Source organism: Microcebus murinus, chromosome 10 (genome assembly GCF_040939455.1).
Source record: "Microcebus murinus isolate Inina chromosome 10, M.murinus_Inina_mat1.0, whole genome shotgun sequence".
Lineage (NCBI taxonomy): Eukaryota > Metazoa > Chordata > Mammalia > Primates > Cheirogaleidae > Microcebus > Microcebus murinus.
The window spans coordinates 93,395,592-93,454,890 of record NC_134113.1 but is presented as its reverse complement, the minus strand read 5'-3'; the positions used below and the strand labels follow the sequence as shown (position 1 = coordinate 93,454,890).

At 43.6% G+C, this 59,299-nt stretch overlaps 3 protein-coding genes across 3 annotated transcripts; 2 read left to right on the top strand and 1 right to left on the bottom strand.

Annotated features, from left to right (window-relative positions):
- The first annotated feature begins 532 nt into the window (after positions 1 to 532).
- GDF3 (growth differentiation factor 3) lies at positions 533 to 4,414 on the top strand. Its single transcript, XM_012777626.3, has 2 exons — positions 533 to 845; positions 3,532 to 4,414. Exons 1-2 carry the CDS (start codon positions 578 to 580, stop codon positions 4,359 to 4,361), a joined length of 1,098 nt encoding a protein of 365 aa, XP_012633080.2. The 5' UTR covers positions 533 to 577; the 3' UTR covers positions 4,362 to 4,414.
- A 16,160-nt stretch (positions 4,415 to 20,574) lies between these two features.
- On the top strand, positions 20,575 to 31,063 carry APOBEC1 (apolipoprotein B mRNA editing enzyme catalytic subunit 1). The gene is made up of 5 exons (XM_012777627.2): positions 20,575 to 20,673; positions 25,707 to 25,734; positions 27,920 to 28,317; positions 28,763 to 28,881; positions 30,771 to 31,063. Exons 1-5 carry the CDS (start codon positions 20,658 to 20,660, stop codon positions 30,918 to 30,920), a joined length of 711 nt encoding a protein of 236 aa, XP_012633081.1. The 5' UTR covers positions 20,575 to 20,657; the 3' UTR covers positions 30,921 to 31,063.
- Positions 31,064 to 37,888: 6,825 nt separating this feature from the next.
- AICDA (activation induced cytidine deaminase) lies at positions 37,889 to 50,651 on the bottom strand. The gene is made up of 5 exons (XM_012777620.2): positions 50,529 to 50,651; positions 42,426 to 42,573; positions 40,545 to 40,818; positions 40,213 to 40,328; positions 37,889 to 39,027 (listed from the first exon to the last, which is right to left on the bottom strand). Exons 1-5 carry the CDS (start codon positions 50,534 to 50,536, stop codon positions 38,974 to 38,976), a joined length of 600 nt encoding a protein of 199 aa, XP_012633074.2. The 5' UTR covers positions 50,537 to 50,651; the 3' UTR covers positions 37,889 to 38,973.
- Between the last annotated feature and the right edge of the window lie 8,648 nt (positions 50,652 to 59,299).

Genomic DNA, 59,299 nt, shown 5'->3' with positions numbered 1-59,299 from the left:
TTTCTGACCCTTGTTTAATTACGAAGGGTAAAGACAGATGAATGAAATTTATTCCCTCTTAGAGGTGAAAATTGATGGGGAGTGTAGATTAGCTTTCTTGGGAAGAGTTTTCTCTCCCTGGTTTGGTTTTCCACATCGTTGTAGATATAATCTGTTAAAAATCTACCTGTGTATTTGTCTAATCAACCTAATGGATTTATAAGACTATGAATTACTTGATACTGTATTTCTAGCACCTATCTCAGCACCTTGCACAAAATAGATGCTTACTGTTTGTTAAATAATGAATGCACGTCTCTTCTTCACTCTGTCTACTGTTGACAACGTCAGATCCCTGTAGAGTTTCCGTCCCTGCTTTGTTAATCTGCTTTGTGAACTTTTTTTCTGGAAAAGCAGAGAAAGAGAAGAGAAAAAAAGTCTTGTCTTTTCACATCCAATTGCCTTTGAGGAGCTGGGAAAAGAGCAATTCACACTTGATTAGCTCACATCAGGTAAATTGGCAACACCCGAGCGGCCGGCAGTCGGCCCGCGCGCTCTCCCCAGCCTGACCGGCCGGTTCGGTGCCACCGCGGAGGCCATGCTTCCTTCCCGGCCAGTTTTGGCTCTGGGCTACCTGTTAACTCTGGCCTTGAGCCAGTCGTTCCAATTTCGAGAATATGACTTTCTTCAATTTCTGGGCTTAGACAAGGTGCCTTCGCCCCAGAAATTCCAACCTGTGCCTTATGTCTTGAAGAAAATTTTCCAGGACCGAGAGGCAGCAGCCGCCACGGGCGTCCCCCAAGACTTATGCTACGTGAAGGAGCTGGGCGTCCCTGGGAATGTACTTCGACTTCTCCCAGACCAAGGTAAGGACATTTTGAATGTTTTCCAGAGAAGAACCTGTTAGTGGGTGGTGTGCAGAAAGGAAGGGAGAAAGAGAAATAATAATTACTGACGGCTTGTGGAAGCCCTTGTGCTGGCATTTTGCATATTTTATGTCATTTAGTCCCAATCCTGAGAGGAAGGCAGTTATTCTTATCAAGTTTTTAACAATAGGGAAATTAAGGTTCAGACAGGAGGTAATCTGTAGTCTATTCAAGGCCATACTGCTGGTGCGTGAACAAAGTCAGGATTCCTGAGGGTTTTTTTGCGAATCAACTGCTTTGTGCTTCAGCTCAGGTGAAAGGGGTGGGGTGGCCTCGGCCTCACACTCTTCAGCCCGCAGCCACACACCCCGGTGCCTTCGGCATGGCAAGCAGGGGACGACAGTTCTGAGCTCAGTTTTGCCAGGAGTCCTGCGTACCTTGTCCACACCTCTCCCATGCCTTTGTTGGGTGGAAAAGGCGGCTCTTGATTTGTAACTATAGAGCAAGAAGACCTGCCACTGTCGCGCTCTCCACATAAGACTCCAACCCTCAGTTCCCGAAACGACCACCCACTAGGTTCGTCGGGTCTTCCTTTAAAAGATTCTCCGGCCCGGTTCCACCCCTCCCTCTTCCACCCAATTCTTATTTAAAGCCTCAGATGGGTTCTGAGGATCTGCATGTCTATACAGCCTCGTAGGTGTTTCAGATGCAGAATCAAGAACCGGCTTTACTTTTACAGCTACCAAAGAGAAAATTTGAATATTTATTTGTCCAAAAACCTTTTATTGGATACCTACAGTGAGCCTGAAACTATATAGTCTTGCGAATATGAAGAACACAGAAAGGCCGACCTTTTTACAGAGTTTGTAGGGGGGAGATAGAAAATAGATGACTTCCATATGTTCTGCTAAGTATTAGAGAGAAGCTCAGGGCCTTGAACGTGGGACGTCGGGGAAAATTCCTTGAGGGAAAGAGGTAGGAGGAGTGTGAAGGGCTAGCTGAAGGATTTTCTGTGGCGAGAGTGGAGAACAGCGCAGAATAGCTTGGAGAATGTTCCTGCTCCCCCTCTCTGGAAAGAACTTTGATTTTGAGATGATCCGTAATTCTATCAAATGATACAGGAAAAGAACATAATCTCACCATCACCCTTCCCCAGTCCTGCTGGAGAAAACTACCACAATAGTTGGTGCATATTCTTGCAAATTTTTCTTTTTTGCATATGCAGATTATTAACTTGGAATCTTTTTTGCCTCCCCTCCCCTCCTTTTATTTGTTTATTTATCTTAACTTGGAATATTTTTGTTTAAATGGAGTCATACTATGCATTCTTCTAGTATCATGAACATCTCTTACACATCAGAAGAAATAGTCTACATATCTTTAATGGTTGCATGATATTCCATTGTACAGACGTACTATAATTTATGTAATTGATGTTCATGGGCATGGGCATGGATGTATTGTTAATATTAATGGTGCTGCTTTACATACACTTTTGTGTGTGGGTACATGCTTTTTCTATTATTTCCCTGGGATAAATTCTTTTTTTTCTTTTTTTGAGACTGAGTCTCACTTTGTTGCCCAGGCTAGACTGAGTGTCATGGCGTCAGCCTAGCTCACAGCAACCTCAAACTCCTGGGCTCAGGCAATCCTGCTGCCTCAGCCTCCCGAGGAGCTGGGACTACAGGCATGTGCCACCATGCCTGGTTAATTTTTCTATATATATTAGTTAGCCAATTAATTTCTTTCTATTTATAGTAGAGACAGCCTCTTGCTCTTGCTCAGGCTGGTTTTGAACTCCTGACCTCAAGCAATCCGCCCGCCTCGGCCTCCTGATAAATTCTTAGAAGGAGATTATTGAATGAAAGAGTAGACCCATTTAAACTTGATATGTAACAAATGTCCTTCAAAATTATATGCCACTGTGAGTGTAGAGAATTCATGCTTCCCACAACTTAACAGACATCTTTTTAAGAATAGAAACTTACCGGCCAGGTGCAGTGGCTCATGGCTATAATCCTAGCACTCTGGGAGCCCTGGCAGGCGGATCGCTCAAGGTCAGGAGTTCGAGACCAGCCTGAGCAAGAGTGAGACCTCATCTCTACTAAAAAAAAAAATAGAAAGAAATTAATTGGCCAACTAAAAATATATAGAAAAAATTAGCCAGGCATGGTGACGCATGCCTTGTAGTCCAGGCTACTCGGGAGGCTGAGGCAGGAGAATTGTTTGAGAGCAGGAGTTTGAGGTTGCTGTGAGCTAGGCTGACATCAGGGCACTCTAGCCAGGGCAACAGAGTGAGACTCTGTCTCAAAAAAAAAAAAAAATTAGCCGGGCATGGTGGCGCATGCCTGTAGTCCCAGCTACTCGGGAGGCTGAGGCAGGAGGATCGCTTGAGCCCAGGAGTTTGAGGTTGCTGTGAGCTAGGCTGACACCATGGCACTTTAGCCTGGGCTTCAGAGTGAGACTCTATCTCAAAAAGCAAAAAAAAAAAAAGAAAAAGAAAAAGAATTTCTGTGCTTGAATGAGGAAAGGGAGAAACAAATCCTCCCAAATGATAGGCCTTAAGAATAACTGATAATTCTCTACCTGTCTGTTGTATATGTGGCCATTTGAGATTTATATCATACCATGGCATATGAAGTGAGATATATTATGGTGGCTCTCACATGTCTCTGTTCCTGTCTAGGTTTCTTTCTTTCCTCGAAGAAACTTTCCCAAGCTTCCCCTTGTCTACAGAAGCTCCTCTACTTTAACCTGTCTGCCATCAAAGAAAAGGAACAGTTAACAATGGCCCAGCTGGGCCTGGACTTGGGGCCCCGCTCTTACTATCACTTGGGACCAGAACTGGAATTGGCCCTGATCCTGGTTCAGGAGCCTCCCGAGTGGGGCCAGGCCAGCCCCAAGCCAGGTAAAATATTCTCACTGCATTCAGTACCATCACCTCAAGGTGCCCTTTACTTCAACCTTCTGGATGTAGCTAAGGATTGGAATGACAACCCCCGGAAGAACTTGGGTTTATTCCTGGAGATACTGGTCAAAGAAGACAGAGATTCTAGGATGGATTTTCAGCTTGAGGACACCTGTGCCAGGCTGAGACGTTCCCTTCTTGCTTCCCTGCTGGTGGTGACCTTCAACCCTGAGCAGTGCTCCTCTTCCTCCCGAAAGAGGAGGGCAGCCATTCCTGCCCTCGGGGCTTCTTACAAGAACCTCTGCCACCGTCACCAGTTGTTCATTAACTTTCAGGACCTGGGTTGGCACAAGTGGATCATTGCCCCCAAGGGGTTCATGGCCAATTACTGCCATGGAGATTGTCCTTTCTCACTGACCACCTCTCTCAACAGCTCCAATTATGCTTTCATGCAAGCACTGATGCATGCAGTTGACCCAGAGGTTCCCCAGGCCGTCTGTGTCCCCACCAAGCTATCCCCCATGTCCATGCTCTACCACGACAATGACGATAATGTCATTCTCCGACATTACGAAGACATGGTAGTTGATGAATGTGGCTGTGGGTAGGATGTCAGAAATAGGAGTATTCCTGGGGCAAATCTTCTAATAAAACTACCTATGTGAAATGAAAATATACCTATGTTTATAATTCATCTTCCTGGAAAATCTATCATGATTATGCTGATAATTACACATGTAAAAACAGACACATACATGTACACACACTTATGCTGGAGCCCTAATGACCTTGGTGAATTTCTGCTCTAACATATTAATTATGTATATGATAGTATATTAGACTCTAGATAAAAGGAGACTGGCATTTACTGATAGTCTGATATAGGCAGGCATTATTCTCTGTTACATCTCCCTCTTCTCACTTAACATTACATTATATGGTTTTTCCTATCACCAACATCTGCAGCTAATATAATGGCTGTACTATATGTGATGGTTTAGGTATATCATAATTAAGAAAATGTTTATCATTAGACGTTACGAAGTTTGCAGTTTTCATGATAGTATTATAACTCTTTATTTACTTCTCATTGTCCATATTTTTTCCCCATCTCCTTAGAAAATTTTCAGACATAGAATTACAGAGTCAAAGGCATAAGCTGACCCCTGTATAATTAAGATAAAATATATTGATATTAAAACAAATATGGGTGTATTTTGGGGTAAAATGCAAAATTCACATAGATTTCAAATATGAAACTTTAGACATGGTAAAATACTTTGGGTTATCTCAGAAACTATGAGTTTACTTACCACTCCTGTTTGGAGAACTAAAGTAGAAAAGTTAATGGATTACTGATTTATTTAGTTCTTTCTTTCTTTCCTTTTTTTTTTTTTTTTTTTTGAGACAGAACCTTGCTTTGTTGCCCAGGCTAGAGTGAGTGCCGTGGTGTCAGCCTAGCTCACAGCAACCTCAAACTCCTGGGCTCAAGCAATCCTTCTTCCTCAGCCTCCCAGGTAGCTGGGACTACAGACATGTGCCACCATGCCCGGCTGATTTTTTTCTATATAAGTTGGCTGATTAATTTCTTTCTATTTATAGTAGAGACAGGGTCTTGCTCTTTCTCAGGCTGGTTTTGAACTCCTGACCTCAAGCAATCCGCCAGCCTCGGCCTCCCAGAGTGCTAAGATTACAGGCATGAGCCTATATATTACTTTTTTCTATTTTTTTCTCATTTTCCTTAAGGTTACATCAAAAGAATGGGATATTTCCTTCTTCTAGTAGTTCTGTGGTTGGCTGATTTATTCTGCTTCTGAATTGATCAGATTCTCTCCTGAGGCTATTATCATGCCCAAGGCTAGAGAACAGATATACCCACCTTCGTGGCTTTGGGACCCACAATATCCTATTTTTTTTTCTTTATGTCTGTCAGACTAGTCTACAAATAGAGTATGTGCCATGTAGGTCAGGGCTCCCCCACTTATGGTGACTTGTATAATTATTTCATTATATATTACCATGTAATAGAAATAAAGTGCAAAATAAATGTAATGCACTCGAATCATCCCGAAACCTTCCCCCCTACCTGGTCTGTGGAAAAATTGTCTTCTATGAAAATGGTTCCTGGTGCCAAAAAGATTGGGGACCACGGCTGTAGGTCAAGTTACATGCTGTGATTGGGGCAGGAGAGGGCAGGGTAGGACTTTTTATTCTAAAATATAAACAAATGATGCAGGTGTTATAACACAGCTATTTCATTTTTTTTTTTTTTTAATTTTTTAAAAGACACGGTCTTGGCCCGGCGGGGTGGCTCACGCCTGTAATCCTAGCACTCTGGGAGGCCGAGGTGGGCGGATTGCTCAAGGTCAGGAGTTCGAAACCACCCTGAGCAAGAGCGAGACCCTGTCTCTACTATAAATAGGAACAAATTAATTGGCTAACTAATATATATAGAAAAAATTAGCCGGGCATGGTGGCGCATGCCTGTAGTCCCAGCTACTTGCGAGGCTGAGGCAAGAGGATTGCTTGAGCCCAGGAGTTTGAGGTTGCTGTGAGCTAGGCTGACGCCATGGCACTCACTCTAGCCTGGGCAACAAAGCGAGACTCTGTCTCAAAAAAAAAAAAAAAAAAAGACACGATCTTGATCTATCACTCAGGATGGAGTACAGTGGCCCAATCACAGGTCATTGTCACCTCAAAATACTGGGCTCAAGCAATCCTCACCACCTCAGCCTCCTGAGTGGCTAGGACTACAGTTGTGTGCCACTGTGCCTAGCTAATTTTTAAAAACAATTTTTGTGGAGACATGGTCTTGCTGTGCTGCCCAGGCTGGTCTTGATCTCCTGGCCTTAAATGATCCTCCCACCTTGGTCTCCCAAAATGCTGGGATTACAGGTGTGAGCCCCTGTACCAAGGTCTTATTTATTTATTCTTAAGAGGAGACAGGGTCTTGCTCTGTCACCCAGGCTGGAGTACAGTGGCATGATCCTAGCTCACTGCAGCCTCTGACTCCTGGGCTCCAGGAATCCTCCTTCCTCAGCCTCTAGAATAGCTGGTATTATAGCTGTGTACTATCATGCCTGAGCATAGCTATTTCAGAGCATTTTAAAACTCATGATCTTATTTCATGGCAGGCCTGTCCACGAACTCACAGACCGTCAATTTGATTTATTTCTATTCAATTTCGCATTTATTGAATATCTTTGTAAGGAAAAAGAGACTTACTTCTTTCCTCACTAATTTGTAGATTCATGGCTGAGGCACCTACAACATATAACAAAAGGCAGATTAACAAGAGAAAACTATATAAATTTATTTCATGTAAGTTTTATGTGACATGGGGACCTTGTAATGAAGACACAGGGGAACCTGTATAATTTTATGCTAAGTTTGTTGAAGAGTGGGCAGTCGTGCAGAAGCATGACTGGACAAAGCAGGCATGTTCCAGTGGTGAAACGCTGGCGGGAACTTAGTGAGGCCTGTTTCGTCAGGTTCTTGGCATCTCTTTGTTTTTTTTGTTTGTTTTTTGCTTGTTTGTTTGTTTGTTTGTTTGTTTGTTTTTTGAGACAGAGTCTCACTTGTTGCCCAGGGCTAGTGTTGGGGTGTCAGCCTAGCTCACAGCAACCTCAATCTCCTGGGCTCAAGCAATCCTCCTGCCTCAGCCTCCCGAGTAGCTGGGACTACAGGCATGCGCCACCATGCCCGGCTAAGTTTTTTATATATATATTTAGTTGGCCAATTAATTTCTTTCTATTTATAGTAGAGATGGGGTCATGCTCTTACTCAGGCTGGTTTTGAACTCCTGACCTTGAGCAATACACTCGCCTCGGCCTCCCACAGTGCTAGGATTACAGGCGTGAGCCAACACGCCCGGCCATCTTGGCATCTCTTTGTCTTCAAGGATAAGGGTATAGGGGTATATTTTTCCTTTGGGTATGGGTGGTACCTCTGGAGTGAAGCTTTTCTTCAGAGGAATGTCAGAGTTCAGTTATGGCCTGCTTCAGAGCAGAAGGGCAGAAGGTGAGAGGGACCTTTCTGCTTCTGCTCTTTCCTAAAATGCCAAAGTACCATATTTCGGGGCAATGTGTCCTGAACCTGATTACTTTGAAAGGTAGAGCAACAGCTAAGGCACAGATTCTACCTCTGGGTAGTTTACCATAAAATGATGTTTTCCAAAATCAGGTCAGGCCTAATTTTTGTTTATTTTAAAATAAGAAATGGAGGCCGGGCATGATGGCTTACAGCTATAATCCTAGCACTCTTGGGAGGCTAAGGTGGGAAGATCCCTTAAGCTCAGAAGTTTGAGACCAGCCTGAGCAAGAATGAGACCCTGTTTCAAAAATTAAAAAAAAAAAAAGGTGAATTCTTCTGAACAAAAGAAGGGCTGCTTTTGATATGTTCATTTAGAGATAGTATTATTTTGACAGAGGAGGGTATTAGGAAATTTTAGCATGGTGAAAAGTGAGAGCAAAAGCAGGAAATCGATGGCAGAAATCTAGAGGGACTTGAATTATGGGAATGTATATATTGGGGGGTGGGCGGAGTTGGCTCTGCTAATTGTATCGCTTTTCTGCCCTCTGCTGATTAAAACAAGGAAGAGCAAATCTATGGAAACGCAGGGTTCCTTACATCCGGGGCAAAAGGACCTGTGGGGAACCTGATAAAACATAAGGACACTCCCCCAGAAAACAATACAGATAAACACAAGATTTCTCGTATAATTTTCAGTGACTTCATGGATAGACTATGGGATGGTGAATAGCACACTCTTCTTGAGTCAAGTATTTTTCCTCATTTTTTCCTCTTGTTTATGGCCCTGTGTGCATGAGTATGCACGAACTATTCCACAATTTTCGATTCCTGTTTTTCCCTAAACAACATGCTGTAAGACGTATTCATTCAATTCCTTGTAATGTACCTATTTCTCACATCATCTATTTCTATCCCCATATATCTATGGCAGTGGGCTCTAAAACTCATTCTGCTTATGTGACTTCCTTGAGATACTGAATGTGGCCTTTTGTGACTGGATTCTTTCAAGGTTTATATACAGATATAGATATAGTATAGATGTATGCTATAACATATTGATATGTTGCAATATATCAATATGTTATACAACAATATATATCAATACTTCATTTATATGGCTGAATAATCTTCCATTATGTGGATAGACCACCACTTATTTATCCATTCACTTGTTGGTGGACATTTGGGTTGTTTTTACCTATTGACTATTATAAATAATGCTGCCACGAACATTCATGTACAAATTTTTGTGTGAATATATGTTCTCAGTTCTCTTGGAATTGCCAAACCATATGCTTATTCTAATTTAACTTTTTGAGAAACAAACTGTTTTCTGCAGGGGCTGCACCTTTTTGCTCCACTTTTGCAACAGCAGTGCATGAGGATTCTAATTTTCCCATATCCTCACCAACACTTGTTATTGTCATTTTTTTGTTGTTATATCCTTCCTACTATGTATGTAGTGGTGCCTAATTGTAGTTTTGATTTGTATTTCCCTAATAATTAATGATGTTGAACATATTTTTGCGTGCTTATTGGCTTTTTGTCTTTCCTTCCTTCCTTCCTTCCTTCCTTCCTTCCTTCCTTCCTTCCTTCCTTCCTTCCTTCCTTCCTTCCTTCCTTCCTTCCTTCCTTCCTTCCTTCCTTCCTTCCTTTTCTTTCTTTCTTTCTTTCTCTTCCTTTTTTGAGACAGAGTCTCACTGTGTTGCCCAGGCTAGAGTGAGTGCCGTGGCATCAGCCTAGCTCACAGCAACCTCAAACTCCTGGGCTCAAGCAATCCTCCTGCCTCAGCCTCCCAAGTAGCTGGGACTACAGGCATGCGCCACCATGCCCGGCTAATTTTTTCTATATATTTTTTCTTTCTTTTTTATTTTTATTTTATTTTAATTTTTTAAATTTAAATTTTTAATTTTCTTTCAAAATGAAAAGTATTTAAATGTGAGCTAATATATATATTTTTAGTTGGTCAATTAATTTCTTTCTATTTTTAGTAGAGACGAGGTCTCACTCTTGCTCAAGGTGGTTTCAAACTCCTGACCTCGAACAATCCACCCGCCTCGGCCTCCCAGAGTGCTAGGATTACAGGCATGAGCCACCGCACCTGGTCTATTTGTATATTTTCTTTGGAGAAATGCTTACTCTAATCCTCTGCGTAAGCCGAGTGCCGTGGTGTGTGCCTGGAGTCCCAGCTACTTGGGGGCTGAGTTTGCTGGCTAATCGCTTGAGCCCAGTAGTCCAGCTTGGGCAACATACAGAGAACTTGTCTTTCTTTCCTTCCTTCCTTCCTTCCTTCCTTCCTTCCTCTCTTTCTCTCTCTCTCTCTTTTTCTCTCTTTCTCTCTTTCTTTCTTTCTCTCTCTCTTTCTCTCCTTCTCTTCTCTTCTCTTCTCTTCTCTTCTCTTCTCTTCTCTTCTCTTCTCTTCTCTTCTCTTCTCTTCTCTTCTCTTCTCTTCTCTTCTCTTCTCTTCTCTTCTCTTCTCTTCTCTTCTCTTCTCTTCTCTTCTCTTCTTTTTTTCTTTCCCCAGGCTAGAGTGAGTGCCGTGGTGTCAGCCTAGCTCACAGCAGCCTTAATCTCCTGGGCTCAAGCGATCCTCCTGCCTCAGCCTCCCGAGTAGCTGGCACTACAGGCATGCGCCACCATGCCCGGCTAATTTTTTCTATGTATATTAGTTGGCCAATTAATTTCTTTCTATTTATAGTAGAGACAGGGTCTCACTCTTGCTCAGGCTGGTTTTGAACTCCTGACCTCGAGCAATCCTCCCGCCTCGGCCTCCCAGAGTGCTAGGATTACAGGCATGAGCCACCGTGCCTGTTCTATTTTTTTTTTAATTTCTTCATTTCCTATTTTTTTTCTACATTGCAGATGTGATTAAGAGACCTTGTCTTTAAAAACCAAACCAAACCAAACCAAAAACTTGTGCATATTTAAATTGGGTTGTCTTTTTATAATTGAGTAGTAACAGTTCTTTTTACAATGATGATACTAGATCCTTATCAGATATATAATTTATGAATACCTTTTCTCATTCTATGAGCTGTCTTTTCCCTTTCTTGATACTGTTCCTTGTAGCACAAAAATTTTTAATTTTGATGAAGTCCAATTTATCTACTTGTCATTGTTACTTGTCCTTTAGTTGGCTTTTAAGAAATTGCTGTCTAATCGAAAGTAATGAAGATTTACATTTATGTATTCTGCTAAGAGTTTGATAGTTTTAGCTATTACGTTTAGGTTTTTGATCTATTTTGAGTTACTTATTGTATATCTTTTGAAGTAGGGGTCCAAATTTATTATTATTCATGAGGAAATCTAGTTATCTCAGCACCATTTGTTGAAGGGACTATTCTTTTCTCCACTGAATGGTCTTGCCACCCTTCTTGAATGTCAGTTGACCACATAGCCATTGGGAAGGTTACTATATTAAAAAAAAAAAAAAAACCACAAAAAACCCCAGAAAATAACAAGTATTAGTGAGGATGTATTAATAGAAAAATTGGAACTCTACGTACTATTGGTGGGAATGTAAAATGGTACAGCCACTATGGAAAATAGTATGGAAGTTCCGCAAAAAAATAAAAGTAAAATTGCCATATGAGCCAGTAATTCCACTTCTAGGTTTAGCCAAAAGAACAGAAAGAAGGATTTTTAAGAGATATTTGCACACCCATGTTTACAGCAGCACTATCCACAATAGTCAGGAGGTAGAAGCAGCCCAAATGTCAATTTAACAATAAGTAGATACACAAAATGTAGTATATACATACAATGGATATTATTCAGGCTTAAAAAGGAAGAAAATCTTGTCACATGCTACAGCATGGATGAATCTTGAGGATATTATGCTAAGTGAAACAAGGCAATCATAAAAAGACAAATATTGTATGATATCACTTTGTTGCGATATCAAAACTAGTTGAATTCACAGAAACAGAAAGTAGAATGCTGGTTGCCAGAGCCTGAGGTGTAGGAGAAAAAGGGAGTTGTTGGTTAATGGGTACAGAGTTTCAGGTTTTTTTTTTTTTTTTTTTTTTTTGAGACAGAGTCTCACTTTGTTACCCAGGCTAGAGTGAGTGCCATGGCGTCAGCCTAGCTCACAGCAACCTCAAACTCCTGGGCTCAAGCGATTCTGCTGCCTCAGCCTCCCGAGTAGCTGGGACTACAGGCATGCGCCACCATGCCCGGCTAATTTTTTGTATATATATTAGTTGGCCAATTAATTTCTTTCTATTTTTAGTAGAGACGGGGTCTCACTCTTGCTCAGGCTGGTTTCGAACTCCTGACCTTGAGCAATCCGCCCGCCTCGGCCTCCCAGAGAGCTAGGATTACAGGCGTGAGCCACCGCGCCCGGCCTCAGAGTTTCAGTTTTGCAAGAAGAAAAAGTTCTGGAGATCGGTTGCACATGATGTGAGTACACTTAACACTATTGAATTGTACACTCAAAAATGGTTAAGATGGTAAATTTTATACTGTGTGTTTTTATCACAATGAATATAAAATAAAACCAAGTGATCACAGATGTGTGGGTTTATTTCTGTGTAGAACCCTTGTAGATGCTTCAAGGGGTAAAGGGAGAGAGAGAGAGAGAAATCAAGATTAAGAGAGGGAGGCTGGGCACAGTGGCTCACGCCTGTAATCCTAGCTCTCTGGAAGGCCGAGGCGGGCGGATCCTTTGAGCTCAGGAGTTCGAAACCAACCTGAACAAGAGCGAGACCCTATCTCTACTTATAAATAGAAAGAAATTAATTGGCCAACTAATATATATATAGAAAAAATTAGCCGGGCATGGTGGCGCATGCTTGTAGTCCCAGCTACTTGGGAGGCTGAGGCAGAAGGATTGCTTGAGCCCAGGAGTTTGAGGTTGCTGTGAGCCAGGCTGATGCCTTGGCACTCACTCTAGCCTCGGCAAAAAAGTGAGACTCTGTCTCAAAAAAAAAAAAAAAAAAAAGAAAGAAAAAATCAGTCAGGGATGATGGCACACGCCTGTAGTCCTAGCTACTCGGGAGGCTGAGGCAGGAGGATTGCTTGAGCCCAGGAGTTTGAGGTTGCTGTGAGCTAGGCTATTGCCATAGAACTCTAGTCTAGGCAACAGAGTAAGACTCTGTCTCAAAATAAATAAAATAATAAACTCAGCATGATCGCCATTGAAATCACAGTAGGTATAACCATAGAAATTGACAAACATTTATACAGCCAAAGCAATTTTGATAAATTAGGAAAATCAAGACTTATACTACCTGATTTTAAGACTTATTATAACATATTGAATGAGAGACTTAAGAAATGAATTCACTATATATATGGTCAATTGTTTTTCAATAAAGATGCCCAGATAACTTAATAGGAAAGTATAGTCTTTTCAACATAAGATGCTATAAAAACTAGATATCCATAGAGAAAAATGATATAGATATTTATAAAGACAAAAACGAACCCTGACATCACACCATATGCAAAATTAACTCAAAATGGATCATAGCCCTAATGTAAAAGCTAAATCTAAAACTTTATGAGTACCAGAAGAAAATACTACTCCTTTGAGTAGGCAATGTTTTCATAGACAAGAAGCACTAACTATAAAAAAAAAATCAAATTGATAAAGTGAACTTTATTGAAACTCCATTAAGTTTATGTTTTTCTTTTTTTTTTTGAGACAAAGTCTCACTGTGTTGTCCGGGCTAGAGTGTTGTCCAGGCTTGAGGTAGCTCATAGCAACCTCAAACTCTTAGAATCAAGTGATCCTCCTGTCTCAGCCTCCCTAGTAGCTGTGACTACAGGCACACGCCACCATGCCTGGCTAATATTTTCTACATATTTTTAGTTGTCCAGCTAATTTCTTACTATTTTTTTAGTAGAGATGGGGTCTCACTCTTGCTCAGGCTGGTCTCGAACTCCTGAGCTCAAACGATCCACCCACCCCCAGATTACCCACCCGGCCTAAGTTTCTGTTTTTCAAAAAACACCATCAAACTAGCGACTTAGGGAGACATACACAGATGGTTTCCAACTTAATGATGATACAACTTACAGCTGTTCAACTTGACAATGGTGCTAAAGCAATCTGCATTCCGTAGAACCCATACTTCAAGTACCATTACGACCATTCTGTTTTTCACTTTCAGCATAGTAGTCAACAAATTACATGAGGCATCCAGCACTTTATTAGAAAATAGGCTTTATGCTAAATGATTTTGCCTAACTATAGGCTAATGTAAGTGGGGGTTTTTTTGTTTTTTTCTTTTTGAGACAGAGTCTCACTCTGTTGCCCAGGCTAGAGTGAGTGCCGTGGCGTCAGCCTAGCTCACAGCAACCTCACACTCCTGGGCTCAAGCGATCCTACTGCCTCAGCCTCCCGAGTAGCTGGGACTACAGGCTTGTACTGCCATGCCCGGCTAATTTTTTCTCTATGTATTTTTAGTTGGTCAATTAGTTTCTTTCTATTTTTAGTAGAAGTGGTGTCTTGCTCAAGCTGGTTTCGAACTCCTGACCTTGAGCGATCCACCCACCTCGGCCTCCCAGAGTGCTAGGATTACAGGTGTGAGCCACCTCGCCCTGCCTAATGTAAGTGTTTTGAGCATGTTTAAGGTAAGCTAGGGTAGGCTATGACCCTTGGTAGGTTAGCTGTATTAAATGCATTTTTGACTTGGGATATTTTCAACTTATGTTTATGGAGACATAACCCCATCTCAAGTCAAGGAGCATTGGTATACAGATACAGTAAAGGACTTGTATATATAAATATATTTATAAAGTATATAAATATATAAAGAACTTTTACAACTCAGTAAGGAGACAAACAACCCAATTTTAAAGTGGACGAATTGAACAGGCATCAGATAAAACATATGTATTAATAAATAACTATTAAGCCCAGTGAAAAGATGTTCAACATCATTAACCATTGGGAAAATGCAAATTAAAATCTCAGTGAGGCCGGGCGTGGTGGTGGCTCACGCCTGTAATCCTAGTACTCTGGGAGGCCGAGGCAGGCAGATTGCTCGAGGTCAGGAGTTTGAAACCAGCCTGAGCAAGAGTGAGACCCGTCTCTACTATAAATAGAAAGAAATTAATTGGCCAACTAATATATATAGAAAAAATTAGCCGGGCATGGTGGTGCATGCCTGTAGTCCCAGCTACTCGGGAGGCTGAGGTAGGAGGATTGCTTGAGCCCAGGAGTTTGAGGTTGCTGTGAGCTAGGCTGACACCACAGCACTCACTCTAGCCTGGGCAACAAAGCGAGGCTCTGTCTAAAAAAAAAAAAAAAAAATCTCAGTGAGATACTACCACAGACCACAAAAATGATTGTAACTAAAGGAGCTGACATTACTAAGTGCTGATGAGGACATATAGCAACTGGAATATTCATATACTTCTGGTGAAAATGTACTGGTATAGGCCAGGTGCGGTGGCTCACGCCTGTAATCCTAGCACTCTGGGAGCCCGAGGCAGGCGGCGGGCAGATTGCTCAAGGTAAGGAGTTCGAAACCAGCCTGAGCAAGAGCGAGACCCCGTCTCTACTAAAAGTAGAAATTAATTGGTCAACTAAAAATATATAGAAAAAATTAGCCGGGCATGGTGGCGCATGCCTGTAGTCCCAGCTACTCAGGAGGCTGAGGCAGGAAGATTACTTGAGCCCAGGAGTTTGAGGTTGCTGTGAGCTAGGCTCACTCCACGGCACTCTAGCCCAGGCAACAGAGTGAGAGGTTGTCTCAAAAAAAAAAAAAAAAAAAATAGAAAGAAAAGAAAATGTACCGGTATAACAATTTGGCATTTTTTTTTTTTTTTTGCTTAAACAGCAAACATTTATTTCTTATAGTTCTGGAAGCTAAGAAGTCCAAGGTCAAGGTGCCAGAAGGCTCATTGGTGTCTAGTAAGGGCCTGCTTCCTGTAGCATTTTCTTAAGTGTTAAATGTACACTTACCTAACTTACCTATATGATCTGGCAATTCTACTCTCAAGTATTTACGCAAGAGAAAGAAAAAGAAATGTATGTTTACACAAAGAATTGTACACAAGTATTCATAGCAGCTTTATTCAGAAAAGCCTAAAATTGGGAATAACCCTAAGTGCATCAATAATAATGAATAAAAAATTGTAGCATACCATATAATGGAATACTATTCAGCAACAAAAAGAAACGAACTACTGATACTATTAGGGAAAAAACCCCCACGCCGGGCCCAAGGCTGCACTCGCTGCTGATTGGATGCATGTGAAGCTTATCCCACTAATGACAGGGAAAAACCCCGCCAGAGGGCCCTGCTGATGGGATTCCTGTGAAGCTTCCGGCTGATCCCACTGATGATAGGGAAAAGCCCCTACCCGAGGGCCCTGAGGCAAAATCCACTACATGGAGAGCTTACAGCTGATCCTACTAATTAGATAATAGTTGATTGGTTGTGTAAATGTATAAGCCTGGGGAAAAATAAGGAAGCCGTGCTCAGAATTTGGTGGCATGCCCCTCTGAGCCCGCCGGCGAAATAAAAGCTGATTCTCCAACCCTCTGTGTGCCGCTCGGTTCTTTCCCTGGTCAATCGCTTGTCACTTGCCACAACAATACACGTAATCTGTGGATCCATGTTATAGAAGAGCTGAGCAAAAGAAGAAAACACAAGGCTGGGCGCTGTGGCTCACGCCTGTAATCCTAGCACTCTGGGAAGCCAAGGTGGGTGGATTGCTTGAGGTCAGGAGTTCAAAACCAGCCTGAGCAAGAGCGAGAGCCTGTCTCTACTAAAAAATAGAAAGAAATTAGCTGGACAACTAAAAATACATATGTATAAATATAAAAAATTAGCCGGGCATGGTGGCATATGCCTGTAGTCCCAGCTCCTCGGGAGGCTGAGGCAGAAGGATTTCTTGAGCCCAGGAGCCTGAGGTTGCTGTGAGCTAGGCATGATGCCATGGCACTCACTCTAGCCTGGGCAACAAAGCGAGACTCTGTCTCAAAAAAAAGAAAAAAAAGAAAAGAAAACACAAAAGCACATTGCATGAGTCCATTTGTATTAAATTCCAGAACCGGCCGGGCGCGGTGGCTCACGCCTGTAATCCTAGCACTCTGGGAGGCCGAGGCGGGCGGATTGCTCGAGGTTGGGAGTTCGAAACCATCCTGAGCGAGACCCCGTCTCTACTAAAAATAGAAAGAAATTAATTGACCAACTAAAAATATATATACAAAAAACTAGCCGGGCATGGTGGCACATGCCTGTAGTCCCAGCTACTTGGGAGGCTGAGGCAGGAGGATCGTTTGAGCCCAGGAGTTTGAGGTTGCTGTGAGCTAGGCTGACGCCATGGCACTCACTCTAGCCTGGGCAACAAAAGTGAGACTCTGTCTCAAAAAAAAATAAAATAAAATAAAAAATAAATTCCAGAACCATCAAAACTAATCTATAGAGGCTGGGCGTGGTGGCTCACGCCTGTAATCCTAGCACTCTGGGAGGCCAAGGCAAGTGGATTGCTCAAGGTCAGGAGTTCGAAACCAGCCTGAGCAAGAGCAAGACCCATCTCTACTATAAATAGAAAGAAATTAATTGGCCAACTAATATATAGAGGGAAAAAAATTAGCCGGGCATGGTGGCTTGTGCCTGTAGTCCCAGCTACTCGGGAGGCTGAGGCAGCAGAATTGCTTGAGCAACCCAGGAGTCTGAGGTTGCTGTGAGCTAGGCTGACGCCATGGCACCCACTCTAGCCTGGGCAACAAAGTGAGACTCTGTCTCAAAAAAAAAAAAAAATTAGCACACAATTAATGGTATGAAACTGTTGGGGTAGCTTAGAAATGTTGGGGTGACCTAGGGATATTGCTGGCACAAGAACCTCAGTGGATGTGACAGTCTGCATAGGCGTGGCCATTTCCCAAATGATAAGGACATTCCACGGGCAGGAGGAACTGAAAACAGTTTCTCTCCCGGGGTGGAAAACTGCTCCAGGACTGCAATCAGGAACGCCCACGCTGCTGGAAAACGAGCCTGGCTGCAATCCCAAATTGATGTTCTTAATCTTTTTTTTTTCCCCCTTTTCCTCTTCCATAAATTGATGTTCTTGTTTAGCTTTAGGCTAGAAATAGCTTTGCTGAGATTACTGTGTACCTAAATATCTTAATCTTTATAACAATCTTTAAAGTTTGCCTGTGGGATATCTTTAGGATATATAATCATTATGGAAATCTATAGAACATTGTTTGTCTATGGGATGTCTTTAGAACAAGTTTATATGATTTAAATGATCATTTGTTCTTGGGATGAATAAATATGAGTGAGGAATTATTCTCAAGACTCTTGGTCTGGAAAGCCTTGAGTTCCCTGACTCCACTCTTTCTCTTCTATTGTCCCGTTTCTTTTATTTATTTATTTATTTATTTATTTATATTTTTTTCTGAAACAGAGTCTCACTCTGTTGCCCAGGCTAGAGTGCTGTGGCTTCAGCCTAGCTCACAGCAACCTCAAACTCCTGGGCTCAAGCGATCCTTCTGCCTCAGCCTCCCGAGTAGCTGGGACTACAGGCATGCACCACCATGCCCGGCTAATTTTTTATATACATGTTTTAGTTGGTCAATTAATTTCTTTCTATTTATAGTAGAGATGGGGTCTTGCTCTTGCTCAGGCTGGTTTCGAACTCCTGGCCTTGAGCGATCAGCCTGCTTGGGCCTCCCAGAGTGCTAGGATTACAGGCGTGAGCCACCACGCCTGGGCTGTCTCGTTTGTTATACCTGTGCAATGCCTTGTCTTGGACCCTGTAGGCTGGGGAATTTCCCGGCATAAAACAACACAAATTATCTTGCAGTCCTGGAGGTCACAAGTGCAAAATGGGTCTCACAGGGCTAACATCAAGGTGTCATCAGGGTAGCATTTCTTTTGGAGTCTCCAGGAGAGAAATAGTTCCCTTGCCATTTCCAGTTCCTAGAGGCTTTCCTCATTCCCTGAATTGTGGCCCCCTTTGAGCCAGCAATCACGTCTCTCAGATCTCTGCTACTATCTTTCTACCTCCATCTCTGATCCCAACTCTGACTCTTCTACCTCCCTCTTGTAAGGACCCTGTGATTTATTGGGCACGGCTGGATAATCCGGGATCCTCTCCCCATCTCAAGATCCTTAATCATGTCTGCAAAGGCCCTTTTGCCACGTAAGGTAACATATTTATAGATTCCAGGGGTTAGAGCATGGATATTTTGGAGGGATGTTATCCTACTGATTGGGAAAAGCCCCCACCCAGGCAAAATGCACTGCTGATTGGATACATGTGAAGCTTACGGCTGATCCTACTAATCCCACTGTGTGTTTGGTTTTTGTTTTTTTTTTCTGAGACAGAGTCTCACTTTGTTGCCCAGGCCAGAGTGAGTGCCGTGGCGTCAGCCTCGGTCACAGCAACCTCAAACTCCTGGGCTCAAGCGATCCTCCTGCCTCAGCCTCCCAAGTAGCTGGGACTACAGGCATGCACCACCATGCCCGGCTAATGTTTCCTATATGTATTAGTTGTCCAATTAATTTCTTTCTATTTATAGTAGAGATGGGTCTCCCTCTTGCTCAGGCTGGTTTCAAACTCCTGACCTTGAGCAATCTGCCAGCCTTGGCCTCCCAGAGAGCTAGGATTACAGGCGTGAGCCACCGCGCCCAGCCTAATCCCACTGTGAACTGGATAATTTTGCATAGTTGATTGGTTGCGTGTGACCCAAGAAATGTATAAGACTGGAGAGAAATAAGGAAGCGATGCTCAGAATTTGGTGGCCTGCCCCCCTGAGCCCGCCGGCGAAATAAAAGCTGATTCTCCAACCCTCTGTGTGCCGCTGGGTTCTTTCCCTGGTCAATCGCTGGCCACTTGCTGGAACTCTACCTTTAGTCTACCGTTATTCTACACTTGCCTAACTTGAAAAAACTTGGTCTCTGAAGGACCTTAATTTATGATGTGGGATATCTGTCCCTTCTTCAAAACACTCATCGGCCGTTGTCCGAACAACTGCTTCATCGTGTGGAGGCTGACTTTCATCTCCACATAAAGCCTTTTGTTTAGGGCTCAGGTTTAAGGTTCATGGGGCCTTGACATTTAAAGTTCAGGAGCTCTAGACTGGAGACCCTACAGGGAGACTTAGGTCTTGAGGGAGTGACCTCAATTCCGGGAGTAGGTGCTGAGACTCAGAGAAATGTGTGGCTTGAATTTCGACCAGGGTTCAGGCAGCAGAAGGCAATGGCAATAGGGAAGTTTAGCAATCACTTTTTCGAGAAGGATAAAAAAGCAGAAGTGGTCTTGTCTACACACTTAACCTTAGCTTCAAGGAGGAGAGAGAGCCGCAAAGACCTGTATGCTAGTCACCTGACTCAGAGGCCAAGGTCCTTCTGATTTGGCATCTAACAGTGCCCCTCCCTTTTCCAAGTGGGATTTATAGCAAAGAGCGAAGTGAGAAATAGATAAGTAGTAGCTGAAGGCCAAGGCCACAGTGTCCCCACCATATAACATAAAAACTTTCAGGTTATAGTAACAAGCTCTCTCTTAACTTTGTTCTTCCTCTCTTCTCTCCATTAACCAATGCGGTGTCCGTCTTGCCTTAACCTTATTTTAAAGGAAAGAGAAAGGTCACTAAATTCAGATGTCATCAGAGAAGAACTTTGGAACTTGGCATCCCCAGGGGTCTAGTCTATAGGGTGGGTGTTATCTGCTTCGTAGGCTTCCTGGTCACTAAAGACTCACATTCCAAGGCTAACTTCCCTCTTAGTCTGCCACCTGCTGCATAGACCAGACACAGTAAATACCTGAGACTCAGGAATGCGTCATCCTCAGTCCAAGCAGGTGGCAGTGGGCACACCTGAAGGAACAGAGTCCAGGCACGTTGCTGGCAGGAGCGATCAGCACAACAGACAGTTTCAGGAGAAGGAGTCCAGAGACAGGGCGCCATGACTTCTGAGAAAGGTAAAATAGATCTCAGGGGCTGGCAAACCCTGTATTCTTGAACAGCGAATCAAAAATCATGTGTGTGTGTGTGTGTGTGTGTGTGTGTGTGTGTGTGTGTGTGTCCTGTTCATGCTTGTGTCCTTAGTATTTTCCAATTTTCCTATCATTGACTAATATATTATTTTTAAATAAGATTTATCATTATTATGAAATATTTATATCTCCAAGTGATTTGGGCCAAATGACACTGAATCAGTGCTTGTTTCACCATAACAAAAAGTTAAGTAAAAATACAACTGTTTCAATAACAGTTTAAGATAAGAGCAGAAGTCATAGCACGAGGGCAACTTATTAACTAGAAAATGAATTGACAATGATTAACTGATAAATTAATGTGCAATTATTTGGTTATTTAGCAAGATTCACAAGAGAGGGAGAACACATCAGGATGTGTAAGTAAATGATTTCAGCTGAGGTGAGATTTGAGCAGAATCCTAAAAGAAAAGTAGAATTTAGATTGGCCAAGAGGAGGAGGAGATTCCAGGTTGATAGAATCCTATTGACAAACAGATTTGAGAGAATTTACAGAGACCTGTTTTTGGAATATAATGGTTAGGCTAGAGAAGAATTTATGGAAACAATCTGCAGTAAGACTAGAAAGCAAATGTGAAGTGATATTATAGAGGGCTCTGAACGCTAGGCTAAAGGAATGGAGGTTTATCTTTTTGGTAGAGAGAAAGTCTTCGGAGAGTTTCTGAATAGCATAGAGATGTCACTGAAATAGTGCTTTGTACTCTGGGAGGCCAAGGCGGGAGGATCGCTCAAGGTCAGGAGTTTGAAACCAGCTTGAGCAAAATTGAGACCCCTGTCTCTACTAAAAATAGAAAGAAATTAGCCGGACAACTAAAAATATATATAATATGCTGAAATAAAAAAATATATATATATATAGAAAAAATTAGCTGGGCATGGTGGCGCATGCCTGTAGTAGCTACTCGGGAGGCTGAGGCAGGAGGATTGCTTGAGCCCAGGAGTTCTAGGCTGCAATGAGCTATGATCATGCCATTGCACTCCAGCACTCCAACCTGGATGACAGAACGAGACCCTGTCTCTTAAAAATAAAAAAAAATAAATAAAAAACTTCAGTTTCCAATTCTTGCATTCCCCTGCTCAAAATGTACCCTGGATCTGGAGAAGAATGTGCCTGTACCCAAGGACTCTAAGACCTATTTAATCATCTATCAAATCACCAATAAAAACCCAATCTCCAGGGGATTCTATTTCAGAAAAAGGAGCAAGTTAGGGACTTTTGGTCAATCCATGCATTTTTGTCACAGATCTCAATTCTCTTCCAGGAAATGCTTTTTACTGTGTATGTTTTGTTTGTTTGTTTGTTTTGTGGTTTTTATTGATGGCAAATTGTTTTAGGAATTTAGTAGCTCTAGATGCTGGCTTCCATTCAATTTTCCAGAACCCTTGCTCAGTTACATTTCACGTGAATGGCTCAGACCTACTTATTGTAGAAAGCACCCATCGTGGCATATGGCTGGCTATCTATATGAAAAATAAAATATCAAAAAGTGTACCATCTACCTCTCTCTAGCTTTAAAAGCAGTAAAAGCCTCAGATTCATTTCAAAATGTTCTTCTGATTTTGGAGATACACTCCAACAGACCAGTTCAACTTGAGTTCTATATCATGTACCTAACCGTTTAGCTAACAATTTGACACTGATGGTGAGGATACATATATTCTAGGCTCCATTCAATAGTAGTGACTTAGTACAAAATGCAGTTAGTTCAAATGATCCTGGCTGGGATGCCAAATTTAGATGTTTATGTTATAAGTATCATTGCTTCCCCTTTTCCTCTGTTAAATATTTACACACACACACGCTTATATGTACACAGTATGCTAGGACACCGAGTGAGCATTTTTTTGCAACCCAAACTAAAAATTCATAGGCATATGTGTGGCAAACCAAATACCGTGTTTCCCCGAAAATAAGACCTACCCATAAAATAAGCCCTAGCAGGATTTCTAAGCATTTGCGCAATATAAGGCCTACCCCGAAAATAAGACCTAGTGCTGGGCACAGCTACGCAGCGCATCTGCACAACCCATGCATTTCGTCGCAGAGCAGTAAAGAAGACGAGCAGCCCTTCTCATCTGCCCCATGAGAGCTCTATTGCTTGACATGAGAGACTGGGGCCAATGGTTCTTAAGGAAATAGAGTCGCAAGAAATTCAGGATGGAATTCAGGGTTTGGAGAGTTATGATGATGTTCCAGAAGAAGACGACTTAACTATATTTGGATAAATGTAGATTGTTGTACCGTACTTAAACAAAAATAACACATTCCCTGAAAATAAGCCCTAGGGTGTCTTATTGAGAAAAATAAATATAAGACCCTGTCTTATTTTCGGGGAAACACGGTAGTAGACATAAGAAAGAAAAGCATTCTTACAGAGAAGGCTCTCACCTAGGGATTGGCAGAGAGAAGACCAATTCCTCAAGACTCTCAACTTGACATTTAATGTTGTGATGTTTTTGCTATTGCAATAAACATAAAACAGGCATCTTTCCTACACTCTAGGATTCTGATGCAATAATAATAGTGCTTATTGTTTATTAAGCATATGCTGTGTCAGGCACCATGCAAATGTTTTATATCATTGTGTTCTTAGTGTCTGCATTTGACAGATTAGGAAACCGAGGTTTAGAGAGGTTAGGGAACTTGCCAAATGTGTTTGAGAGAGTAATTGGCTAATTGGGATTATAGCCCATTTGCTTTCTGTTTCTAGAGCTTAAGAGTGTTGATTGCAACACTATGTTGCTTCCTCAGACTGCACTAATGCTCACGGATCTCTTAAGCTCATAAGACCCTTTGAGAGTCCAAATGAAGGGAATTGTTGATGTCTGCTGCCCCCTCTGGGGGATGGGGTCCACCCTCCACGCACGGTGAGGCCCGGGAGAGCATCTGAGCAAAGTGCTGCCTACATCACCCCAAACCCGGGGCCTCTGTTCTTTCCAGTCCAGGCTCTTGCCCAGGTAGTGATGCTGATTAGTCAGTCTGCCAGGTGAGGCACGATTTCATAACCAGGGATAGTGGATGGTGATGTGACCAGTGCCATCCACAGGAGTCACAGGACTGCAGTATATAAATCCTCAAATACACATGCTTCCTTTTGTGTTTTCAGACAAAAATCAAAGTCCATCAACACCTTTTCCTTTTTCTGTTTTCCAAATTACTGCACACCAATCCCTATTCCCCCGAAGCTGCCCATCTCTATGCCCGGATCAGGCCTCCGTCATGCCATAACGTGCACCTCCTGGATTTCCAGCTCATCACACGGGAAGCCATTGTAATCCGGGCTACTTTGGCACCCTGCAATGTTTTCTTGGTGATTGATCTAACGCTAAAGTTGGTTCCTTCCCCATGTATGCAAACTGTTTTATGCTTCAGGGATCCAGATTACATGAAGTACTAGACTTTCACTTTCCGATTGAGCACAGGGACAACAAATGGCATTCAACTGGTGCCTTTTTTTTTTCCTTTCTTTTTACTGTCTTTTTCTTCAGTTCTATTTTTTTAACACTAGCCAATTTTTCTTTGGATTATTTTTCTACTTATTCCTAAATAAATATCTGAAGTTGAACATACTATATTTGTTTACTATCAACTTTATTCTTCATAATTTAACTTCTTACAAAATAAGATTTTAAATTGTTGATATGGTAAAATTAATCTTCTAAAATTTACTCTTTTATGAGGAGACCATCTGGTATAAGTGAAAAGAACTTTGGAACTTTGGCATCAGACATATATACTATTTCTTTTCCTTTTTTTTTTTTTTTTTAAGAGAGACAGAGCCTCACTCTGTTGCTCAGGCTAGAGTGCAGTGGCACAATCATAGCTCATTGTAACCTTGAACTCCTGAGCTCAAGCCATCTTCCTGCCTCAGCCTCCTGAGTAGCTGTGACTACAAGTCCACTGCCATGCCCAGCTAATTTTTTTTTTCTTTGGTAGAGACGGGGGTCTCACTATGTTGCCCAGGCTGATCTTGAACTCTTGGCCTCAAGCAATCCTCCCACCTCAGCCTTCCAAAGTGCTGGGATTACAGGCATGAGCCACTGTGCTCGGCCTTGAATTACTATTTCTTAGACCTTAATGATTACATTTCCTGGACTTGTTGCATTAGAGTTTTGTTATTTCTGAATTAGGTGACAAAAATATTTTAATGGTTGAATGGGTTGTGGATGGACACACTTGAAGTTCTTACTCGAGGGGGAAGGGGGGCATGGGCAATATATGTAACCTTAACACTTGTACCCCCATAATACACTAAAATAAAAAAATAAAAATAAAAAAAATAAAAAAATAAAAGAATTAAAAATAAAAAACATGGTTAAATGGGTTGTGAAATAAATAAAGATGCTACTGCTATTGAGTTTGATCACAAGGTCGAAGGCATAAGCAAAAAAGAGAGAGGTTAAATAAGGTAGAAAAATAAGGAAGGGGAAATATGTTTGTACTGGATAGTAGTGAAGGTCATTCAATCATTTATTCAATAAATTAAATATCTATCTATTTTGGGCAGTGTGATAGTATCTGGAACAAGATATACACAATCCATATCTCATATAATTTACGACTTAGTGTTACTACAGTCATGCAAATAGGCAATCATGACACAGCATGATAATTGCTCTGATGAAGGAAGTACAGGAGACTATGAGGTCACATAGAAATTACACGTAGGAGCCTCTGAGAGGTGACTTCCCATTGCACTTAATCATGTCTGTTGGGGCCTTGGGGAGGATTACCTGGTTTGGGATTGGGTGTCTGGGCAAACAGATTTCAGCAGAGCCCTTAAAAATCTTGCTTTGCTCTGGCAAAAATGAGCTCGTTCAATACAATTAATCCAGGAGAGAGTCTTCTGATTCCATTTTCTGGCACGATTTGCAGGTTTGGAAGAATAGAGCACTTTTTCTTAGCAACTCAACTGGCATTTGGCTGTTATTTGACGTAATCATCTCTTGGTCAACAGGTCCTTCAGCCGGTGACCCCACTCTGAAGTAAGAATGAAACCATCACAGCGCACACTGAACTCAGTCAAGACTAAATGCTTTGTTTTCTCTCTTGAGCCATTGTGGTATCTGGCCTGTTAATTATGTTGGGTTGCACTTTGTTGCTTTGTTTTCTCTCTCTCGAGCCAAGTCAAGACCAAATGCATCTTTGCGAGCAGCAGGACTACAGCTTGCTTTATTGTTCCTTTTGGCATGGTTCCATTCTTGCCTTCTTTTTGCCTTTTCCAACTTCATTCTCTGTGATTATTGCTTTCTCTATCTTTGCTCTTATGTTCTTTGGTTTCTGTTTTAAATAAATTACCTTCTAGCTTTAATCTGTTACAGTTTTACTATTCTTCTTCTCTCTTTAAATCACATGGATTTCTTTTTTTTTTATAAATGAAACTCAAGATTTCATTGTTCTTTTTTCCCTGGAAAGTTCCATCTCTCTTTTTTTTTTTTTTTTAATAGAGAAGAGCTGTTGAATAATTAGTCACCCTGCTTATCTTCTTAGAAGACTATCTAGACTCTATTTTTTTTTTTTTTTTTTTTTGAGAGACAGAGTCTCGCTTTGTTGCCCAGACTAGAATGAGTGCCGTGGCGTCAGCCTAGCTCACAGCAACCTCAAACTCCTGGGCTCAAGCGATCCTGCTGCCTCAGCCTCCCGAGTAGCTGGGACTACAGGCATGTGCCACTATGCCTGGCTGATGTTTCCTATAAATATTAGTTGGCCAATTAATTTATTTCTATTTATAGTAGAGATGGGATCTCGCTCTTTCTCAGGCTGGTTTCGAACTCCTGACCTTGAGAAATCCGCCCTCCTCAGCCTCTCAGAGTGCTAGGATTACAGGCGTGAGCCACCTTGCCTGGCCTAAATCACATGTTTTGATAGCCATTAGTGCAATGTCTGGGGAACTCATTTTGTGACTTTGTTCTTTTCAGACTATCTGCCCATTTTCCAGACATATTATAATGGGGAGATCATGTTAAGGAATAAATTATCTCATGATAGGTGGAAGGATTGAGCTATGTGATAAATGAATGTGATACTTTAGGGATAGCGGGAACTGTTAGGAAGTAATAAGCTTATAACTTAACCACATGACAAAGAAGGGTCCTCAGCACAATCCTGTTTCCCCCAAGTCACAGACATGGATAGTGTTAAATCTAAAGATACCATTGACAGCCATCGGAATTTCTTTCTTACGAGGAATTACTATACAGAATTCTAATGTAGAAGAATCTTGAGGCTGAATTACTCTTTTCTTAGACTCGACAGTAGGATCTAGTTGGCAATTTGAGGTCTCAACACTTAAGAAAATATGGTTAAAGCCAGGTGTGGTGGCTTACATTTATAATCCTAGCATTTTGGGAAGCCAAGAATGGAGGATTGCTTGAAGTCAGGAGTTTGAGATCAGCCTGAGAAAGAGCAAAACCCCTGCCTCTACTAAAAATAGAAAAATTAGCCAGGTGTGGTTGCTCTCACCTGTAGTCCCAGCTACTTGGGAGGCTGAGGTAGGAGGATTGCTTGAGCCCAGGAGTTTGACATTGCTGTGAGCTGTTATGACACCACTGTACTCTAGTCTGGGTGACAGAGTGAGATTCTGTCAAGAAAAGAAAAGGAAAAAGAAAAGGAAAAAGAAAAGAAAAGAAAAGAAAGAAAAAATTCTGGGTAGAGTCCATCATTGAGGAATAGTAAAGATAAGAATTAGGACATGGTAGCTGTGGGTATGAAATAGAAAGATTAGGATATAGCCAGGTGTGGTGGCACCTGCCTGTAAGCTCAGCTACTCAGGAGACTGAAGCAGGAGGATCTTTGAGCCTAGGAATTCAAGGCCAGCCTGGGCAACATAACAAGACCTTGTCTAAAAAACAAAACAACAATATAAGGAGATTAGAATTTAACGAGGAAAGCTTTAAAAGAGAAACTAGGACACACTTATGCCTGAATTCAAGACTAAAATGCAATGGTGTTAGAGAGTGGTCACCAGATAACACAACTAGGAAAAAGACCTCTTCACTATGTTCGTAAGAGAAAATCTGATAATTCTAGCTAACTCTGAGGCATAGAAGAGAAAAAAGGTTGTCTGTGATGTCATGTTTCAGATCTGCCTGATAGAAGAGGGGACTAGGAAATGATGCCTAAGGTCCCCCTAAGGACTGCATGACAATGTGGGGTGTTTTTACATTCCAGGAGGAGAATTGAGCCCTGGGAATTTGAAGCCTTCTTTGACCCCAGAGAACTGCGCAAAGAGGCCTGTCTGCTCTATGAAATCAAGTGGGGCGCAAGCCACAGGATCTGGAGAAACACAGGCAAAAACACTGCCAGTCACGCTGAAGTAAACTTTATAGAAAAATTTACCTCAGAAAGAGATTCTGACTCTCCCATCAGCTGCTCCATCACCTGGTTCTTGTCCTGGAGTCCCTGTTGGGAATGTTCCAAAGCTATTAGAGAATTTCTGAGCCAACACCCCAGGGTGACTCTGGTCATCTACGTAGCACGGCTGTTTTGGCACGTGGATCAACAAAACCGGCAAGGACTCAGGGACCTCATCAACAGCGGGGTCACTGTCCAGGTTATGAGAGTCTCAGGTAAAAAACAGCACACTAAGAATCTCGATTGTTCATGAGAGACTGTGGAGGTAGCCGCTGTTTGTAGGCCAGAAGATTGGTTATCTCAGACCGGAAGTCTCAGAAGTGAAAGTCTGGAATAATGTGAGAAAGGCCTAGGTCTGAAATTCCTGGCAAGGAAAGTATCGAAAATAACAACTCCTTTCTATTGCCAAGGTGCCTTACAAAAAGGACAAAAGAATTTAAAAAATAAAAAAAAAAGAAAATAAGAACTCCTTTCTTCAGTCTTGCCACTGGGGCCTCTCAGCCATCTTCAGATGAGCTGCTTTATTCTTTGCAGGGAGCCTAGCCACCCCCAGCAGCAAATAGGTCAGAGGTTTTATGTGTGGTACACTTCACGTTGGGGCTCCCTCGAAGTAATTTAACCATCGTGCTTACTGAATGGTCCAGATTTGTGTTTCCATAGAGTACTGTCACTGCTGGAGGAATTTTGTCAACTACCCACCTGGGAAAGAAGCTTCCTGTCCAACATACCCACCTCTGTGGACGACGCTGTATGCACTGGAACTGCACTGCATAATCCTGGCAAGTTACTTTAAGGGGCACAGATTCTAATGCAAAAAGAAGTTCCTTCTTCAAAGTTTTTGTTTCTTGGTTTTTATTGAGACTGGGTTTCACTCTGTCACCCAGGCTGGAGTGAAGTGGCATAATCACACATCACCACAGCTTCTGGGCTCAAGCAATCCTCTTGGCTCAGCGTCTCAAGTAGCTGGGACTACAGGTGCTCACCATCATGCCCCGCTATTATTTAATTTGTGTTGAGATGGGTTTTCACTATGTTGCCCAGGCTGGTCTCAACCTCCTGGCCTCAAGTGATCCTCCTGCCTTGGCCTCCCAAATTTTTAGGGTTACAGGGGTTACGGGAATGAGCCACCACACTCAATCTTTTTTTTTTTTTTTTGTTGAGACAGGGTATCACTTTGTTGTCCAGGCTAGAGTGAGTGCCGTGGCGTCAGCCTAGCTCACAGCAACCTCAAACTCCTGGGCTCGAGCAATCCTTCTGCCTCAGCCTCCCGAGTAGCTGGGACTACAGGCATGAGCCACCATCCCCGGCTAATTTTTTTTTTATATATATATCAGTTGGCCAATTAATTTCTTTCTATTTATAGTAGAGACGGGGTCTCGCTCTTGCTCAGGCTGGTTTTGAACTCCTGACCTTGAGCAATCCGCCCGCCTCGGACTCCCAAGAGCTAGGATTACAGGCGTGAGCCACCTCGCCCGGCCAATCTTTTTTTTTTTTTTTGAGACAGTCTTTTGCCCAGGTTAGAATGCCCTAGTATCAGCCTAGCTCACAGTAACCTCAAACTCCTGGGCTCAAGCAATCCTCTTGCTTCATCTTCCCGAGTAGCTGGAACTACAGACGTGTGCCACCATGCCCAGCTAGTTTTTTCTATTTTTAGTAAAGACAGGGTCTCACTCTTGCTGAGGCTGGTCTCAAACTCCTGACTTCAAGTGATCCTCCTACCTCAGCCTCCCAGAGTGCTAGGATTACAGGTATGAGCCACCACACCCTGCCAAAATTCTTTCCTGAGGATTTTGGCACATATTCTTATCATATTTTTGCCATTTATATTGAAATTGAGTTATTTAACTAGTTGGTCCATCTTAAGAAAACTTGAGAACAAGGACATTTCTTTGTGGGGGCTGGGCGTGGTGGCTCATGCCTGTAATCCTAGCACTCTGGGAGGCTGAGGAGGGTGGATTGCTCAAGGTCAGGAGTTCAAAACCAGCCTGAGCAAGAGGGAGACCCCGTCTCTACTAAAAATACAAAGAAATTAATTAGACAACTAAACATATATACAAAAAATTAGCCGGGCATGGTGGCACGTGCCTGTAGTCCCAGCTACTCGGGAGGCTGAGGCAGGAGGATTGCTTGAGCCCAGGAGTTTGAGGTTGCTGTGAGCTAGGCTGACACCATGGCACTCTAGCCCGAGCAACAGAGTGAGATTCTGTCTCAAAAAAAAAAAGACCTAAAACAGTAATTCAAGGCCAAGCACGGTGGCTCACACCTGTAATCCCAGCACTTTGGGAGCCTGAGGTGGGAGGATTGCTTGAGGCCAAGAGTTCAAGACCAGCCTGGACAGCATAGTGAGACCCCCATCTCTACCAGAAAAAAAAAATTTTTTCTTTGTGGGAAGTAAGTGGGAAATGGGAATTTGGGTAAAGTGGTCTCAGATATATGTGGATTCCTTTATTTATTCCATTTTATCATTATAATTGTTGTTATTACAACACACAAAGCTCTATAGTATTTCGAATATTGTCATCTTATTGAATAAATGCAGGTGTCTCATTTGGAGTCTCTTGAAAGTAGTTCAGTGGTCTTCTAATTGACATTTTAAATGTTCGTGGTAATAATAGTATTAATTAAAGTTTTTATCCTAAGAATGAAATATAATCCTTTTTTATTCCAGAGTCTTCCACCCTGTTTAAAGATTTCAAGAAAACGTCAAAATCAGCTTACATTTTTCAGACTTACTCTTCAAAATTGCCATTACCAAACGATTCCGCCCCACATCCTTTTAGCCACAGGGTTGATTCAGCCTTCTGTGACTTGGAGATGAAGAGAATGGTTCCTTGCCCGGACTGTCTCAAGAAGGAACAATTGCAATCCACTAAAGAGTGAATGCCATTAAGAATCTAGAAATGTTCACAAATTATCCCAAAACTTTGTAGCTTAAAACAATAATAAATATTTATTATCTCTCACAGTTGCTGTGAGTCAGGAATTTAGGAGCAACTTATCTGTCTGTTCCTTGCTTGGGGTCCCCCATATGGTTGCAGTCAAGATATCAGGCAGGAGTTAGGCGTGGTGGTGCATGCCTGTAGTCCCAGTTACTCAGGAGGCTGAGGCGGGAGGATTGCTTGAGCCCAGGCATTCGAGGCTGCAGTGAGTTATCATTGCACCACCACACTCCAGCCTGGGTAATAGAGTGAGACCCTGTCTCAAAAAAGAAAAAGGAAAAAAAGATGTCAGCCAGGTTTGTAGTGATCTGAAGGCTTGGGTGAGGCTAAAAATGTGCTTCCCAGGTAGCCCATTGACATGGCTGCCAAGTTGGTGTTCCTGGCTGTGGGAAGGTCTCAGTTTCTTGCCACATGGGGCTCTCCACAGGCCTGCTTGAAAGTCCTCATGACATGGCAGCTGGCTCCCTACAGGGCAAGTGGTCTAAGAGAGACCAAAGTAGAAATTTCCATGGCCTGTAGTGACTTAGTCTTGGAATAATATCCCATTTCTTCTGCAATATTATATTGGTCACACAAGCCAGACATGACTCTGCAGGAGGGAACTGCACACAAGGACCTGAATCTCAGGAAATGAGAATCACTGGAAGCCATCTAGGATGTCCCCTGTAGGGACTCTCTCTGTGTTTTCAGGACAAAAAATTACATGGAGCCAATTTCTAAAAACACAGCTAGATGCTGCCTAAAATATTGAAGCTTGCTTCCCAGTCATAAATACATAATAAATGTGAACGTAATATGAAAAAAATAAAAACACAGCTAGAGAGAAACAAAGGACAAAGTAGCATTTATTTTTATTTGTTTCTGATTTAGAACATCATAAGATTTAATAAATGATTTATTCATCAGAATTTATAGGATGATTTATTGTTATAATGACAATAACTCCAAAATTTGAGTAGCTTAACACAAAAAAGATTTATTTCCTGCTCTCATTGCAGTTTATTGCCAGCTGAGTGGGAAAGTCAGGCCTCCGAGTCCTCTACTGAATTATCTGCACTGAGCCAGCAGCGGGGCAGGGGGAGCATTGCAATAGTGTGGAAGAGTGTTTTTAGGGTCAAGAACTGGCGAGCATCACAGACACAACCAGGAGAAGGCCGGGGAGGATGGAGACAGAGATTGGGGCTGAGCCAAGGAAGGCCAGCAGCCTCCAGAAGCTGCCTGGGCAGCGTCATCCGAGCGCCACCTAAGTCAGAACAGGTGTCAACCAAGTACACAGCCAGTCTGGTCACACTCTGTCGTACTGGCTGAGTATCAGCCCAACCTATAACACATACATATTAGGATCATTTAATGACATCTTTGAGCACACTCTGTTGTCCTGGGTAGAGTGCAGTGGCATAATCATAGCTCACTGCAAGCTGAAACTCCTGGGCTCAAGTGAGCCTCCTGCCTCAGCCTCCTGCATAGCTGGGACTGCAGGCATGTGCCACCATGCCCGGCTAATTTTTTCTATTTTTGGTAGAGGCAGGGTCTCCCTCTTGCTCAGGCTGGTCTCAAACTCCTGACCTCAAGTGATCCTCTGGCCTCAGCCTCCCAGAGTGCTGGGATTACAGGTGAGAGCCACCACACCCTGCCCCCACTTCCATTTAAAAATTCTATCTAGTATTTTCTCCATGTGCATGGATTGTCAAAGCTTATTGAAAGCAGGGACTTTGTCCATTTATAAATTTAAAAAGTTTTTCATATTTCCCCATTGATGTTGGTCACAATGCTATGCACATATTAATAGTATAGTTGGTCAGTAAATATTTGGCAGAATGAATGAATAATTAACAGGCTCAGTATTTCTGTCTAATGAAATCTTAAAAATAACCATTGACTGTACCACAGAGTGATTCTTAGTAAAGTGGAATAAGAACACCGTAGGCTACTGCAATAGACTAAGCAAGAGATGTCCATGGTTTGCACTAAGGTGTAGCAATGTTTTCCAGCCAAAGACCGCCTGGAACACACCTGGGTTCCTTACTCATTGCAGGGAGGAAGGACACATATTGTGGGAGCCATGAGGTGTCTCAGGGAGAGGGTGTTAGAAAGAAACAGTTATAGAATTTGGGCTTTGGAGGGTAGGGGGGCATGGGCAATATATGTAACCTTAACACTTGTACCCCCATAATACACTAAAAAAATTATATATATATATAAAGAATCTGGGCTTTGGTTAGGAGATTTGAGGGGAAGGTGAAAGAAAATGAAGATTTGTTCTGGATCTGACGGTGTTAGGAAATGGGGTCGATTGCATGGCTGGGTATGTGAATAAACGTTCCCTCTAGAGAGGGCAGACCAGGACAAGAACAAAGCTGTAATTGGTAGAGAAGTAGCAGTTACTCATTTTAGCTAAGAGAGGGAGTGTTTGATACTTCGTGGGCAGCACAGTGACCTTGTCTGTGTTTAGACAAAATTATGAAATGGCTTTGTTTCCCCTTATCACCGTCTCAGAGTAACCTTGTCTGAGGGTGGTATTCTATAAGATTGTTTATGTCCAACAAGAAAATAATATGGCCTAGTTGTGAGTGTCGAGCCAGTTTTCAACTCTCAGGGGCTGTTTTCATCTTTCTCAGGTGGCAGTAGAAGAGACAGGAAGTCTGCACAACTGGCTATGGGGCAGAGGGTGATATCAGTGGTGATTTCTAGGTTTCTATCTTGCAAACAGAAAGGATGGCAATGCTGATAGTACCGGCTTTGTATTTATTATCTTCCAATTTAATACTTACCCAACAACATGTGAGATGTTAACATTATCATACCCATTTTACAGATGAGAAAATAAGGCTTTATAGGGGATAATTATCACAAGGAACCAGAATTCAAATTTAGGTTTGCCTGGCTCCAAAATCATACTGACTTTTTTTGTTTGTTTTGAGACAGAGTCTCACTGTGTTGCCCAGGCTAGAGTGAGTGCCGTGGCGTCAGCCTAGCTCACAGCAACCTCAAACTCCTGGGCTCAAGCAATCCTCCTGCCTCAGCCTCCCGAGTAGCTGGGACTACAGGCATGCGCCACCATGCCTGGCTAATTTTTTCTATTTTATGTATTAGTTGGCCAATTAAATTCTTTCTATTTATAGTAGAGACGGGGTCTCGCTCTTGCTCAGGCTGGTTTCGAACTCCTGACCTCGAGCAATCCGCCCGCCTCGGCCTCCGAGAGTGCTAGGATTACAGGAGTGAGCCACTGCGCCCGGCCTCATACCGATTTTTAGCCACTTCGGCAGGGAGCTCACCGGCTGCGACACCTGGCCCGCGGCGGCACTCACAGTCGCACGGTGGTCTGTGCTGTGCACTGACGGCGACTCCGTTTTGCTCTTGTGTGACGGGGACAGCTTGAAAGCCCTGAAAGCTTGTTTTACTTTACAGGCAGCTTTACTTGTAATGTAAACCGGAATAGGTAACATATACACATGTGTTTTCATTACGTTATTTTTAAATGTTCACAATTTTATTTGGATAACTGAAAAATTAGAAAAGTCATATCACGGCTGTTGGCTAAAGTCGACGCTCGGCTGTGCGCGTTCATCTGTGGCTGTCGACTATAGTCGACACTTGTACAGAAGTGGTTAACAATTTAAGGTAAAATTTACATAATTCAACTAATTCTGGACCATTTTCGTCACCCCAGGAAAAAAAAAAAGCCATTCACTTTAAGTAGACAATCCCAATTCCTCCCTCCCTGCAGCCTATGGCAATCGCAAATCTTTCTGTCTTTATGGAATTTCCTACTCTGAACATTTCACATAAATGTCATCATATAGTGTGTGGCCTTTTTTATCTGACTTCTTTCACATAGCATGTTTTGAAGGTTCATTCACGTAGCATGTATCGGTACTTTATTCCTTTTTATGGCTGAATAAAACTCCATTTTGGGGCCGGGCGCGGTGGCTCACGCCTGTAATCCTAGCTCTCTGGGAGGCCGAGGCGGGCGGATTGCTCGAGGTCAGGAGTTCGAAACCAGCCTGAACAAGAGCGAGACCCCGTCTCTACTATAAATAGAAAGAAACTAATTGGCCAACTAATATATATAGAAAAATATTAGCCGGGCATGGTGGCGCATGCCTGTAGTCCCAGCTACTTGGGAGGCTGAGGCAGCAGGATTGCTTGAGCCCAGGAGTTTGAGGTTGCTGTGAGCTAGGCTGACGCCACGGCACTCACTCTAGCCTGGGCAACAAAGTGAGACTCTGTCTCAAAAAAAAAAAAAAAACAAAAAAACCCTCCATTTTGTAGATATACCACTTATCTACCTATAGGTAGATAAAACTTTGTTCATTCATCAGTTGATAGACATTCAGGCGTGTCTGCTTTTTGGCTATTATGAATATTGCTGTTTTGAATATTCATGTATGAGTTTTTGCTTGATCATGTTTCTAATTCTTTTATTTTTTATGTTTATTTAATTTTTTAATATGGGGGAGTGAGAAGGTGGGGTTCAGTTTTATTTATTTATTTTTTGTGTGTGAGACAGAGACTCACTCTGTCACCCTGGCTAGAGTGCAGTGGTGTCATTATAGCTCATTGCAGTCTCAAACTCCTGGGCTCAAGCAATCCTTCTGCCTCAGCCTCTCGAGTAGCTGGAAATACAGGCATGAGCCACTATGCCTGGCTAATTTTTTTTTTTTTTGAGATAGAGTCTCACTTTGTTGCCCAGGCTAGAGTGAGTGCCGTGGCGTCAGCCTAGCTCACAGCAACCTCAGACTCCTGGGCTCAAGCAGTCCTTCTGCCTCAGCCTCCCGAGTAGCTGGGACTACAGGCATGCGCCACCATGCCCGGCTCATTTTTTTCTATATATATATTAGTTGGCCAATTAATTTCTTTCTATTTATAGTAGAGACAGGGTCTCGCTCTTGCTTAGGTTGGTTTTGAACTCCTGACCTCGAACAATCCGCCCGCCTCAGCCTCCCGCAGTGCTAGGATTACAGGCGTGAGCCACCTCGCCTGGCCTCAGGATATTTTAAAGTATACGAATAAACAGCCAGATGAAGACACATGTAGAGTGAGGTCTGGAAGGGTCCCCAGCACAGAAACTTCTGTCCCCCTGGAGTGGGGGTGCACCGACTCCCAGCACGTGGACGAGCTCTTGTTCGCTTCCCTGTAAGCCCCTAGCTATTTAACTATCGGGAAGCTCCCTGAACCCTGACTGCTTGGGCCTTTTATGGAGACTTCATTGGATTGACATGACAACATGGATTGTCCATGCAACATGGACAACCGTGTGGACAATAAAGATATGATCTGACACTAATAGACCGAGTGGGGAAACCCAGGAAGACCTATCTGTTCAGATTCTTCTTGGCCTCTCTGGGCAGCATTCCTCCCCAGGGTATGGGGCAGGACGTTCTCTGGAACAAGGGCTTGATGACCTACAATCAAATGAGGTAGGTCAGATCATTTCCTTATGGCCAATTTTTATGAAGAAAGGTTGGGGAGGTAGAATAATATTTTTAGATCTTATGGCTGGTTTTGGGGAAAAGGAGTTCTGGTTTCTAAGATCTGCCTTATGAAGGAGGGGAACTAGCTTCTATGGTTAGCGTCGGGGGAAAATGAGGGACCACAGATAGGAGCACGGGAGAAACTCAGAGAGAAATCTTTGCTTCGGAGGCCTAAAGCACCCCAACTTTATGACTTCAGACTTCCACAAGGGCCGTGAGAGTTATGAGCCAGGGACTGTGGATTAGAACATAATATAACCTATAATATCACAACCCTTATCAGATACATGATTTACAAATTATTTTCTCTCATCCTGTGGATTGTCTTTTCACTTTCTTACTGGTGTCCTTTGGTGCACAAAGGTATTTTTTTTAATTTTAATGAAATTTAATTCATCTATATTTTTTCTTTTGTTGCTTGTGCTTATAGTGTTGTATTTAAGAAACCATTGCCTGACCTGAGTCATACAGATTTTCACCCTTGTTTCCTTCTAAGAGTTTATAGTTTCAGCTCTTACATTTAGATATTTGATAAATTGAGTTAATTTTTGTATATGGTGCACGGTAGAGGCCCAAAGTTATTCTTTCCCGTGTGATAGCCAATTGGCCCAGCATGATGTATTGACGAGACAATTCTTTCCCCATGGAATGGTCCTTGTACCCTTGTCAGAAACCAGTTGACCATGATGTGTGGGTTCATTTCTGGACACTCAAGTTTATTCCATCATACTAGCTTCTTATTTTTACTTATTATAAATCATTTTGTATTATTTCATTCAGTATTTTATCTTCAAAACTTCTAAAATTATTTGTCGTTTATTTACTTGATCGAAAATGAGCCAGAATCAAATTTGCTGTAGTAAAAATTCACTAAAAATCAGGAGAGAAATGGCTTGGTAGCATACAATGTTAGACTATGTTACAATTATGTGCTTTGTTATTACAATCATTTCTAAAGTTATAAATTTATGAAATTTTAGGAATCCATTTCAATATATCAGAAAAGGAATTTATAACAAAAATATCATCAGACACGATATAGCCTAATATAAAATATAAATGAATACATGAAGTAACAATTTTTAACATTTAACCCTTTCACAAACTTATGTACAATAAGATTAAAATAATACAATTATGCATACAAGTTTTCCTGTGGATCTGTTCATGTGCATTGCAAGGGTTGCTAGGTAATAACTGCACAAGGATATGTTTATTCCGGCAAAGATAATCATTAGGGATAAATAAGCAACAATAGGCACAAACATGTAGCCCTTATTGGCTCCCTACATTTTGCTAGATAAAGCATGATTTCCTTGCAATGCCCTTTCATCCTTCCCTTCTTCCATATATATTCTTTTTTTCTTTTTTTAGAGAGATGGGGTCTTGCTATGGTGCCCAAGCTGGCCTCAAACTCCTGGGCTCAAGTGATCCTTCCACCTCAGCCTCTCTAGTAGCTCTGGCTGTAGGCACGAAACACCGTGCTCAGCTTTATTATTCTTTTGTAACACTCTTGTAAAGTTAACATATCTTTGGAAGAAGTAACACACACATACAAAACGTAAAAAACCTTGACCTGGTTGGCACTGCTGAGATTAAAAGACCCACCAAAGAGAACAGATTTTCCTCTTCTCAACAACGAAGCAACTTTGTTGCAAGTGTTACTAATATTATGTGTGAAGTTTGTGGATGTTTCTAAATTATGGACTTCTTTAAAAGAGTCTGTACTTCCAGAGGATGTGCTACTTGAGGCATCAACTCATGGTTAGAGTGTCTTCTTCATAGTCCTTATATCTATCTTGAGATCCTTTATTAAAATAGCTTGAAGGTGACCATGAGTAGTCCACACATCCTCCCTCTCCCCCCTAAAAAATCATCTTATATACAATCATAAAAGTATGCCTCCGACAACTAAAACATACAGCACATGTTGGGATATTAATGCTTTGGAGAGATGGTCTGGGTTACAAGCGCCCAGATCCTCTCATTAGGAGGAACTATAGATCATGGCTCAATAGAAGAGATTGTGTTACTTGAAAGGAAACATCAAGGGAAAAGAGTAGAAAAACCTATCGTTAACACCATTGGCAATTCAAACGAATCGAACAATAAAGGACATGATAGCAGAACATTTGATCCTCTCACCATGCTCTTTAGGATCGGCCTTCAGCTTTCATCTTACCTAAAAGTCACAGAACATTGACATTTTAGGTCGCTCCCAAGTCCTGCAGTTCTGTTGTTCCCAGCAGGGGTCAACGTTGCATTCTAAACTGCACCATTGCCAGCATAACCCCGGCCGGCCTGTGTTCCTTCTCTATTTTCAGGACATAGATATTTTTAGAGTCATATACAAATATTTTTCATCGAAGAAAAACAGAGAAGACTGGAAGGATTATTCTTTTTGCCACTATCTTCAGCAGAGATATTTCATTGTCCGTGACATTGCTGGAGGTCGCTATCAAAGTCCCAAAGTACGAAATGCATCTCGTAAGTCATCCACCTCATACAGGGGCTGTAGAGAAAGAGAGAATTGAGTGAATAGCTTCAAAATTGAGTTGGGGGTGGGGGGACTTATAAATGGAGTGCAAGGCTCTGTAACATTTTGGAAGAAAGCAAATTGGGAGGTGTTAGGTGTGTTCCGGGTGGGAGCCCAAAAGGTATGTACAGGACATAATACTTAGACGCTGACCATAAAGCCTGTGAAGCAGGAGCTGCAGGAGTCTGGAGTCCGAGATAGTAAATCTAACTGTGACCACAGACAGCTGCAGACCTGACATTCCTTTTGCCCTGAGGACGAAGCTACCCCCTCCCCTATCTCCGCAGGTTGCCCACTCCCCCGGAAAATCCCTCTAGAAAACCCAAGGCTTTCCTCTCCCTCATGGTGGAAGCTTTTTTCAGCCTCCACCCATCTGCTCAAAAACCCCCAGCATTTTGCTACACCTGAGGCTGGGTGTGGCAGAGCAGGCCTGTAATCTCAGCACTTTGAGAGGCAGAGGTGGTAGGATCACTTGAGGCTAGGACACTGAGACCAGCCTGGGCAACATCTCGAGACCTTGTCTCTAGCAGAAAAAAAAAATAAATTTTTTTTTAAACTAGCTAGTATGGTGGTGCATGAGTTTATAGTCCCAGATTCTTGTAGGCTGAGGTGGGAGGATCGCTTGAGCGCAGCAGTTAAGGCTGCAGTGAGCTATAATCACAGCACTGCACTCCAACCTGGGAGACAGAGCAGGACCCTGTCATAAATAAATAAATAATATATCAGGCCCAGCACCCTGGCTCACGCCTGTAATCCTAGCACTCTGGGAGGCTGAGGTGGGTGGATCGCTCAACGTCAGGAGTTCGAAACCAGCCTGAGCCTGAGCAAGAGAGAGACCCTGTCTCTACCATAAACAGAAGGAAATTAGCCAAACAACTAAAAAAAGAAAAAAATTAGCCGGGCATGGTGGCACATGCCTGTAGTCCCAGCTACTTGGGAGGCTGAGGCAGGAGGATCGCTTGAGCCCAGGAGTGTGAGGTTGCTGTGAGCTAGGCTGACGCCACGGCACTCACTCTAGCCTGGGCAACAAAGTGAGACTCTGTCTCAAAATAATAATAATAATAATAATAATAATAGTAGTAGTAGTAGATCGGAAATATCTGAAGCTCCAGGAAAAGACTACAGAGGGAGACGAACAGGAGAAGCAAGGAAGCCCCTTACCAAAAGGATGCGGCGAAGCTGTCTGGAGAGACGAACTGAATTTTCATGCAGCCCTTCCCAGGCCTTGAAATTTTTTTCATGATTTTCTACAAAAGTATTCCAGCAGTAAAAGTAATCTTTAAAAGATAAAAAGGGCGGGGGGGGGGTAGAAGATGGTTCAGGTCTCAAGTCGAGGGAAAAGAAAGAAAACCCTGGCCCCGCTTTCTCTCTCATCCCCAGGGCCGGGTCTCCGAGCCGTGCGCCCCTTTCCTAATTGCTAATCAGCGCTCGGCCGCGGAGGCCCGGGAACCGCCGTCCGGCCCCAGTCCCGCCACTCCCTCCCGCGCCCGCACCCTTGAAGGTCATGATGGCGATCTGGACGCCCGCGCGGTGCAGCCGCCGCAGCCCCTCGGGCTCGGCCTTGCGGTCCTCGTCGCAGAAGTAGAGGCGCGCGGTGAAGATCCTCAGGCTGAGGTTGGGGTTCCCTCGCAGGAAGTCGGCCACGTGCCGGGCGCAGTCGTAGCAGGGGCTCCAGGAGGTGAACCAGGTGACGCGGTAGCACCGGCCCGGGTCCAGGTCCCAGTCGGAGATGTAGCGGAGGAACAGCAACTCCACGTGGCAGCCCGACTGGGGAGAGAGCGGACGGCTGAGCACGGACACGGAGCTCTGCTGCTGTTCTGGAAGCTCCGCAGTCCTTCCCTTTTGGGGTGCTTGCAGTTATTGTCCTTGTGTGACAGAGAAGTGGAGTGACTTGCTCAAAAGAGCCCACCCGTGAGTGGGGAGCCCAAACCCTTTGTAGCACTCGTCCCGCGGGGTGAAGAAAGGCTGCGGGGTTTTTTGTGGGGCGAAGAGGATGAAGTGGGTTGAGCTGGGAGGAAGTAGCATCGCGCTACCCCAGTAGAGATTTGTGTCTGTGAAGTTACTCTTTTGCACCTTTTGAGGGGAAGGAAACTAGCTTGAAGGTGCCTGTTGTGGAAATACACCTGGACCACTAGGTGGAGGTGGGAGAGTTTGTGAGGCCCAGCTGGGAGGATCAGAAGAGGGAAAATAGATTATGATGAGGCAGAGAGGCGATGCTGTAAGAGAATAGGCACTACGATGGGCTAAGAGCAGTTAAATAATGTGTTTGCTCATGATGTGATCTCTGTGATTGTAATAATAATTGCAACCGTGAGATATTGCAAATCCACTTAGTGTTGCAGAAAAGTCATTAGTCCCAGGATATGAAGACCTAGGCTCCATATTCCGGCTCCACTACTCCTGTGACTTAGACAAGTTACCCAGCTCTTGGTTCTTCTATTTCCTCATCTGCAAAATGTTCTGTTGCTGTGAGCATTAAATGAGAGGTAAGTGAAAGTGCTTGGTAAAATCAAAGGCTTCTATAAATAGGATGTGTCATGCTACCAAATACGGAAGAGACTGGAATGAAACATAATAGTGACGAGGTAAATTACTCAACACAAATGTAGACAAAGAAAATTGCTTAGTAAAATAGCCACCAAGCAGATATCCAGACAGTGACATTCCACCCCGCAGATTCTTCCCTGGGAATCCACCAAGACTAGATGTCCCAGCATGTCAGGAGATATCCATAGCAGGAGCTTATGTAAGCCCATCTGGATTTTGGTGAGGAAGCTTCTTGGAAATGTAGTTCTCTCAGGCAGCTGAAAGATTGATTTAATTAATCAATCAGCCCTGATTTCTCTGAGTTTCTGGGGATCACCATGTTGAATGCATTCACTGGCCTGTTATCTATGTTAGTAGGAGGGAATAGAAATCATTTGGAAAACAGAATTGAGTCTCTGTTAATTTTCCCTAAATTCTTCTTCCTTAATTTGCAAAAATTCTAAGGACACAATTTGTTTTTCACAATTAAAATTTTGCTTGAATGAACTGATAAGATTCCCCCAAATCAAAATATTCTTACCTTAATTAACCTCAAAGGCAATTCAGATGCTGGAGAAAGGGGAGGAAAGGTTGGGGACAGTTGTTCTTGGCACTGAAGGAAGGCCGAGCATTAGGGTGCCCAGCATGACTGGGGAGGACATTAAATGGCATTCTTTGGGCCATGTCTAATATGGGTGCATGGACATGGAAAAAGTAAGAAAAAAAAAAGGATTTGAGGAATATAGACGAGACAAAAATGCAAAAGAGGCTGAACGCAGCACCATCGGCAGGTGGCTGTAAAAGCACGATGCTTTAGCTTTCAGCTTGGGAACCAAACTCCTTGATACCTTGTTGCGCAGGTGACCGAAGTCCAGTGAAAAGGAAGTGGCACTGTCCCGCCTCTTCACCACATAGCACAGGTAGGTCTCATGCCGACCCTTAGCCCAGCGGACGTTTTTGAAGTGGTAAAGAAACTTCCTCTTGTTCATCAGGAGGCTGTGGGCGAGAGGAGGGAGAGGAGATGCAGGCGTACAGCTCATTATCTGGCCAGTCTGGGTTTTCCTTCAGCTTTTTTAAAATTTGTAATTACTTGGGCTAAACCAGAGAAGATGCTCTGGCTTCCTTTGCCGGATGCCTGAGTCTCACTGAGCTTGGAATCCATCATGAACTCCATTCCTACTTATATTTAAGACCGACTGAAAGATACTCAGTAAGAACGCCAAGCCCTTACCGGCTCATAGGATAGTATTCTATGGCTGTCTTCTAAATGCTGATGACTTAGAATTACAATCAAACTTGTTCCTTAGTCCCATAATTATATTTACAGGTTTCTCTTCCAGTCTCTGCCTAAATGTCCAATATGTTCCTCGAACTGAACATGGTCAAAACAGTATTCCTCGGCTTCCCCTGTTCTGAACCGCCTCTCCTCCTGACTGCCCCACCTCAGGTAAGCAGCCTAGGGGCTTGGAATCATCATCCTTGATTCTTCCTTCTTCCTCGGTTCTCATATTTAATCCATCATCTAAATGCATTGATTCAGACCCCTGAATATTTCTTGAATGTGTACCTGCTGTACCCCTTCTGCTCTCTGCTTCAGTCCAGGCCCTCATCTTCTTCCACCTTTTCTGTGTCATCTTCTTCCACCTTTTCTGTGGTGCTGGCCTCTCAACTGCTCTCTCTGCTTGCAGGCCCACCCAGACAACGTCCTCCACGCTGTCACCACGGTGATCTCATGGAAACCCAGGTGTGCCATGTCATTCCCATGCTAAAAACCTAATGGTTCTCTTCTGCCCACAGAATAAATTCCAAATTCTTTTTTTTTTTTTTTTTTTGACAGAGTCTCACTCTGTTGCACGGGCTAGAGTGAGTTCCGTGGCGTCAGTCTAGCTCACAGCAACCTCAAACTCCTGGGCTCAAGTGATCCTCCTGCCTCAGCCTCCCGAGTAGCTGGGACTACAGGCATGCGCCACCATGCCCGGCTAATTTTTTTTTTTTTTTTTTTTTGAGACAGAGTCTCGCTTGTTGCCCAGGCTAGAGTGAGTGCCATGGCATCAGCCTAGCTCACAGCAACCTCAAACTCCTGGGCTCAAGCAATCCTGCTGCCTCAGCCTCCCGAGTAGCTGGGACTACAGGCATGCGCCACCATGCCCGGCTAATTTTATATATATATTAGTTGGCCAATTAATTTCTTTCTATTTATAGTAGAGACGGGGTCTCGCTCTTGCTCAGGCTGGTTTCGAACTCCTGACCTCGAGCAATCCGCCCGCCTCAGCCTCCCAGAGTGCTAGGATTACAGGCGTGAGCCACCGCGCCCGGCTTCGGCTAATTTTTTTCTATATATATTTTTAGTTGGCCAATGAATTTCTTTCTATTTTTAGTAGAGAATCCCTCTTGCTCAGGCTGGTTTCGAACTCCTGAACTTGAGCGATCTCAAGAGGCCCGCCTTGGCCTCTCAGAGTGCTAGGATTACAGGCGTGAGTCACCACACCTGGCCCCAAATTCTTTTTTTGTTTGTTTGTCCCCCCCCCCAAATTCTTTAATGTAGTGTTTAGGTCAGTTTTCAGAGTTAGACCTAAATCTACATTTCTACCCTTGTTCTGGTACTAGCTCCCTTCCTTTCACCACCAGCAGCAACTTGTGCGGCAGCTCCGTGCGGCGGCTCCCGTGCGGCGGCTCCCCGTGCGGCAGGCCCCCGTGCGGCAGGCCCCTGTGTAGCAGCTCCCCGTGCGGCAGGCCCCTGTGTAGCAGCTCCCCGTGTGGCGGCTCCCCGTGCGGCAGGCCCCTGTGTAGCAGCTCCCAGTGCGGCGGCTCCCCGTGCGGCAGGCCCCTGTGTAGCAGCTCCCCGTGCGGCAGGCCCCTGTGTAGCAGCTCCCAGTGCGGCGGCTCCCCGTGCGGCAGGCCCCCGTGCGGCAGGCCCCTGTGTAGCAGCTCCCCGTGCGGCGGCTCCCCGTGCGGCAGGCCCCTGTGTAGCAGCTCCCCGTGCAGCAGGCCCCGTGCGGCAGGCCCCCGTGCGGCAGGCCCCTGTGCGGCAGCTCCCCGTGCAGCAGGCCCCTGTGTAGCAGCTCCCCGTGCAGCAGGCCCCTGTGTAGCAGCTCCCCGTGCGGCAGGCCCCTGTGTAGCAGCTCCCCGTGCGGCAGGCCCCGTGCGGCAGGCCCCGTGCAGCAGGCCCCCGTGCGGCAGGCCCCTGTGCAGCAGCTCCCCGTGCGGCAGGCCCCTGTGCAGCAGGCCCCTGTGTAGCAGCTCCCCGTGCGGCAGGCCCCTGTGCAGCAGGCCCCTGTGTAGCAGCTCCCCGTGCAGCAGCTCCCCGTGCAGCAGCTCCCCGTGCAGCAGCTCCCCATGCAGCCGGCCCCTGTGTAGCAGCTCCCCATGCAGCAGGCCCCTGTGTAGCAGCTCCCCATGCAGCAGCTCCCCATGCAGCAGGCCCCTGTGTAGCAGCTCCCCATGCAGCAGCTCCCCATGCAGCAGGCCCCTGTGTAGCAGCTCCCCATGCAGCAGCTCCCCATGCAGCAGCTCCCCATGCAGCAGGCCCCTGTGTAGCAGCTCCCCATGCAGCCGGCCCCTGTGCAGCAGCTCCCCATGCAGCAGCTCCCCATGCAGCAGGCCCCTGTGTAGCAGCTCCCCATGCGGCAGGCCCCTGTGTGGCGGCTCCCCGTGCGGCAGGCCCAGTGCGGCAGGCCCCGTGCGGCAGGCCCCGTGCGGCAGGCCCCCGTGCGGCAGGCCCCTGTGTAGCAGCTCCCCGTGCGGCAGGCCCCTGTGCAGCAGCTCCCCGTGCGGCAGGCCCCTGTGTAGCAGCTCCCCGTGCGGCAGGCCCCTGTGCAGCAGCTCCCCGTGCGGCAGGCCCCTGTGCAGCAGCTCCCCGTGCGGCAGGCCCCTGTGCAGCAGCTCCCCGTGCGGCAGGCCCCTGTGTAGCAGCTCCCCGTGCGGCAGGCCCCTGTGTAGCAGCTCCCCGTGCGGCAGGCCCCGTGCGGCAGGCCCCTGTGCAGCAGGCCCCTGTGTAGCAGCTCCCCGTGCAGCAGCTCCCCGTGCAGCAGCTCCCCGTGCAGCAGGCCCCACACATAACAGGTTCCCCATACAGCAGCCCTTCCTGTAGAGTAATAGCAGCTCTGCATGCAGCAGGCTCCTGGCACTAGTCTGCTTTCCTTCAGCTTTTTCTTTCCTGCTGCGTTGCTGCTGCACTTCCCTCTGATGCAATGATTGCTTCCCTACCTTTTTTCTACTGGGCAAAATCTACACATCCTTCAAAGCCTGATCACAATTTCAACTCTTCTAATAAGATGTTTTTCACTACCACTGTCTTAAATATTCTGTACAAAAATCTAACAATGACAACGACAAAAACCCTCCTCTGGGTTCCTGTTGCTTTCCAATTTATCACTCCCTGACATCTCTGTCTCTCCAATTAGACTTTCTGTGTTTTGAGACAGAGTGTCGTTTTATAAATATATATTTTTAAATATATAAGAGCAATACTTGATTATTGTCAAATTTGAACACTGTTGAAAAATAGAAAGCTTTAAATTTTAAAATATTGAAGAATTTTAAAATCTAGACTATCATCATATCTAATGATAATTAGACTTAATGTCTAATGACAATGAATGTTAAGATTCTCATGTTTCCCTTTAGTCTTTTTTTTTTTTTTCTGAGACAAAGTCTCACTCTGTTGCCCAGTCTAGAGTGCCATGGCGTCAGCTTAGCTCACAGCAACCTCAAACTCCTGGGCTCAAGCGATCCTCCTGCCTCAACCTCCCAAGTAGCTGGGACTACAGGCATGCACCATCATGCCCGGCTAATTTTTTCTATATATTTTTAGTTGAACAATTAATTTCTTTCTATTTTTAGTAGAGATGGGGTCTCACTCTTGCTCAGGCTGGTCTCAAACTTTTGACCTTGAGCGATCCACCTGCCTCGGCCTCCCAGAGTGCTAGGATTACAGGTGTGAGGCACCGTGACCACCTCCCCCCCTTACTCTTTTATAGGCACCTATTTACATGATTTGGATTATACTGATTACCTATATAATTTTGTACCATGCTGAATTTTCAACTCAGCAGTATAATCTAAATATTTTGCCATGTTGCTCCCACATAGGGACTGATTGCATTGCTCCTCTTCCTTGTTTTTTCTTGTTTTATTTTGGTTTTGCTATGATTAATTTTATGTATTAGTGCTCCTTCTCTTTGTTTTCTAGTTCCTAGTGGTGTCTTGCATATCGTAGGCACTCTGATAATCCAAGTTTCTTTAAAGAAATTAAGAGTCCCTGTTACAGCTGCAAACACAAGCTATACAGTGTGGTTGATACTAGAGTACGAGTGGTGTCTCTGGTTTTTGTCCCTAACCTTTTCCAGAAATATATTTATCCAGTTTATGGGGCTAGTGCTGCCACCTAATGTTACTGTGCAGAAGTGCAGAGAACTTGTAAAACAAAGGCCTAGTCAGAAATTTGAATACCGTTTGCTGGCAAGAGAATTGAAACTATTTTCACACTTTTTTTTTTTACATTGAGGTATAACTTACATACAGTAAACTTCACCCATTAAAACTGTGCAATTTTATGAGTATGGGCATATGCAAACACCCCAAACTGGTACCACAATCAGGATACAGAACATTTCTAGGGCATCACCCCACCCCACCAAAGTTTCTTCATCCTTCTTGGCAATCACATCTTCCCCTCTCACCAAGGCAGCCGCATTTGCTTTCTGTAATTGTAACTTACTTTTCATGTTCTAGAATTTCATATAAATCATACATTATCTCCTCCTTCGTGTCTGACTTCGTTCACTTAGCATAATGACTTTGAGATTCATTCATGCATCAGTAGCTTGTGCCTTTTTACTGCAGAGTGGTGTCCATTCATGGATATACCACATTTTGTTTATTCATTCGCCTGTTCACAGACATTTGGCTAGTTTCCACTTTGGGGCTATTGTGAATGAGGGTACTGTAAACATTCATGTACCAGTCTTCGTATAGACGTAAGTTGAGAATGGATATTTTAATAATGTGATACAGGTGATGGAACCTGACTTTGAAAGTTAACTGCCAAAATGGCAACCTAATTAAGTAGATAACAAAGTAATAGCTCTTTATAGCTGTTACAATTTTTTTTTTTGAGATAGGGTCTTGCTCTGTTGCCCAGGCTAGGGTACAGTGGTGTCATCGTAGCTCACTACAACCTCAAACTCCTGGGCTCAAGGGATCCTCCCACCTCAGCCTCCGAGTAGCTGGGATTACGAGTATGCACTGCCATGCCCAGCTAATTTTTCTATTTTTTGTAGAAATGGGGTCTTGCCCTTGCTCAGACTGGTCTTGAACTCCTAGCCTCAAGCAATCCTCCCACATCAGCCTCCCAAAGTGGATTATAGGTGTGAGCCACCACACCTGGCTAGTTGTTACTATTTAAATGTCTCCCCTCACACACATGAAACTTATTGGAAAGCACTTTAAGTCTCATGGCAGAGAACTAGACTTATCTGTATACACTTTATGCGTAACAGTCAATATAAAAATTAGTCAACTGCATTATTTTAAAATTAAAAATGCATAGTTGTCTGGAATGTAAAATGGATACTAACAAGGATCAAATAATAAGTAGTTTTATTATAAAATGACAATTTATTATGCTAATCACCATAGCATCACCACTATTACTATTACCATTATTACATAATTAGCATATAATAATAACCTTTAGCATATATAAGCTCAACATATAATTGGTGCTTAGTAAATACAGAAGTGAAAGAAAAAGAATTCTCTCTTTGGGGCCCAGTCAGATTTAAGCAGATTAAGCATCATCTTTTACTAATAAATCTCTTTTATATTTAACCTCCCCTCCTTTGCTGTATAGAAGAGAAAGGGAAAACTGTATCTTTTTTCGTGCACTGAGGGGTGGGGGGGAGTTGGGGGGTAGACCTGTTATCATGAGGAAGGAAAATGCTCTGGCAGTATAGATGAAACACAGGTAAAGGAATTAAGATGGACTTTTGTGTCCTACCCCACATGAAAATACAATAGGCCTATACTGTCTCTGTCACACATTATCAGCTAGAGTGAAATGAATTGCACGATCCTACCCTGGTGATTAACTTTCCTGATCAATCGCTTCCCTTCGTCTCTAGTTTGGAGCCTGTTTCCAGCACCCTGTTCTTCTCATCGTTGCTCTTCTGGGTAGGAAGGACTTTGCCCAGGCAGTTTTTCAGGCCTGCAGGTTGACAGCTGCTCGGGACAGCTGTGCTCCCTGAGGCAGAACCCTAGCTGCATCGCCAGCAATGCAAACCAGAGACGCACCGGTTAAAAATAATCCGGACCAAGTCATCTTCTCGCCACCCCTAATGAGTTCTGCAGATATTATCTTCCTGAATGATAATCAGACATTTCCCTTCTCTCCTGTTGAATTTCATCTTTTCTCCTTCTTTGTCTTTCTCTGAATTTCAACTATCGACTTTACCTTTGCTTTGTATTTCCTTATGTGCAAGTATCTGCAATGGACCCTTCACCAGAACCTACACCTCAGATCAGTTTTCGAATTTTCACTGTAAACCAAAGAGACATTTGACATTGTGTACCCTCAAGAAAATGTTCTGAAGAACATTTAATCTACCATTAAAATCTTTACCCTATAGTGTAAATTCTTTTCATTTTTTTTATTTCACAGCCCATTTCCTTTTAGAGAATGTCATGTCAATTCTTTATGGAAGAATTAAATTGAGATAAAGTATATGTATTAGGTATAATTCTTATACATTCATGGTGATCATGAACATAGTAGAATAAGTTCTAAGATAATAAATTACTATAACCTGCATATGAAGACATTGTGAAAATCTTACAGAATCCACATTTAAGAAGTAAGTAAAGTCATATCTGAACAAATGGAAAGATTAGTTAAGCAGTAAAAATGCTTTTTTTTGAGACATTCTCACTTTGTTGCCCAGGCTAGAGTGAGTTCCGTGGCGTCAGCCTAGCTCACAGCAACCTCAATATCTGGGGCTCAGCGATCCTCCTGCCTCAGCCTCCCGAGTAGCTGGGACGACAGGCATGTGCCACCATGCCCGGCTAATTTTTTGTATATATATTTTTAGTTGGTCAATTAATTTCTTTCTATTTTTAGTAGAGACGGGGTCTCGCTGAGGCTGGTTTCGAACTCCTGACCTTGAGTGATAAAAATGCTATTAACTGCCTAACAATTGGGCCTATAACATTAAATAACTTCTTTGAATGAATTTTTCTTCTTATAACAGACACAATCATAGTGACTTTCAAGTAATAAATTTGGACTGTTTGGCATCTTAAAAAGTTCAAGTTTCTTTTTTTCTTAATTTTAATTAAAAATAATTTTTTTCTTTAGAGACTGGGGTCTTACTCTTGTTCAGGCTGGTTTTGAACTTCTGAGTTTAAGCAATCTTCCTGCCTCAGCCTCCCAGAGGGCTTGGATTACTGGGGTAAGCCACTGTGCCCAGCCAAAAAGTGCAAATTTTCTTACAGTAAGGTCTCCCTAGGAAAGTTTGTCATCAAGTGGTTTTACTGTTGAGTATTTACAAAATGATTCTGAAAATTACCACTACCGTTTTTAGTTTAGTATTGCTATTACCCTTTCATGATTCAATCTCCAAAGATCTGCTATGTTAATATCATTACCATAAACAAGTACGAACTGCGGTGCAAATCTCAGGACGAGTCAGGGCATCGTGCATCATATTTCTTTTGCAACATGAAAGACAGAGAAACTGAGAGAAATATGGAACAGAGAGAATTAAGCTGAGAGTATGTAAGATTTGAATAGAAGAAAATGAGGCAGATCCAGAAAAGTAAATGTGCACATTGACCAAGCAGATCTCGTGAGTCAGACGGTGACAGACAAGACAGGGATAGCTACCCATCTCATTACTCAGATTTGCACTGAGAGAAAAGCCGATGCCACCACCCCTGAGGAGACCACCTCTTACCTGTCCATGGCGGTCTCCAGAGTGTCTTTCTTGGCTCCCTGAAAGTCTGAGACCAAGAAAATCTTGCTTCAATCAATGCTTCTTCACTGCCTCTGTCCGACAGTGCATTGGCCCCTCACATTCAAATATGGGCTCCTCCCCCGACAGCATCACCACCACCAGGTACCCCCACAGCCTGGCTCCTGATTTGGGTCCAGTGAAGATGGGCGGGGTTGTCACAGGCAGAGTCACATGGGTTAAAGGGTGGAGGCAGCTCTGCTTAGGGTTCAGGTCTCTTCTGGGCTGCTGCTTTAAATCCCCAGTCCATGCTCCACAGGTAGCAAAGATCAAGAGGCAGCAGGCTCTTAGACTCTAATCATGATAACACAGAATATCTTTAACTAAAAGCATATTAATAATGACAATAGTAATATTTATTTAAATAGCATTAAATATCATGTAAGTAGCATCTTGTGGTCTATGAGCTGAAAGCATCTATTCCCTCATTTAATGTCACAGTATCTCTGCACCTCAATAGAGACAGGCTCTCATAGCACCTGTTTTGTGGCTAAGTAAACTCAATTATGTAGGATTTAGGACCCAGAAATTTTGCCTCCCAAACCATTGATTTTTTTTGTTCCAATTGCATTACAAAAGTTGCTAGAACACTAGATGTTTATACCAAAGGGTAATTACTGCATGAGCCATCTTTTTTATTTAAAAAAATATTTTAAAGAAAACCAGGTAAGATACAAAATATTTTAAAAAGAAAAACAAATTCAAGCCAGGCACAGCAGCTCGCCCCTGTAACCCTAGCAACTTGGAAGGCTGAGGCAGGAGGGTTACTGGAGGTCAGAAGTTTGAGACCAGACTGGGCAACATAGTGGGACCCTGTCTCTTAAAAAACTATCTTTAATTTGGAGTCAGAAGCAGCAGCAGTCCCCAAAATACAAAAATGCTTATTTCACCAGATAGAATCAGCGACTGAATGACTGCATGGAACTTGGAAACTAGGCTGGGCTTGTCAAATAAGAGACTTTAAGTTCCTGCCCTCATCAACCTGATCTATTAAAGATTTTATTTCTCCCTCCTACTACAGTCCACATGCATTTCATTTATTCATTCAATAGATACATACTTAATACCAGCCAGGTGCAGTGGCTCATGCCTGTAATCCTAGCACTCTGGGAGGCCGAGGCAGGAGGATCACTTGAGCCAGAAATTTGAGGTTGCAGCGAAGCTATGATGACACCACTGCACTCTAGCTGGGGTGACAGAGCAAGAGTCTGTCTCCAAAAAAAAAAAAGACAGAAAAAGATACTCAATACCTACTATGTGATAGAAGCTATGGCAGCTGCTGGGGACGCATCAATGAGCAAAGCAGCCAGGGGCTCTGCTCTCTTGCTAGCTCAAGGCCTTAAACACCGTCTCTGCCTCGATAAATAGCTCCAGCGTGGACCTCTCCCTTGAGCTCAAGGCAAGTATGTCCAACTTCCCTTCCAGCATCTCTGTTTGGATGTTTGAGCATCTCAAGCCTGTCTAAAAGCCGCTGCCCTCTCTCCCAACACATAACCTGCTCCCCTTGCCCTCTTCCCCATGTTGGTAAACGGCAATATCATTCTTCCAATTGCTCAGAATAAAAACTTGCGTGGAGTCTTTCTCTTTTAAATTCCTTGCACAGTCCATTAGCAAATCCTGTTGGCTCTACTTCCAGAATATATCCAGGAGGCCGGGCGCAGGGGCTCACGCCTGTAATCCTAGCACTCTGGGAGGCCGAGGCGGGCGGATTGCTCGAGGTCAGGAGTTCAAAACCTGCCTGAGCAAGAGCGAGACCCCGTCTCTACTAAAAATAGAAAGAAATTAATTGGCCAACTAATATATATAGAAAAAATCAGCCAGGCATGGTGGCGCATGCCTGTAGCCCCAGCTACTCGGGAGGCTGAGGCAGGAGGATCGCTTGAGCCCAGGAGTTTGAGGTTGCTGTGAGCTAGGCTGATGCCACGGCACTCACTCTAGCCTGGGCGACAAAACGAGACTGTCTCAAAAAAAAAAAAAAAAAAAAAGAACATATCCAGGAACTGATCCCTTCTGACCATGTCCTGGTCCAAGCAACCAGCATTATTGCATTTTGCCTCCCAACTGGCCTACCTGCACTCCGCCCCCTTCTTCAATTACGGTCTGTTGTCCACACGGCAACCAGGGTAATCCTTCTGAAACGTTCTAGATCATGTCACTCCCCTGTCAAAACCCTTCATGGCTTCCCACTCCCTTGGTATAGGCCAGCATCTTAGGACGGCTCGCAACACCCCTGCCCCTGCCCTGCTTTACCTCTCTGACCGCACCTCCTTCCGCTCCCTCTTGTCGCGCGGAGCACACGCTCCTGCCTCTGCACTTGCCGGTCCCTCTGCTGGACCGCTCTTCCCTTGTGTGTCCTTATGGCCAAATCCCTCATGGAATTTATGTCTGCACTCAAATCCACTCTGGAAGTTGAGACTTTCCATGGTCCCCATATCTGAAATTTCAATGACATCCCCCTATCTGGACACTTCCTCTCCCCCATCCTAATTTATTTTTCTTTTTTGCACTTATCACTTAAGGTACACTCTTTGTTTTACTTGTCTAAATTATCATTTCTGAAAAAATTCCTGAGGGCACCAGCAAGATAGTAAGGAGATGGTCGTCACCTGTGGCGCTCGAAGCTTCACAGAACGGGTGGGTGGGGGAGCAGGGAAGGAAACTCTCCAAATTCCTCTGCAGGGTCCACAGTCAGTTGCATGCATTTGAAACCCGATCCCTTTAAGTTATCTTCTCAGATGTGAGTTAGGCCTTTACTATATTTTCATCCAATTGTCCAGAGAATAACGTGCACACACACACACACACAGATACGCTCACACACCCCCTTCCAAAGGATCAGTATTCATTCTCAGAGATGGTACCATCTCTAAATCCAAACCTGAAAGAGAAAAATGATCCCAGCAGCCACAATGAGAGCCCCCTGGCTGATACTTGCAGTTTGTTTGTCATATGATTACACAGAGTTGTGTTAGTTCTTTTTGCACATTCTCTCTTTTCAAATTATCCCTTTTGGACCTGATGGAAATAAGAAAACTGGCCCATTGCTGATCGATATGCTACTTTTTTGCTCTGTTTTGTTTTCTTTTTTGGTGTGTTGTGTGTGTTTTAACCATTTTAAGTGTACAATTTAGTAGCATTAATTACATCAATTACAATGTGTAACCATCACCACTATTTCCAAAACTTATCATCCCCCAAAAGAAAGCCTGTAACCACTAAGCAATAACTTAGCATTCCCCTTTGCCCAGCTTCTGGTAACCTCTAATCTGCTTTCTGTGTCTATGAATTTAATTTAGCTATTCAAGATAGTGTTCAGCCGGGTGCCGTGGCATAGTCTGTAGTCCCAGCTACTCAGGAGGCTGAGGATCACTTGAGCTCAGGGGTTCAAGACCAGCCTGAGCAACATAGTGGGACTCTGGGTCAAAAACAAACAAATGAAAAAAGATATTTCATATAAGTGGAATCATAAAACATCTTTATTTATTTATTTTTAGAGACAAGGTCTCACTTTGTTGCCCAGACTGGAGTGCAGCGGTATTATCATAGCTCACTGTAACCTCGAATTCCTGGGCTCAAGTGATCCTCCTGACTCAGCCTCCCAAGTAGCTGGAACTACAGGTACATGCCACCTATGTCTGGCTTTTTAAATTTTTTTGTAGAGACAGGGTCTCACTATGTTGCCCAGTCTGGCCTCAAACTCTTGGGCTCAGGTGATACTCCCACCTTGGCTTCCCAAAGAGAACTTCATTCCCTTTTATAGCTGAATAATATTCCGTCGTATGGATATACCACATTTTATCTATTCATCTACCGATGGGTACTTGTGTTGTTTCCACCTTTGGCTATTATGAATGTTCCTACAACAAACATTGGCTTATAAATATTTGTTGAAGTTCCTGTTTTCAATTCTTTTGGATATATACGTAAGCATGGAATCATGTGCTTTTAAAAAGTTTTTTAGGCCAGGTGCCACGGCCGGGCACGGTGGCCACACCTGTAATCCTAGCACTCTGGGAGGCCGAGGCGGGCGGATTGCTCAAAGTCAGGAGTTCGAAACCAGCCTGAGCAAGAGCGAGACCCTGTCTCTACTATAAATAGAAAGAAATTAATTGGCCAACTAACATATATATAGAAAAAAAAAATTAGAGGGGCATGGTGGCGCATGCCTGTAGTCCCAGCTACTCAGGAGGCTGAGGCAGTAGGATCGCTGAGCCCAGGAGTTTGAGGTTGCTGTGAGCTAGGCTGACGCCACGGCACTCACTCTAGCCTAGGCAACAAAGTGAGACTCTGTTTCAAAAAAAAAAAAAAAAAAAGCCGGGCGCTGTGGCTCACGCCTGTAATCCTAGCTCTTGGGAGGCTGAGGCGGGCGGATTGCTCAAGGTCAGGAGTTCAAAACCAGCCTGAGCAAGAGCGAGACCCCGTCTCTACTATAAATAGAAAGAAATTAATTGGCCAACTGATATATATATATAAAAAATTAGCCGGGCATGGTGGCGCATGCCTGTAGTCCCAGCTACCCGGGAGGCTGAGGCAGAAGGATCACTCGAGCCCAGGAGTTTGAGGTTGCTGTGAGCTAGGCTGACGCCACGGCACTCACTCTAGCCTGGGCAACAAAGTGAGACTCTGTCTCAAAAAAAAAAAAAAAAAAAGTACCTGAAATCTACTATATTAGCAAATTTCCAGTATACAATAGAATATTAACTATAGTCCTCTTGCTATACGATAGATCTCTAGACTTATTCATCCTATACAACTACAACTTTGTATCTTTTTTTTTTTTTTTGAGACAGAGTCTCGCTTTGTTGTCCAGGCTAGAGTGAGTGCCGTGGCGTCAGCCTAGCTCACAGCAACCTCAAACTCCTGGGCTAGAGTGATCCTTCTGCCTCAGCCTCCCGAGTAGCTGGGACTACAGGCATGCGCCACTATGCCCGGCTAATTTTATATATATATATCAGTTGGCCAATTAATTTCTTTCTATTTATAGTAGAGACGGGGTCTCGCTCTTGCTCAGGCTGGTTTTGAACTCCTGACCTTGAGCAATCCGCCCGCCTCGGCCTCCCAAGAGCTAGGATTACAGGCGTGAGCCACAGCGCCCGGCCTGTATCTTTTTTTTTTTTTGAGACAGAGTCTCACTTTGTTGCCCAGGCTAGAGTGAGTGCCGTGGCGTCAGCCTAGCTCACAGCAACCTCAATATCTGGGGCTCAGCGATCCTCCTGCCTCAGCCTCCCGAGTAGCTGGCCTCAGCCTCCCGAGTAGCTGGGACGACAGGCATGTGCCACCATGCCCGGCTAATTTTTTGTATATATATTTTTAATTGGTCAATTAATTTCTTTCTATTTTTGGTAGAGACGGGGTCTCGCTCAGGCTGGTTTCGAACTCCTGACCTTGAGTGATCCACCCGCCTCGGCCTCCCAAAGTGCTAGGATTACAGGTGTGAGCCACCACGCCCAGCCACAACTTTGTAGTTTTTAACCTACATCTTCCCATTTCTCCCACCTCCCTGCCCTGGTAACCAGCATTTTACTTTCTGCTTCTATGTATTCAACTTTTTTAGATTCCACATATTAGTGAAATTATGCGGTATTTTTCTTTCTGTGTTTGGCTTATTGCACTTAGCATAATATCCCCCAGATTTATCCATATTGTTGCAAAGGCAGGATTTCCTTCTTTTTTAAGGCTGAATAATATATATAAAAATATATAGTATAATATATAACATATTTTGTATATTACATATAGTTTAACATATAACATTTTATATATAGTATAACATTTTATTATATGTAGTATAATATGTAATATTAATATTATATAATATATGACAGCTATAATAGTATAATCTTCTATTACACATGTAACAGAAACATACATATGTGTGTATATATACATTTCCTTTATCCATTCATCCATCAGTGGACACTTAGGTTACTTCCATATCTTGGCTATTGTGAAAAATGTTGCAGTGAACGTGGGAGTGCAGATATCTCTTCAAGGTACTAATTTCATTTCTTTTGTTTAATAAATTTTTTATTTTGGGGCTAGTTGATTCGGCAGGTGAGTTGTTACACAATCCTTAGCGGATTCCGATTTCCATAGCCACTGTCCTGCTTATGTCTTTTTTTTTTTTTTTTCTTCTTTTTTTTTGTACTTTGAGTTGCTGTTTCATGTCCTGCTTGTTTCTTTTGGGTATATATCCAAAAGTGGGATTGCTGGATCATATGGTAGTTCTATTTTTAGTTTTTTTTTTTTTGAGATGGGTTCTCACTTTGTTGCCTAGGCCAGGGTGCAGCGCTGTGATCTTAGCTCACTGCAGCCTTCAACTCCTGGGCTCCAGCAATCCTCCCTGTCTGAGCCTCCCAAGTAGCTATAGGCGTGTGCCACCACATCCAGCTAATTTTTTTTGTGTGTGTAGAAATGGTGTCTTTTCTTTTCTTTCTTTCTTTCTTTCTTTGTTTTTTTTTCAGACAGAATCTCACTCTGTTGCCCGGGCTAGAGTGCCGTGGCATCAGCCTAGCTCACAGCAACCTTAAACTCCTGGGCTCAAGCGATCCTGCTGCCTCAGCCTCCCGAGTAGCTGGGACTACATGCATGCGCCACCATGTCCATGTAATTTTTTCTATTTTTGGTAGAGACGAGGTCTCGATCTTGCTCAGGCTGGTCTTGAACTCCCAAGCTCAAATGATCTGCCCACCTTGGCTTCCCAGGGTGTTAGGATTACAGGCATGAGCCACCAAGCCCGGCCGTGATGGGGTCTTTTCTATTGACCAGGCTGGTCTTGAACTCCTCGCCTCAAACAATCCTCCTGCCTTGGCCTCCCAAAGTGCTGGGATTACAGGAATGAGCCACTGTGCCTGCCCCTGTTTTGAGGATCATATAGTAGTTATATCTTTAGTATTTTGAGGAACCTCCACACTGTTTTCCATAATGGCTGTACTAGTTTACATTCCTGCCAATAGTGTACAAGGGCCCCTTTTCTCCACAGCTTTACCAACACTGTTTTCTTTTGTCTTTCTGTTAATAGCCATCCTAACAGATGTGAGATGCTGAGATGGGAAAAAAACAAGATGTAAAACCAAAAATATATAGTAGGAAAAACCAACTATTTTTCCTTCTACATTCACACAGCACTCAACACCACATTTCTGACACCAGATGTGTCAGGGGTTTTCCCCACACACCAGGCAAGTCTCCAGTGGACACCAACTGGCTGTCCTATAATTTAACTCAATTCTGACACTGTCTGCTTAGATATGGCATCAGATCCCACAGGCCGAGGGCTCAGTCCCACAAGACTGCCCCCTACTTCCCACTTCAAATGCCAATCTCAAGCCTCAGGTTGTTAGCCGGGCGCAATGGCGTGTGCCTGTAGTCCCAGCTATAATATTACGGAGGCTGAGGCGGGAGGATTGCTTAAACCCAGGAGTGTGAGGATGCAGTGAGCTATGATCTCACCACTGTTGTCCACTATCCTGGACAATAAAGTGAGACCCTGTCTCTATTTTTTTTTTTTTTTTTTTGAGACAGAGTCTCACTCTGTTGCCTGGGCTAGAGTGCCGTGGCATCAGCCTAGTTCATAGCAACCTCAAATTCCCGGGCTCAAGCGATCCTTCTGCCTCAGCCTCCCAAGTAGGTGGGACTATAGGCATGCGCCACCACGCCCGGCTAATTATTTGTATATATATTTTTAGTTGGTCAATTAATTTCTTTCTATTTTAAGTAGAGACAGTGTCTTGCTCAGGCTGGTTTTGAACTCCTGACCTCGAGCACTCCGCCTGCCTCGGCCTCCGGCCTCCCAGAGTGCTTGGATTACAGGCGTGAGCCACCACGCCCGGCCAAGATCCTGTCTCAAAAACAAAAACACAAAACAAAACAAAAGCCAAGCCTCAGGTTGTGACCTATAGTTCTAACCAACTGGCTTTGGGGTTCCAACAACCCCCTTCTTGGCTTTGATTAGTTTGCCAAGACAGCTTGCAGAACTCAGGGAAGCACTTTTTAAAAATTTACTGGTTTATTATATTAATAAAAATATAATAAGAGGTACAGATAACAGCCAGATGAAGAGATACATGAGACAAAAACTAGAAACTAGAAGGGTCCCAAGTGCAGAAGCATCTGTCTCTGTGGAGTTGGGGGCGCCACGTTCCTGCCACAGATGTGTTCTCCAATCAGGAAGCTCTTTAAAATCTGTGGTTCAGGGATTTTTTTATGCAGGCTCGATCATGTAGGCGTGACTGATTATTAACTCCATTTCTAGTCCCTCTCCCCTCTCAGGAGAATGAGGGGTGGGGCTCAAAGTCCCAAGCATCTAATCGTAGCTTGGTCTTTCTGGGAACTACCCCCCATCCAGGAGTCCCCCAAGAGTCACCTCATCACCTCATTAGAACAAAAGATACTCCTATAATTTTAAGGTATTTAGGAGTCCTGTGTCAGATGCTCCTATCACCCAGGAAATTACAAGGGGTTTTAGGAGCTCTGTGCCAGGAACCAGGGACAAAGACCAGATATATATTTTTCTTATTTCACAGAGGTGATAGCTTATTGTGGTTTTGATTTGTATTTCCCTGATGATTAGTGTGTTAAACACCTTTTCATACACCTGTTGGCCAGTTGTATGTCTTCTTCTATTTTTTAATTGGGTTATTTATGTGAAAATAAGTATAATTTAAAAGCTGTTGAAACCTCCAAAACACTTTAAGGCTTGACTATGATCTGAA

Bases quoted from the DNA above. Each gene is read 5' to 3' on its own strand.
- GDF3 (XM_012777626.3), top strand. From the start codon at position 578: ATGCTTCCTTCCCGGCCAGTTTTGGCTCTGGGCTACCTGTTAACTCTG. The intron at 846-3,531 runs GTAAGGACATTT...GTTCCTGTCTAG, and splicing joins TCGACTTCTCCCAGACCAAG to GTTTCTTTCTTTCCTCGAAG.
- APOBEC1 (XM_012777627.2), top strand. The intron at 25,735-27,919 runs GTAAGAATGAAA...TTTACATTCCAG, and splicing joins GCCGGTGACCCCACTCTGAA to GAGGAGAATTGAGCCCTGGG. The intron at 28,318-28,762 runs GTAAAAAACAGC...GTGTTTCCATAG, and splicing joins CCAGGTTATGAGAGTCTCAG to AGTACTGTCACTGCTGGAGG.
- AICDA (XM_012777620.2), bottom strand. The intron at 40,819-42,425 runs GTATCAAGGAGT...CTCTCTCCCCAG, and splicing joins TCGGTCACCTGCGCAACAAG to TCGGGCTGCCACGTGGAGTT. The intron at 39,028-40,212 runs GTAAGGGGCTTC...CTTTCTCTACAG, and splicing joins AGCTTCGCCGCATCCTTTTG to CCCCTGTATGAGGTGGATGA.